General features: G+C 36.0%; 1 long non-coding RNA gene across 1 annotated transcript; it reads right to left on the bottom strand.

The window, feature by feature from the left end:
• Nucleotides 1-28,059: 28,059 nt before the first annotated feature.
• LOC125088828 (uncharacterized) lies at nucleotides 28,060-47,206 on the bottom strand. Its single transcript, XR_007123797.1, has 3 exons — nucleotides 47,190-47,206; nucleotides 41,829-41,834; nucleotides 28,060-28,173 (listed from the first exon to the last, which is right to left on the bottom strand). It is a non-coding gene; the product is annotated as an uncharacterized LOC125088828 (long non-coding RNA).
• Between the last annotated feature and the right edge of the window lie 24,883 nt (nucleotides 47,207-72,089).

Here is a 72,089-nt window from a genome sequence, read left to right as displayed (position 1 = left end):
GGAATAAATGGATGAAATGAGTGCCTATTTATGTATGTCTATTATACTCTTACCATTAAATTGAAACCATAATCTGCATTTGTGCAATTTTTATTTTATTTTAAGATATTGCCACTTATTATTTTGTTGAAAATAATATAGCCTTCCATTGTCTTTTGTTTTAAAGTATAAGTTATAGATTAGGATGCTGAGAAGAAATATAAAATATTATAAATTGCTTGTCATATACAAAGCTTCATATAAGTACTTAAGAATATTACAAAACCTCTGGTATGCAACTTCCTACTTTATTACTGATTCAGGGACATTGTAGATAATGAATGAAGCCAACCTATTGACCAAAAATAGGGATTTTCTAAACATGAAAAAAAATCATATAAGGAATGATGATTGAGTGGAAGGTAAATGATGTTATCCTTAGTAAAATAATTTACTGAAACTTTTGACAAACAATGTCAGCAAGTAATATTTTCTTTTCAAGACATTTTTGCCTTAACTTAAGCACAAAAAAAAGTATATATTTTTTGGGGTGCCTGGGTGGCTCAGTGGGTTAAAGCCTCTGCCTTCGCTCAGGTTATGATCCCAGGGTCCTGGGATTGAGCCCCGCATCGGGCTCTCTGCTCATCAGGGAGCCTGCTTCCTCCTCTCTCTCTGCCTGCTTTTCTGCCTACTTGTGATCTCTGTCAAATAAATAAATAAATAAGTCTTCAAAAAAAAAGGGAGTATATATTTTTCTTTTTTTACTACGACATAATTATTGATATTTAATATTAAAAAGATCACAATCATTATATCATCACTTTTACACTTCTATTTCTAGTTCAGTGAGCAATGACAGTAAATGATACTATGCACAGTTAAATGTTAAAATTTAAAAGAAGTATGAAACATGCAAAATACTAGCACATCCAATATTTATGAGCAAAAGTGTTTGGCTGGTCTACATGACATTAGCATTTTTTCAATGATCACAGAATCTCAAGCCAAAAGAAACAAACACAAACTGTTTAATGCAAATCAAAGGATTTCAATCAAATCTAATAAACTGAATATTGGCAGACAGGGTGGGGGAGTTGTGAAAGATACTAGAGGGCAGGGTCCATTGAGAAAACACACACACACAACTGTAACAATTTCATTTGAAATAGTATGGCTTAGTATCAGTTTATTGCAACTCTAAGTTCTACCCTTTCATTGCACATGTCTACATTGTAAAGAGTATGCCAGAACTTGTTTTCAGATAATGGATGCCAGTAAAAGCTGTACCAAAGAGACACACAGTGAAAATCTATATGAGGAAAGATTTGCAAATAGAGGAAATGTTTTAGTATATGTTATATTTTTATTTGTTTGCTTGTTTTGAGAGAGAGAGAGAGAGAGAGAGAGAACCTTCATGAACGGTGCATGGTGGTGGGTAAGGGCAGAGCTAGAGGGAGAAAGAGAATCTTAAACAGGCTCCATGCCCAGCCTGGAGGCTGAGTAGGGGCTCAGTCTCACAACCCTGAGATCATGGCCTTGAGATCATGACTTGAGCTGAAATCCAAGGTCAGATTCTCAACTGACTAAGCCATCCACGTGCTCCTTGGTATATGTTATGTTAAATTTCAGCACAATTGTTCAGGGGTTTCTGCAGCATAAACATGACATAATTTACTAAGACTTGTTGTACATCAGGAACATACAACATGCCACCGGTTATCCTTTCTCAAGTCCACAGTATTTGTGTTGAAATGAAATGTAAGGGCTATGTCTACCTAGTTAGGGCACCAGGGTAAAGAGATGTTGGTTAAGTCCAACACGGTTAACTACCTCTCCTTAGCAAGAGCTGAAGTTATTGTTTATTTCAGGATGATATACTGGCAACAAAAGAATTAGTCAATATAAATACATTGTAATCAGTTACATAAAACTGATAGGTTGATATAAATAAAAATATATGAAGCAAAATTTAAATGTAGATTTTTGAAAAGTAAGGTATATCTAGAGATGTCAGGCTATTAGTGCAAATACTTAATGATAACATTTCGAACCCAGGCCTGTTTCAGGTCAAAGACAAAACCCATGTCCAGTTTGTTGTACTACTCTGCTTTTCTGTACAAATTGTTTCTTGCTTACCTGGTGAATCTACTAGTGTATCTGTCCTGCTTTGTTACCTCTAACACAGTCTTTGGTCTTTTTGTTTCTTCAATCCGTGTTGTTCCTGTTGTAACCCATGTTATCCATTCTGGTTCAATTCGAGTTGATATGCTCATTGTAATGAACCTATTTCTATTCACAGATGCTTAGAATTCTGTCTCTAAAATATTAGCCTTTTGGTCTTAGCCATAGAGGCTGTGGTGCTATTGCTCTTTCTTTTTCTTGTGTTTTTACTTAAGCCACAGCAAACAAAGAGAGGCAATTTATATTCTATAACCCTGAAAGTTTTCTTCTGGACTGAGCTAGAGTGGTGTTGGAAGGGTTTGATGGGTAGCAAGAAGACTGCTAATCAGATTTCTTTTTCTTTTTGTCTCTTTCTCCCTTTTTTCTCCTTGTACATTTCCTCTCTTGTATTGCCCTCTTGCTACTGTGAAGGGTACAGGGTGCTACAGCTCAGGTTTCCTAGGCATATTGATGTTTCTTATCCTGAAAGATCTGCCATGGCTCATCACAGGGTTTTCTTCAATGAAAGTGTCCGCTATCATCTTTTTACTTAAGTAGGATTTCTCCCCCTTTCTACTACACTATGAAAAGGTGTATGTCAATGGAGTTGCCAACTTCTCTTGTCTTCAAGCTGAAGCAACCACAGAGGCTAGCCCTGGTAGGAATGAGAATTCCAAAATGCTCAGCAGGTGTCTAGAAATGAAAGAATTAGAAGCTAAGCAACTTAAAATATTTTTGAGAAACCCAGCAATTAGCTCAACCTCTTTTGTGTCTCTACTTCTATTACAAGGTTGAGACAAGAGTTTATGACTTAATGATTCATGGGGATATATAAAAGGAGGAAGGTGGTTTAAAGGTGACATTGAAAGAGTAGAGGAACACTGTTTATTTTGCTGTCTTTACTCATGTATTCTTTTCAAGGTCTTCCACAGTTTACATGTGCTTTGAAGGTTTTATAAATGATAGGAGAAATGATAATGGAGGCCATGTTATAGCTCTTGCCTTGCTCATGGGTAAGGGAGCAGTGATTGGGGCTGGGGATCAAGTCACCTTCCTTGAGCACATGACTACAGTGAGGAAGGTGAAAGCCCAGTGAAATTGGAGCACTAAAGTGAGGAAAGGTGGTATTGATTCCTATAGTGTGGAGTCAGGTGATTAATCACCAGTGTGCACTAAAAATTGTATCTCTCCAATGGATGGTGTATGGGGTAAATCTAAAGGATTTTATCTAATTAGAAGCCTAATACTATTTCTTAATCATCTTTTTCATTTGTTTGTTTCGTTTAATTCTAGAAATGAATATTTTAGTCAAGGTTGAGAATGACCACAATCCCCATAACTATTGATCTTGTCCTCCATATTGTCCCTGAGTATGATGGAAGGACAGAGGAAAGTTAAATTACAGAAATGGTTGCTTTAGTTTCACAAATAACAGTAGGAGTCCAAGGGATTATGACAAATCCTCTCAATTGTGTTTTAGAGAGAACTGTCAATAAATTAACCTTGACTGCCTTGTGCTTAAACTGTACCTCCCAACCCCATTTCTTGATCAAGATTTCCAGGAAGTTGAAAAAAACAAAACAAAACAAAATATAATGAAAATAATTGGCAAAGTTAGAGGGACAACACCTCAAATGGAATTCAGATGAAGTCACACATAAATGTATTAGGTTAAAATCCTTTTATAAGTAACTTATTCTTTAAAAAATTGAATTAAATCAATGGGAGTCTTGGGCTCAGCCATCAGTTCCGATTCAATAATGAAGATACAGTGGGGAATGCTATTTCTTGTGGAATTACTTGAAGATAAATGATTGATTGAAATCATCTAATGATGACTGGGCATATTATTTCTCTAGGTTTTATAGTTTTATGACATATTCATTTGCATTTTCTAACTTCCAGGATTTTCTTACAGCTTGATCCAGTAACCTCATTGATTTAAAAATTTTAAAGCTGCAAGGGATATAAGAATTTTTCTTTTGTCAAAAGAATTTCTCAGTCTCAAACCAAATGATTAGACCAATCTATGTTGCTATAAATAAAATTCAGACATATTTTCTTCAAGATGGACTCAAAGTTTAGTATCTTTATACTAATGAAGGATTCTTTATCCACTCCAGATTAGAATCCCATTTTGTCCTAATATTCCCACAGAATGCAATCCTAACATCTTTCTCAACAAATTTTAAGATAGAATCTTGACATATCATCTTCCACAGTGACCACATACATATAGCCATTATTAACTACTGACACATTATTAGTAAATAAGTATAAGAATTGTTTATAATACCAAAAATGTATTAAACTTTGTTAAGAGAAATATAAGAGCAGTGTAAAGGTCTTTCCCAAGTTTATTAATATATAGTCAGAAACTACCTATTGATTAATATGTGCTATCTTGACATGAGTTAATTATAATATTTAAGTTAATGGTTGTATCTTCTTTAGATAAATTTGAATTTCTTAGTTTGTTTGCAAAGGTCAAAGAGCTTTCCTATCATAACTGAAGGTTTGTTTTAATAGATGCAAGGAGCAATGCATTGTCAAAAGCTTTTGCATCCCTTCAAATCTCCCTCTACTGGCTTGTGGCTATGGCCTCATTTTAATAAGTATCATTAAGTAAATTCTATTGGTAGGTTGAATAATGGCCTCCTTATAATGAAAACTGAGAATGTATTTTGTTGCATGGCAAAGAAGAATTAAGGTAATAGATGGAATTAAGGTGGCTCATCAGTTAATCTTGGAGATGGGGGAGCTTCCTAGGTTATCCAGGTGGACCCAGTGTAATCACAGATGTCCTTATACATAAATGAGGAAGCAGGAAGTAAATGAGGGCAGCCTCTACAGTTAAAAAAGGCAGAGAAGGGTACCTGTGTGGCTCCATCATTTAAGTGGGGACTTCAGCTTTGGTCAGGATTTCAGGGTCTTGGGATGGAGCCCCATGTCCAGCCCAGGGTGGGTTGGGCCCTTGCTCAGTAGGGAGTCTGCTAGTCCCTCTGCCCCTCCCCCCACTCATGCTCTCACATCCTCCCTCTCTCTCTCAGATAAATAAATAAAATCTTTTCTTTTTTAAAAAGCAGGGAAATGGAATTTCTTCTAGAACCTCCAGAAAGAAGTGCAACCCTGCCTAAACCTTAATTTTAGCCCACTGATGGTCCTTTCAGACTTCTAACCTCCAGAACTATAAAATAATAAATTTGTACTGTTTTAATTCACTAAATTTGTAGTAGTTTATTATGGCAGCACTAGGAAATTAATACAGCAGGCATTATTCTATTCTGTAGCCTTAAGATTTTCCCTGCTAACTTTAAGTAAGTTCAAATAAAAAAATATCTGAAGTTTATAATCTTTTTTTTTTTTTAAATTGTATTTATTTATTTGTCGGAGAGAGAGAGAGAGAACACACAAATAGGCAGAGGCAGAGAGAGAAGCAGGTGCCCTGCTGAGCAAGGAGCCAGATGCAGGACTCCATCCCAGGACTCTGGGATCATTACCTGAGCTGAAGGCAGTGGCTTAACCCACTGAGCCACCCAGGTGTCCCTGAAGCTTATAATCTTTAACTTAACCTGTCCTAATATGACTTTATTCTGGAAATAATAGGACTTTTTCTTCTCTATTTCCCCAGGTGAGGAAGGGGGACTTGGTAGTGATGGTGGTCTCAACTGAATGTTTCTTTGAGATCTTGATCGATTTTGTTTGAACAGTCTTGCTGTAGCTATAAATCCCTTTCTTCAAGTACACTGGGCCTGGAAACATTTGAAAATGAACCTTGGCCCCAGCATCTCCTCCTTATTAGGAAGTCCTTTATCCACTGTGGTGACTTTGCTTCCTGTGTCCCTGACTTTTCCTGGGGTTCTGTCTCTCCACTGAGCCCCCTCTAATGGCAACCTCAGTGATTCTTTGATGGTGGTTAATTAACTCTAGGCATCCTTCGTTCTATAATCCGCCCCTTCTGGGCCAGTCTCACCCTAACTTGGGCTCAAGGTCTGAGGCTATTGCATGTCTATATGGAGGATTCAGATAGATTCAATGTCTGTCCTTCTGAGAGAAAAAAAATGAGGCTAAACCTCAAGGCATGCCTAAGAGTTACCAGGTATAGTTCAGGATGTTTCTCTTGCTGGGAATATGACAGGCTCCTAAATTTTTAAAACAGATTTTCAGCTGCCTGAATATTTGGCATCTAAAGCATAGGATTTCTTCTAATAAACAAAACATAGTATCACTTCTTCAGGCAATGTCAGGAAGTCTAATCACGAGTTGACTGTGAGCCAACACTTACCATCAGCTCTATGGAGCTGTAATAATGGAGGCTAAGAATATATTAACTATTCATTTCTCTAGGTTTTCTAAGCTATGTCTCTGTATCAAGTCAGGTCAGCCAGAATAACATACCTGAGTGATATTAGCTTAGTTCCTTTCAGAAATACTTTCATGGATATATGATTTAATGTTATGCTCTCAGCTTTTATAGAGGGTCAATATAAGAAACTTCCATTTGAACAACACTTCTTTATTGCTTGAGAAATGATAGTTGAAGACATTGTCCATTATGTAACCTGAAATCTCTCATATAAGACTCCACATGATGAAGACCTCCTTAAATTTTGTGTTGTTAAAAAAAAAAAAAAAAAAAAAGTCTTACCAGGCAAACTTTTATGCTTCTTTTTACCAACAAGTGAAAGCCGTATGTGACAATGGGGCTCATTTACAATGTTAGCCTGTCAACAAACAAAGAAACAAAACTTCATAAAATTGTTCAGAATGAAGTTTCTGTCATAGCAAGGAGTCCCCCAGAATAACTTTTCAAAATTGTAAACATTGATTTTGAACGTAACCCCTTTTCTTACCCCATCCTTTAGGGAAATGCGGCTTTGACAAAAACAAAATGCAAGTGAAGCCTCTTAGGATGATGTTCATTAATCCCCCCCGTACATAAACTTGATAGGAGGCAGTGAAGCTTTTCTACTGAGTAGTTAAGACTCTGGCTTAATTAAATCCCAGATAACCCCACTTATTAGCTAAAGCCGTGAGCTATTTATTTACCTCCCAGCTTCAGTTTCCTATCTGAAAAGTGGAAATGATGTATCTGGCTTCTAGGATTGTGGTAAAGATTAAATGAGTTAATTCTTATAAAGTACTTAGTTCTGTGCCTGGCAGGTAAGAGACAAGACTCAGTAGCTATGGGTATTATATAAATGGGTGTGGTAGGTGGTGTTGGTGTCAGCGGTGATGATTATGACCATGATGATGAGGGTAGACCCCGATGAGGACAGATCTCTCTTCCTTCATAATCGTTTTGACCCTTACCATGGTGCTTCATCCTCAGCTTTTCATGGAGGAAACACCTGCCTTTAGAAAGCTGAATAGGCCTAGGAAGGAAGAACAAAGTCTTCCTCAGGAATTATTCTGTGCTAAGTTGGCAGGGAGAAGTATAAGAAGCGTTTTTATACTTTTTTACTAGAGAAAAAAAGAAGTTTCCTTTTCTAGCTGGAGGACGATTTAGACTGAGCAGGCTTTCCTCTCTGAGCTTCTTGCCAGCTCTGAAAAGACAACTATGGTCGGATTAATCTTGGGGAAAGGAATGACCAAGCTCTATTTTGTTTTGGGGGAAAGAGATATAAAAGGAGCTCTTTGAACTTCATGCTTGGTCTAGCCCATATCATAAGAAAGGGCCACTACCTAGGAATTTGTACAGAACCCCTGACCAGAATAAAAGAGTGCATATAACTTGGAATAGTAATTTGCAAACTTTTTGGCCTTCAGGACTCTTAAAAATTACTGAAGATGACAAAGAGTTTTGTTTATGTGGTTTATAGTTATTAATATTTACTGTAATAGAAATTAATATTGAAAAAGTTAAAAATTAACTCATTTGAAAATAACATTAACTAACATGTTAATATAAAAATTGCATTTTGTGAAAATTACTATATTTCCCAAAGCAAAAAAGAGGAGTATAGTGGAATTTTTTTTTTTCAAATTTACTTAGTATTTGATTTAATAGAAGGCAGCTGTATTCACCTATCTACTTCTGCATTCAGTTGATTAAGATTTGTTGTTTTGGCACAGTAAGCAAAGTAAAGCCAATATTACAAAGATATGTAGTTGAAAAAGAAAGAAATATTTTAATATTTTTGAAACAATTTTGTATATTCTTTTCGCATTACCCAACTCTACAAGTGGTCATTTCTTAAGGGTTAGTTGCAATGTACAAACTCAAACTTTATCAATGAGCTTTTTTTTTTTTTTTAAGATTTTATTTATTTATTTATTTGACAGACAGAGATCACAAGTAGGCAGAGAGGCAGGCAGAGAGAGAGGGAAGCAGGCTCCCCACTGAGCAGAGAGCCCGATACGGGGCTCGATCCCAGGACCCCAGGATCATGACCTGAGTTGAAGGCAGAGGCTTTAACCCACTGAGCCACCCAAGCGCCCCTCAATGAGCTTTTTGACTCTCACATTAAAATCATTAGACCATCTTTGCATATACTACCATGCTTGATTTTGTAACATCATGCATTTGTCATTTGCAAAATGTTGGTCCACTGAATTATGCAGATTTCCAAATGTTGAAACATTTTATTATGCATTATTAAATAGTAACATTTGTTAATCTCATTAGAAAAGTCTTTCTGTATTGACAAGGTGTCAAGCTCATAGAGACAGATATAAATTTTTCAAAATCCTGGTCTTTGCTTGAAAGCTCAAATTTTATCTTTGCCAATAAATGCTGTCAGTTGTTTCCTTTGAGTGTCAGGCTCACTATGTTCACTTTTGAGAAAATATCTTCCAAACGCCCAACTTTGAATTACCATGGTTTATCTGTCCATAGTCCCGTCCAATAAATTTAGTGCTCCATGAAAAAGCAGCTAGTTCAGCTTGCAACTCCAATAATTGCACTGAAGGTTTTCCTTCAGATAACCATCACGTGTCAGTGTACAGCGAAAGTGATTTATATAAAAAGTCATGCACTCAAGGGCTGGAATGAAATAAAATTAATAATCTTTACTGCTTCATTAAGGACATTCCTAAGTGAAACTGACATTTTTACTGCAAGTGTGTAGCAGTGAAGAATGTAATGATGACTAATTCTGTTTGGTGCCACTGCTTTGTTTTGTCCTCAGACATTCATGGTTTCACCCGCTCTTGGTTTTTGTAACATAGAGCAAATATTAACACAGCGAAATAGACAAGCAATATCCTAGTATTAGTATGAACCTCTATGTCTTAGTTTTGGAAAACTAAATGAGCTGATAAACTATTATGTGGAGTTTGAATTCAGAGATTTGGGGCAGGGATTCACAAGAACATGAGTGAAGATTGTGTCACCTAAAGCCTCCCATTTTCTACTACTTTGCAGATCAGATAGATCAACCTTTACAGTTTCTCATTTTAGGCACCAAGGCCAGGAGAACCAACCATGAAGACTCTGATGTGATTTTTTTTTATTATAGTTTTGTGTTTATTTAATTAGTTTTGGTCAGTATAAGTCAGTCAGTGTGTCCAGGTAAATATACACCAATTATTTACCTTTATAGTTTTCTGTATTTTTATCGACTTTGATGGCATAAATTGTGTTCTCTCAAAATTCATATGTTGAAGTCTTAATCACCGGTACTTAGAATGTGACTGTATTTGGAGATAGGGTTCTTAAAAGTTCATTAACTTAAAATGAGATTATAAGATTGGACCCTAATCCAATATGTCTTTATAGGCCTGAGGAGGTTAGGATACAGACACATACAGCAGGAAGACCATGCGAAAATATTGGGAGAAGAGGGCCATCTACATACCAAAGAGAGAGGCCTTTGAAGAAACTAATCTTGCTGGCATCTTAATTTCAGACTCCTAGCCTTCACACTGTGAGAAAATAATTTTTTGTTTAAGCCACCCAGTCTGTGGTACTTCATTATGCAGCCCCAGAAAACTAATACAGGCACAATTAAAAGAATTTCAAGCAGCAGCACAGAAGTATAGAGGGAGATCAAGATTAAATTATATTCAGTCATCTTGGAAAACAAAGAAAGATGGGATACTGACTGTGGCCATTTTGTATTCATAGCCAATAGCCAATAGGCTTTCCCTTGAGTCCTTCTAGGGCTCCAAGAGTCCACTTCAGTCCTCATTCTCCTCATCTCAACTTTCTCTTCCCAGTTACACACTTTTCAAGTGAATAGGTTGTATTTTCAAATATTCCTTTCTTAACAACAAAACCTCCCCAATACTAACAGAATGCTACTGCCCAAATAGATGACAGATTTTACAATATTCAGCCATTGGTGTAGAATATTCTAATTCTATTCTATTCTATTCTATTCTATTCTATTCTATTCTATTCTATTCTAAATATTCTAAAGCCTTGTTGTTCAGAGTGCCTCTGCAGACCAGCAGCATCGATATCAACTAAGAGTTGGTTGGAAATGCAGTCTTGGGCCCTACTAAACCTGCTGCATTAGAATTCCACATTTAAAAAATATTCTTATATGATTCTTAGGCATAGTAAATTTGGAGATACTGCATGCACTAAAGGGATATATTTAGAAACATATTTTTTTATTGGCCCTGAATAGTCTATAGAATGGCAAGGCTTAGAATTTCCTGAAAGAATGTACCACATGGGGGAGTTTTCCAGGCCACATGCAGTATGCTCGTTTTGAAATGATTTTTGCAATCTTTCAGTCACCAGGGTGACAGTATATTTTGCTTGACATATGACTTCTCTCTTCTAGGAAAATGCAGGACATGAGGTGGTTCTATAGGAAGCAATGACATTTCCCTTTCGGTGTCAATACTTCATGGGGGGAAAAGTATTTATTACTACAGTTGCCAAAAAAAATTGAGAATCTCTTATGTGTATTTTTCCACAATTGAAAAGCTTTTCTCATTCCTGCTGTCTTTATTTTTTAGTATTCAGTGGGGATATCTCCAAATCAACTATACAATGTGTTCTGAGTATACATTTCCTTGTTAGATCATTACTGAGTTGTATGCCTACATTGAACCGCTTTACAAATTAATTTGCATCCTGGCTGGAGTCTAGCTGTTCACTACAAAGTAGTAAACAGCTGGATGTCTTAGATATTTTCCCTATACCTTTGGTAAGTCAGGACTGAATATATTTTCCCGGGAAGTATACTACGGGACTCTGAGAGTCTGCTGAACATCTCTGCTGTCACAGTAGTGTTCAATCTGGACTTAGATTTACTTAGGGAAAGCACTTTTCTGATGGTAGCACTACCAACAACCTGTCAACTTGAAAAAAAAAAGTTTTTTTCATCTTCATAAAGTGCTGTGATTGAAAATCCATTCTAAAGGAGTTGCCAGCGGTGTCATTTTATTTGTAGATCCTAAAGTAATATTTACTGGCATAAATGTGTAACTGACATTTAGGCCTGCCATATGTTGTTGACTATTTTAATGAGAATATTGGTTTTTAGCAACAGTTTCCACATAGGGAAGTTACATCTTCATTTGCACCTTTAAGTTGTTTGTACAACTATGAGGATGAATTTAAATTTAGACATAACAGTGGTGTTCTTTGACAGAGGTATTCACCGCTCATCCCACATAGCATGACCATGATAAATCAAAACAACAGCCCTCCCCACCCCCATATGCTGACATTTGGCAAGCCAGCTGGTCTAGCTTGTTCTTGGAAACCGTATCATCTTTTGTGTCCTTCCAGATGCTTCTAGCAGATATTTGCCAAAACTTGCCCAAATAAAAATGGGAGAATAAGAGAGGCATTTGACATCTTTCCTAGAAACTTTAGAAGGTTGCTTTTATATTTTCAACAGTTATTTTTAAGATGACATAATCATTAAACAGTTGAAGAATTATAGCATATTATCAGTTAATGGTCGCTGGCATTTTTCATATTTAACAATAGTTCATTCTGGGTGAATGGGATGACCTCAGAAAATATAATGTCTTTGTACAGGGTTTCAGTGGCTTTTCAATAGTTGCATTTTCAATAGTTATCCTTCTAAAAGATAAATGCAAACGCACGCAATAGGTTACCACTCATTCTTCATTTTCTTTTTACAAGAAAGAATGACCTTAGGAACATACCATTAATTATGTAAAAGTTAACACACTCTTCCTCAAGATTGTTTCTGCTGAAAAATCCCTGGTGACTAAAGATTTTGAGTAGCTTTATAAGTACTTACTTCTCCCCTCTGTATATATTCTTTGATACAATGTTTAAATATTTTGCCCATTTTTAAGGTTAGTTTTGTTCTGATAAAAATTCTTTATACATTGAGGATTCTGTATAAATTCTTTATACATACATAAATAAAAATCTTTATTAGACATGTTTTTTTAATATATTTTATCCTAGTATGTTTTGTTTTAAAATTTTCTTTTTTAGTCAAACTTCACTGAGATGTAATTGATATATAACAGTGCAATTTTAAGGTGTACAAGTGATGATTTGATATATTGTGAAATGATTACCACAATAAGATTGGTTGACACATCTATCATTTCCTATAGCTATCTTTTTTTCTTTGTGGTGAGCACTTTTAAGATCTCAGCAACTTTCAGTGAGCAATTCAGTATTGTTAACTATAGTCATCATGTTAAACATCACATCTCCAGAATGTATTGGTCTTAAAATTGGAAGTTTATGTTCCACCTTCACCCATTTCCTCCACCTCTCTATCCTTGGCAATTATCAATGTACTCTCTAATTCCATGCGTGTTTTTTGTTTTGTTTTGTTTTAATTCCTAATATAAGTGAGATCATACAGCATTTGTCTTTCTGTCTGACTTATTTCACTTAATGTAATGCCCTCAAGTTTCATTCATGTTGTGGCAAATAGAAGAATTTCCTTTTTTATTGTAGCTGATGACCTTTCATTGTAGGTATATTATATGTGTATTTCTCCATTTTCTAATCCATTCATCCATCCTTGGACACTTAGGTTGTTTCCATGTCTTGGCTATTGTAAGTAATGCTGCAATGAACATTTGGGTGCAGATAATGTTTTGAAATAGTGATTTAATTTTAATTGAATAGTTACCCAGAAGTGTCATTGCTGAATCATATAGAAGTTTTACTCTCAAGATTTTGAGAAAACTCTACATTGTTTTCCATAGTGGCTGTTCCAGTTTACGTTCCCAGCAATAGTGTAAGAGGGTTTCATTTTCTCTATTTCCTTGCCAGCATTTCTTATCACTTGTATTTTTGGTGATAGCCATTCCAACAGGTATCAGGTATCTCTTTGTGGTTTTGGTTTGCATTTCCCTGAAGATTAGTAATGTTGGGATGCTTAAATGTACCCATTGGCCGTACGTATATCTTCTTTGGCAAAATATCCACTCATGTCCTCTGACAATTTTTTAGTCTGATTGCTTTGTTATTGAGTTGTATGATATCCTTATATATTTGCATATTCATACCTTATCTGATAGATGCTTTGCAAATATTTTCTCCCATTCTATAGGTTGCCTTCCATTTTGTTGGTTTGGATGCCTTTTATTTCTTTTTCTTGCCTACTTGTTCTGGCTAGGACTTCCAGTACTATGTTGAAGAAAGATGATTAGAGAAGGCATTCTTATCTTATTCCTGAGCCTAGAGAAAAAGCTTTTAGCTTTACCCTGTTGAGTATGATGTTAGTTGTGGGATTGCCATATATAGACTTTATGTCGAAGTATACCCCTCAATACTTGTTTGTTGAGAGTTTTTATCATGAATGAATGTTGCATTTTGTCAAATGTTTATTCTGCATCTATTGAAATGCTCATATGACTTTAATCCTTCATTTTCTTAGTGTGGTCTATGAAACTGATTTATGAACATTGAACTATCCTTGCATATCTGTAATAAATCCTACTTAATCATAGCTTATAATCCTTTCACTGTATTGGTGAATTCAGCTTGCTAATGTTTTTTTAAAAGATTATATTTATTTATTTGTCAGAGAGAGAAAAAGCATAAGCAGGGGGAGGGAGGCAGGCAGAGGGAGAAGCGGCTCCCCGCTAAGCAAGTAGCCCAATATAAGACTTGATCCTAGGACCCTGGGAACATGATCTGAGCCAAAGGTAGATGCTTAACTGTCTGAGCTACCCAGGCATCCTAGCTTCTAATATTTTTGTTGAGGATTTTTTTTTATAATTTTTTCATCTGTGTTCATTAGGGATATTGGTCTGCAATTTTCTGTTCCTGTGGTGTCCTTGTCTGGTTTTGGTAACAGGGTAATGATGTCATCATAAAATGATTTGCAAGTATTCTCTCCTCTTCTATTTTTTGGAAGAGTTTGAGAAGGATTGGCATTAATCTTCTTAATATGTTTGGTAGAATTCACCAGTGAAGCCATCTAGCGCTACATTTTTGTTTTTTGGGGAGGTTTTTGATTACTAAATCAATGTCTTTACTAGTAATTGCCCCACTCAGATTTTCTTTTTCTTCATGACTTAGTCTTGGTAGTTGTATATCCATTTATATGGCAGTTTATCCATTTCTTTTAGGTTATCCAACTTGTTGGAGTGTAATTTTTCATTATTGTCTCTTATGCTTCTTTGTATTTCTGTGGAATCTGTTGTAATGACTCCTCTCTCATTCCTAATTTTATTTATTTGAGTTCCCTTTTCTTCTTGGTAAGGCTAGGTAAAGTTTTGTTTATTTTGTTTATTGTTTAAAAAAAAAGCTCTTAGCTTTATTGATCTTTTCTATTGTCTTCTTAGTCTCAATTTAATTTATTTCCACTGTGCTCTTTGATATTTCCTTCCCTCTATTAAATTTAGGCTTAGTTTGTTTTCTTTTTCTAATTCTTTGAGGTATAAAGTTAGTTTATTTGAGATCTTTCTTCTGCTTCTTCTCTTTTTAATGTAGGCATTTATCACTATAAACTCCACTTTTAGAATTGCTTTTTGCAGTTCTTTTTGCAGTTCCATAAATTTTGCATTTCCATTTTCATACGTCTCTGGATAACTTTTGATTTCTTCTTTGATCCATTGATCATCCAGCAGCATGTTGTTTAATCTCTACTGTGAATTTTTACTTTCTTATAACTAATCTCTGGTTTCTTACCACTGTGGTAGGAGATGATGCTGGATATGATTTCAATCTTAAATTTGCTAAGACTTGTTTTGTGGCCTAACATATGATCTATTCTGGAAAATGTTCCATATGTGCTTGGGAAGAATTCTGCTGCTGTTGGATGGAATGTTCTGCAAATATCTGTTAAGCACATCTGGCCTTAATGTAGTTTAAGTCCAATGTTTCTTTATTGATTTTCTTTCTGGACAGTCTATTGATCATTGAAGGTAGGGTACTGACGTCCCTACTATTATGGTATTGCTGTCTATTTCTCCCTTCAGGTCTGTTAGTATTGCTTTATACATTTAGGTGCTCCTATATGGATGTGTAAATATTTACAAAGGTTATATTGTCTTGTTGGATTGAACCTTTAATCATTATGTAATGACCTTCCTATCTCTTCTCTGTTTGTTGTAAGTGTAGCTACCACTGCTTTGTTTTGGTTCCCATTTACATGGAATATTTTTTCCAATTTCTTCACTTTCAGTTTGTGTGCGTCCCTACATTTAACGTGTCTCTTGCAGGCAGCATACAGATAGTTCTTCTTCTTCTTCTTCTTTTTATCCATTCACCTACTCTATATCTTTTGATTGGAGAATTGAGTACACTTACATTTAAGGAAATGAAGAAACTGAGAGGTGAACTTTTTTTTTGCCTGTTTCCTCTGTCTTGGGGCTGGTATATGGCTGTGGGGGTGGGGAGTGATTATGATGTTCCTGCATCTGTAATAACTGCCTCTTTGTTTCCTATAGTTCTGTGGGATTCATGAATGCAAAAGCCCTTTTGGCCATCAGAGGCAGGTAATTCAGCAGCCCATCCTTTGTTCTGTAGCCACAAAAAGCCAAGGTGCCAGACATATATGTAGGCTCTTTCCAGGGATGTACGGGCAACTGGAGCAGGCTAAAGGGAGAAGGAGCCCTCCAAAGGCTTCCCTAGTCCCTGGGGAAGAGCACAGTTTGAACCTAAATGCATGCTAAATTAGAAGTCTGACCTCCTTAAGCAGGAGCTTTTAAAGTATACCAATAGACCTCCTTGAGGGAAGGACTAGGAGATTGGTTTTCTGTGTGATCCCTCTGTGCTAGGCCCTGGTGGGATAGACACTGTGAGTCCTTAGAAAGCCCCTTGAAATTTCTGCAATAGTCTTGTGGGTCTCCTGGAAGCAAGTACCTTTGGCTTACAGAGCTAGTTGTTTTGGGGGTCTGTTCCTCATGTGGAGTCTTACAATTTGGGATGGTAGATGTAGGGGCCCAACGTCTTTATTCCTCAGAAGAAGCTGGAAATTGGGAGTTTAATCCTGATAGCACTGTGTCAGGGGTGGAATTTATGATTACAGTGTGTCTCACCTGTCCAACCCATTTCAGTGTGGGTGACATGGGTATTTTCTCATTTGTCCAAAGTGTAGGAGTCACTCAGCTAGGTTCTGCATTTCTTTCAGAATGAATTTCTCCATGTGTAGATTCTGTGTATCCATGGGAGGAGGTAAGTTCATGCGGCTCTTATGTTGCCTTTTTGGACTTGGACATAAGGCAGTAAGAGCCCACTTCTGATGGAATCTAATAATTCTAATTTTCATCATTGATGCAAACATGTGTTTTTTAATGTGTTGCTTTGTTTCAAAGTGAGGAACACTTGCACAAGAATTTCGGTTCATAGTCAACATTTATTGAGCAGTATGTGCCAAAGATTATGCTTGAAGTTGCCTAATATGTTTCTTTGGTAAAGTCAATGACTGAGTGAAATTTCATTTTGTATTATACATTTCGACTCCTTATAAATATAAGGAGTAGAATAAATTAAAAAAAACCAACAAATAAATACAAATAAACAGAGATCTGTATAACTATGAATAATGAAAGACTGTCATCTAGGATTTTACTATGTGTAAAAAGAAGTATGTTTTATTATTCAAAAGAAGACCAGTTAATAAATTAGCTCTTTAATTTCTCTCTTTTTTTTTTTGCTTCTAATATGCATAGTTTATGAAGGTGAATAGTGAATGATTAGGAGGCCAATGATTAATAAAGTTTGGATTACCTGGATTATAATAATTTCTAACTCAGTTATTCCACGTATTAAGGCAAGTAATTGATATCCAATTTTATTGTTTTTTAATGAAAATTATTTTTAACCCTACCAGTTCCTGTGTTAGCTTGTATGATTCATATAAATAATGACTCAGACAAGAAGCCTGTTGTCAGAGCGTGGCTATCAGACATATACATTTAAAAAATCTGTAAAAAGGAAGAAGTTTTATAGCTGTAATACTGCTAAGAAGGTAGGTCCAGAGAAAGGAAAGATTACTGAAGTTTTACCATTTATGGAGGAGACCTCCTGGGGAAACAGACTTACACACTGTAAATGAAACCTGTGCCATCTATTACTCAGTGGTCCTTACTGCAGCAATATGCACAAATGGTTAGGAATCGTCATAGCATGAGTAAGAGTGTTTAGGATAAACAGCTGCTCCTGGAGGATGAAGGAGAGAACTTAAAATGATCTGAGATATTTGATGAAAATATATAAACAATTATAATTCTTGCCATCACAGGTAGCCACTGCTAATTCTTTTTAGTGTTTTTCTTTCTTTGTAAGTTACTTTTATTGATCACAAATTTTTCCATATTATTAAAAACTCCTTGCAAACATAATGTTTAATGTTTGAAGAATATTCCACTGTGTATCTATCTCCTAATTGAGGTAGTTGACTCTTAACTTCCTACATACCTCTTGGCCAGGCCAGAAAGTGATAGAAGGTTGTCATCAGCAAAAACTCTATGGAAAAATTAGGAGTTGTTTGATATTGACATAACACATTCAGAATTTGGGACTTTGGGAAAAAGCTGAGAATCATTAAGTAACAGTGTTATTATAGATGAGGACACCTATGTGTTAACCAAGCAAAACTTATGTAAGTTATTCTTGATTTTCTTCAAAATATTCAACTTCAATAGGCTGAGTTGTGCTACCTCAGTCTTACTACTTTTCTGATTCAAGATTCCATGTCAATGGACCTGTGTTTCTGATTTTTACAACCTCTGCTTATGACAATAGTTTAGTAGAGAATGACTGAATTAATTCTTCTCTAACCAACCTTAAATCCCAACTCCAATTACCTGAAATCAGATAATATTTTTTGACAGTTATTCAGTTGTTTCCAGCTGTTTGATAATATAAATAAAATTACTGTGAATATCTGCATGTACAAATTCTTTAAAAGTATTACTTTATTTCATGAGTAGAGATCCAGAGAAGAGAAATATTTGTCAGCATTATTATATATTGCCTGATCATTTTCTTTGAAAATATAAATAACAACATATATTTTTAGGGTTAATTTGATTTTTAAAAATTTTTGTTAATTTGATAGGAAAATTATTATTACTTTATTTTTCATTTTTAATTATAAATTTGGGTGAATTTTTTTACATATTATTTGCTCATTGGGTTTCCTTTTTTGATAAATTCCCATTTGTTTTCATTTTCTGTTAATCAGTTTGTGTCCTAAAGAGGGGGCATGGAGGAATCAGAACACAAATTACAAGTCTGAGTAAAAGCTGTATGGATTGCAATTTTGACAGATATTTTCAGATTGCTATCTGTGGGTTATACTTGTTTACCTGTTTACTTTCTCATGTTTGCCTATATCCCCTGAATAATAAAACTTTTTTTAAATCTTTGCTCACCTGACAAAACATAATGAATATCTTTTTTTAAGTTTTTCATTTATTTTATTATGAATGAGATTCTGGCATCTTTACATATATTTGAGAGCCATTTTATTTCTTTTTCTGTTAAAAGAAATTCTTTTCTATGTATTTCAAGAGTTGTTCTTTTTTTCCTTTGGATTATATTTATGTTATTTTTTGCCAAGTGGATGTTTTGTTTATTTGTGTAGTTTATTGTACCATTTTTTCCTTGATAGCTTCAGATTTTGTCATACTCTATAATGTCTTTTCAAGTTGGATAATAAGAACGAGTCTTCCAGTCTTCTCATTTAAAATATTTAACTTTTTTTAAAGATTTAAACTTTGATTATCTGAATAAACTTTATGTGTAAGTCATGATAGAAAATAACATTTTTTTTCAGATATGTACCCAGTTGTCTGAATACTGCTTAATGACCAAGTCATTTTTTAAAAGATTTATTTACTTATTTGAGAGAGAGAGGAAGAAAGAATGCACGGGGTAAGGAGAACAGAGGGAGAGGGAGAGAGAGAATCTTAAGCATTAAGATTACCCTCCATTACCCTGAGACCATGACCTGTACCAAAATCGAGAGTCACATGCTCAACAGACTGAGCCATCAGGCATCCAAGTCATTTTTAATGCACTTATATAAAATGCCGACTTTACTTAGCATATACTTAATTAGTCATGTTCTGATCTATATTCTTTTTCATTATTCTGTCTTCCTACTCAAGCAAGAATACTACATTATTGGCTACATATAGTTTCATACTATTTTCAACATGTTACAGAATGCTGATTTAAAATGCATCCTTTATCATATGTTCAGTTCTCATAGAGAGTAGGGTCTATTTTCAGGTATTAGTTTTTTTTTTTAAGATTTTATTTATTTATTTGACATACAGAGATCATAAGTAGGCAGAGAGGCAGGCAGAGAGAGAGGAAGGAAAGCAGGCTCCCCGCTGAGCAGAGAGCCTGATGCGGGGCCCGATCCCAGGACCCTGGAATCATGACCTGAGCCAAAGGCAGAGACCCCAACCCACTGAGCCACCCAGGCGCCCCTCAGATATTACTTTTAAACATTAATTCATCTCTTGTTGAAAAATTTTGCATTGATTTAATTTTAGTAGCTTCCTATTATTTGTAATAATTTCTCAGGTTAATTTTCCATCATCACTATTGCTTAAAATTCTTTTCTTTAGGTTATTTTCCCATGTATATATTACCAAAATGAACTCAAATATTAGCTCTTATAATTGAAAAAAATTATTAGAATATTGGTGGTAATTTTGCTAACATAAGGAATTTATTTGAGAAAAATGGTATCTTTTTATATTTAGTACTATCTTGTATGAGAAACATATCCATCCCTGAAGCTAAACTTTCCCATACAAACCTGAATATATGAGTGGGAGCTTCCAAGCCCTTGGTACTGAAGAGACACCAAGAAATAAGAGGCTGTGAGTACCTATATATCAGCTACCCCTGAGACTTCTCTGGGTCACCTACGTGAATTTCTTAAGATATCCAAACTAGTTCTTGTGTATTTTTCAGGAACATATTCAAAGATTGATATTTTTCATCTATGTCATGTTAGCAGTGTTTTTTTTTTTTTTTAAGTTGCTGTTTGTTTGTTTGTTTGCTAGAAGAATTATGATTTAGTCCTTGATCTATTGTCAATGATTACGGCTTGCCTTAGTGAGGAAAAACAGAACAAAGCAGTTAAAAATAGCAGAACTTTCAGAGCCTGGTCTATCCTAATACTCTTTTAATAAGCCTTTATAGGTCTTAAAAAGAATTAGTAAGGTGAACCATGTATCAGTACCTTTTCCTTGTACAAAACACCTCCAGTCTTACTGGTAAAAATCAACACCCATTTAGTTAGCTCATAAGTTTCTGGCTTAGCTATACAGGTTGTGATCACCTAGGTGATTCTTCTGTTGATCTCGGCTACATTCTCTCATGTACCTGAATTCAGCTGCCAGGCAGCTAGCTCTGTTTCTGCAGGTTGGCTGGTTGTTGATTGGGGTAATATCACAATATCCTGACCACCTTCGCCTCATCTTCTTTTCCTGGTTGCAGTGGCTGAAATTTCTAGAACCGTGAAAGAAGAAGCTGTGAGGCTTTTTGAGACCTTGGTTTGTAATGGTCACAGTGTCAATTCCAGCACATTCTATTGCTCCAAACCAATCACATAGCCAGCCCTGTTTAAAGAAGTGAGAGAAGAGACTCCATTCCTTGATAGGAGTAGCTACCAGTAAAATGGCTAATTTTATAAACTACCACAAGCACTCAAGAACTGTATTTGCTTAGCATGGAGGACAAGGGGAGATGGAGAGGAGAAGGGAGTTGAGGGAAATTGGAAGGGGAGGTGAACCATGAGAGACTATGGACTCTGAAAAACGATCTGAGAATTTTGAAGGGGTGGGGGGGTGGGAAGTTGGGGGCACCAGGTGGTGGGTATTGTAGAGGGCACGGATTGCATGGAGCACTGGGTGTGGTGCAAAAATAATGAATACTGTTATGCTGAAAAAATAAAAAATAAAAAAAATAAAAAATAAAAATAAAAAAAAAAAGAACTGTATTTGCTAGTAGAAACTGAAACTGGAAGCAAGCAAATTGAGCACAGATCCTCCACATCTAAAGGGTCTTTATTGTGTATTCTTGAATAAGGACAGATTTTACCATACGGGTGTGTAATTTCACCTCATGGTACTGTTTGAGGAAAGCATCTGTAGTGGAGTCCAAGACTCTGAATTTCTAACAAACTTCAAGGTGACGGTGGTTCTATTGGTTTGCAGAGCACACTTGCAGAGGTAAGCCACTAAAGCCGTGCTGCTCAAATTATGACTGGTAGACCGGTAGCATCAGTATCAACTTGCAGAAAATGGAAAATTCTTGATCCTCGCCCCAGTCCAAATGAATCAGAATTTCTGGGTCTGTCCTTGAAGTCTGTGTTTTGACAGGTTTTCCGGGGGACTCTGATGTAGACTCAAGTTTGATATGCACTGCACTAGAAAGTATTGTGCAGAAAATGAAGGTGGGCAGCCGAGGAGGAAAGGAATCATAAGAAATGAAAATCACTGGATTTATACATAATATATGTAATATTTGCTCCACCAAATATGAATCCGGGCCTTTTGAATAACGCATATAAACCACAAAGTGCATTGCCAAACACCAAGAGGTAGACCTAAATGCAATGTTTGCCTGGAAGAAAAAGATGAGTAATGGTAGTTAGCAATACCCGTAGAAAAATTACCTATGTTTTCTTTATATTTTGGCAACATTCTAGAGCTGATCATTCTTGTGTTATGTTTTTTATTAATGTTCTCACAGTGAACACTGAAGGAAAGCCTCTCTTGTGTATGACTGTAAGACTGATCGATCAAAACTCAGTCATGTTTTACTACTGTCAGCTATCATTTGTTTTTTTTTGTGTGTTTTTTTTTTCCATTATTTTTGGCCACAGAATTCTCATAAATTCATTCAAAATCCAGAGGAGGTGAATATATAGCAATACCATCGTACTTCAAATATTTTTCTAAGATGTCAATCCCTACCACTATGTTTGGCTCATATAAAGTATTCAGAGTATACTTGAGGAATTACATAGAATTTATAGAGTTCTACAGTATGCACAATTGAAATTTAATCCACAAGTCAAGCTACTCATTGAGGATTTTGAGCATTTAGTTGAAACCAAGTTGTCCCTTATGGTGCAGGTGTAAAGCACCATGGAAAAAAATGAGGAAATGTTTCAATTTTCAGTTGTTTTCTTATCCTTGATATTGTCTGTGGACCTTATTTAAGGTGATTAAGATAAGTCTTACTGCCAAACTATTTAGAAGTGTTTTATTTTCTTAAAACCACCAGGTCACATCAAATATACAGGCTCTGTTTGTAGTTATCTGTAATTATTATCAGCGTTCTCACAAAAGAGTAGTCTTTGATTCATTTCATGTAATTTTTATACTATTCACTGACAATAAATCCAAAGATTGATATTCCAACTTTGTTAAACTATTGAAGATTCTTCCCATACTTATATCAATAGTGAAGTACACTGGCATAGTATTTTTACTGGCTCTACTACCTTAGGCAAATTGCTTATCCTCTCTGAGCTTCTTGGTATTGCCTCTTACTTGATAAAGATACCTAGGACATATTCCTGATTAGTCTGACTACACCAATCCCTCCCAAAAAAATGAAAGGAAACAAAACAAAACAAAACAAAACACTGTCCTTTTTCTAGGTAGCTGGTTTCCTTTGATCCCATTGGACATGATGAGTACTATAACTGATTTAGGCAGCTGGTTATGTAGATGATAGAGAGATCAAAGCTAGACACGTTACTAACCTAAAATCTGTGACTCATTTTCCTCGTCTTTAAATGTAGAAGTTTTGTTTAAGTATTAGGTCATTTCCAATAAAACAAATGGAAAAGATGTAGTTCACAAATTTTGTAATTTGATGAAAATTTAGGGAGTCAAGTTTGCAGAATTTTGTCTCTATCTCTATGGTGCCTACAATTTGGTTATTTCAAAGCATCCAGGGATTAATTTTTAGTCATTACATTTGTTATTGTGTAGAAATTTCCTCAATTATTTTCCATTTTCTATCATATCCTTGGAAACTGAAAGGCTAAGTGTGTATAATGTCATTAAGAATGGTTTTTGGCCATGAGAGACTGTGGACTCTGAGAAACAAACTGAGGGTTTTGAAGGGGAGATGGGTGGGGGGTTGGGTGAGCCTGGGCGTGGGTATTATGGAGGCCACGTATTGCATAGAACACTGGTTGTGGTGCATAAACAATGAATTTTGGAACACTGAAAAGAAATAAAATAAAATGAAAAAAAAAAAAAGAATGCCTTTTGGAAGTGGACAGCCAGTCGATGCTTATTCACAATCACATCACCGTAATATTGTCTCAACTCTATTGTATGCTTCTTACATTCCACTTTGAAATGGCTGAGGGAATAAGTAAAGTATGCTATAAAGTCCTGATATCTTAACTTATTAACTTATTAACTCATTATAACTTGTTAACTCATTAACTTATTTCTCAAATAGTTTCATCTTTTTACTGCTCTTTTTATTTACTTCTTGTAAAAATTTTATGAGTCCTTTGTAAAGAGTTAAGAATGAACACTAATAAATTTTCTCCCTACAAGCAATATATATATTATTCACTCCCTTCAGAATGTCTCACTAATCTCAGTGACTTCAATCATGTTGGTTTCCAGGCTCTACAAAACAGAAGAATTCTGTTAGAAAAATTCTACAAATTTTTACATAAGTACATGCTGAATATAAGAAAATACCTACAAAAGTAATGGAGAAAAGAATTCATTCCAGGATATCTTAATCCTAGAAACTTTATTTCTGTACAGTAGATCCATGCCAGAAATTGGAATCTTTGTTGTTGTTGTTACTAACAGGAATATATTCTAAAAAAATTCCCTTAAGCATCCTATGAGGTTTTCCCACTTTATTAAAAAATTCAGACTTAAAAAAATTATGAGAAAACCCACATGTAGTAGCAAGATTTAATCACTAGATATGATTTCCTTAGATCACATTGTCGTTAAAATTTCAGAATAGTACCCATAAGACCAACTCTCATTTCATCATCAAGTAAAAAGGACCAGACTGCAAACTCTCAATTTATAGTTCCCATTTTTGTCCTTTTGTGTTAAACTTGCCCTCACTAAAGGCTATTGTTTAAAGGCCCCTTTAAGTATATTTGTCATAAGGGGGCGCCTGGGTGGCTCAGTCAGTTAAGCATCTGTCTTCAGCTCAGGTCATTATCTTAGAGTCCTGTAATCGAGTCTCTGCAGGGAGTCTGCTTCTCCCTCTTCCTTTGCTCCTTGCAACCTCATTGTGCTCTCTTTCCTTCTCTCAAATAAATAAATAAAATCTTAAAAAAAAAAGGTATGCTTGTTATAAGAAAATGATGTAGAAAGCAGAGAGAGTAAGAGGGACTGGGATCAGACCTTCTGCTATGGATTATCTTCCATGTTACACATGAATCTGCTCTAAACAAGAGAAAAATTCTCTTTTCAGGTAAAAATTCTTACTTACACTGTCATGTTTGTAACCTATTTTATGATGCTTAAGAATTCAACATGGCATTAAAAAAAATTCACCATCGCATAATAAACTTGAGGAAGTTTAAATTTATGTCATCATATGTGAATGTACCTGGTTCCATGCATGGTCTTTCCTTGACTCTTTTAAAAGAACTCCTATAGAGGGATTTCCATTTCATTATATCTTAATCGGTGTAAACTGTCAGTAAGGTGCAGCCTATGCTAGACAGTAAGTGTTTCACTTAAGACAATAAATACTAAAATATAAATTCTGTTTTCCATTTGATTATCTGTAAGAGGAGTGTTTATCCTACATGTTCTTTCCTTAATTTGTCTCAGACATGCTTCAACTCAACATCGATGTATAATTCATATCTTCTGTAGAATTGGATGCACAGAAACCTATCATTTGATGTGGTTAGTGAGAAACCTCAGTTTTTCCTACTGTTTTAACTTTGGGTGGGAGGAAGGGCAAAGCTGGGTACTACTCACTGAGATCAAGGCACTCCCATGTTCAGAAAGATGTATTATTTACAACATTTAGCTTATTTTCGGAGAGACCTTTTATTTAGTATCATCTGTGTCCTCTGCACTGATACCCATCTGTTAGCATTTGTACAGTGGGCGGGGGCATGGGAGGTCCCACATGGTGCCCTGCATCACAGCGTGTATACTCTACACTATTGCTTTCTTAGAACATTAAGCTATAGTCCTAGAATTAATTTTCTCTGAAAGTTTTTTTTAAATTAGCCTTAAATCTATTAGCAATTTTTCAACTGATTCTACTCATGTTATTGATTTAAGTTGGTACTTAATTTAGAAATGTGTTGTTTTATTTTAAATTAAAATTAACAAATTTTGAGTATGTGGTTGTTCCCGAACAAATTCAAATTTCTTTTTTAAAAGAATTATTTTATATTTTCTGGGGTGCTTGGGTTGTCTGACTCTTGGTTTCAGCTCAGATCATGATCTCAGGGTCATGAGATCAAGCTCCACATTGGGGTCTGAGAGCTCAGCATGGAGTCTACTTGAGATTCTCTCTTCCCTCTTTTTCTGCCCCTCCCCCTCTCATGCTCTCACATGCTCTCCCTCTCTCTCTCTAAATAAATAAAATCTTTAAAAAAAGGAATTATTTTATATTTTCTAATTTTAATTCCAGTATAGTTAACATGAAGTGTTACAGTAATTTCAGGTGTATAATACAGTGTCAATAATTCTATACGTTACTCATCAAGATAAGTGTAATCTTTTTTTTTTTGTTAAAGATTTTATTTATTTATTTGACAGACAGAGATCACAAGTAGGCAGAGAGGCAGGAAGAGAGAGAGGGGGAAGCAGTCTCCTTGCTGAGCAGAGAGCCCGACGCGGGGCTCCATCCAGGACCCTGGGATCATGACCTGAGTGGAAGGCAGAGGCTTTAACCCACTGAGCCACCCAGGCGCCCCGAGAGAAGAGTCATCTTAATCTCCTTCACCTATTTCACCCATTACCCCACCATCTCCCCTCTGGTAACAATCAGTTTGTTCTCTATATTTAAGACTCTTTTTTGGTTGTCTCATTTTTTTTTTCTTTGTTTTGTTTCTTAAAGTCCGTATGTATGTGAAATCATACGGTATTTGTATTTCTCTGTCTGACTTATTTTACCTAGCATTATATTCTCTAGATGCATCCATGTTATTATACATGGCAAGATTTCATTCCTTTTTATGGCTGAGTAGGATTCCATTGTACATATATACCACCTCTTCTTTATCCATTCATGTATCAAAGGAAACTTGGGCTGCTTCCATAATTTGGCTGTTGTAAGTAATGCTGCAATAAACATAAATATTTATTTATCTTTTTGAATAAGTGTTTTTGTATTTTTTGGGTAAATATCTAGTAGTAGAATTACCAGATCATATAGTAGTTTGTATTTAATTTTAAAAATTTTAAAAAATTTTTATTAAAGATTTTATTTATTTACTGGAGAGAGAGAGAGAGAGAGAGATCTTCAGGCTGGTGAAGGTTTAAGGGAGAAGCAGGCTCTCTGCTGAGCAGGGAGCCCAAAGTGAGGCTCGATTTCGGTACTCCAGAATCATGACCTGAGAGGAAGGCAGATGCTCAACTGACTGAGTCCCCCAGGCACCCCTATATTTAATTTTTTAAAAAAGATTTTATTTATCTCTTCCAAAAAGAGAGAGAGCATGCCCAGGCATGAGTGGGGGGAGAGGGAGAAGCAGACTCCCTGTTGAGCATAAATCCTGATGTAGGGCTCAATCCCCAGGCCCCGGGATCATGACCTGAGCTGAAGGCAGAGGCTTAACTGACTGGCACCCTTATTATTAATTTTTTGAGGGACTGCCATACTGTTTTCCACTGTGGCTGCACTAGTTGACACTCCCACCAACAGAGTATAAGAATTCCTTTTTCTCCGCATCATTGTCCAACACTTGTCTCTTGTTTTTTTGACTTTAGCCATTCTGACAGGTCTGAAGAGACATTTCACTGTAACTTTGATTTGCATTTCCCTGATAATGAGTGATGTTGAGCATCTTTTTATGTGTCTGTTGGCCATCTGGTTGTCTTCTTTTGAGAAATGTCTGTTCAACTCTTTTATCCATTTTTAAATTAAATTATTTTTTCCTATATTGAGTTGTATCAGTTCTTTATATATGTTAATAATAACAACTCTTTATTTGATACGTCATTTGCAAATACTTTCTCCCATTCAGTAAGTTGCCTTTTTGTTTTGTTGATGGTTTCCTTTGCTGCGCAGAAGCTTTTTATTCTGATGTAGCCCTAATAGTTTATTTTGCTTTTGCTTCCGTTGTCTCAGGAGACATATCTAGAAGGATGTTGTCATGCCTGATTTCAGAGAAATTACTATATGTACTCTCTTCTAGGATTTTTGTGGTTTCCTGTCTCACATTTAGGGCCTTAATCCATTTTTTATTTATTTTTGTGTATGGTATAAGAAAGGGGTCTGGCTTCAGTCTTTTCCATGTAGCTGTTCGGTTTTCCCAACACCATTTATTGTAGAGACTTTTTACTATCCTATATTCTTGCCTCTCTTGTCAAAGATTAATTAACTGTATAATTGTGGGTGTGTTTCTGGGTTTTCTATTCTGTTCCATTGATCTGTGTGTCTATTTTTGTGCTAGTACCTTACTATTTTGATGACTATAGCCTTGTAATATACCTTGGAATCTATGATTGTGATATCTCTAATTTTATTCTTCTTTTTCAAGATTGCTTTGGCTATCAGGATCTTTCATGGTTCCATACATAGTTTAGGATTGTTCATTCTAATTCTGTGAAAAATGCTATTGGTGGGACACCTGGGTGGCTCAGTTGGTTAAGCAGCTGCCTTCGGCTCAGGTCATGATCCCAGCGTCCTGGGATCGAGTCCCGCATCGGGCTCCTTGTTCTGTGGGGAGCCTGCTTCTCCCTCTGCCTCTGCCTGCCACTCTGTCTGCCTGTGCTCTCTCTCTCTCCCTCTCTCTCTGACAAATAAAAAAAAAAATGCTATTGGTATTTTGATAGGGATTGTATTACATTTGTAGATTGTTTTGGGTACTACAGAATTTTGATAATATTTGTTCTTCCAATCCATGAGCATGGAATGGTGTGTCTTTCCATTTGTGTCATGTTCAATTTCTTTCATCATTTGTTTATAGTTTTCAGAGTACAGGTGTTTCACCTCTTTGGTGAGATATATTCTTTTGTATTTTATTATTTTTGATGCAATTGTAGATGGTATTTTTTTCCTTTATTTCTTTTTCTGCTACTTCATTATTAGTGTATAGAAACGTAACATATTTCTGTACATTGATTTTGTGTCCTGAGGTTTTACTAAATTCATTTATCAGTTCTAGTAGTTTTTTGGTGGAGTTTTTAGGGTTTTCTATATATAGTATCAGCTCGTTAGCAAATAGTGAAAGTTTTACTGCTTCCTCACCAATTTGGGTGCCTTCTATTTCTTTCTCTTATCTGATTGTTGTGACTAGGACTTCCAGTACTATTTTGAATAAAAGTGGTGAGAGTATTTGTCCTTGTCTTGTTCCTGACCTTAGGGGAAAAGCTCTCAGTTTTTCACCATTGAGTATGATATTAGCCATGTTTTTTTTTTTTTTCATTTTTGAACTTCTTCTTCCCCTCCTCTTTCTTCTTCTTTACCTCCTTCTTCTCCTTCTTCTCCTCCTCCCCCTCCTTCTTCTTTCCTCTTCTTCTTCTTCTTCTCCTTCTCCTCCTCCTCCCTTTCCTCCTCCTTCTTCTTCCCCTTCTTCTTCCTCTTCCTCTCCTCCTCCTCCTTCTTCTTCCCTTCCTCCTTCTCCTTCCCCCTCCTCCTCTCCTTCTTCTCCTGCTCCTCCTCCTCTCCCCCTCCATCTCTCCTCCTCCTCCTCCTCCTTCTTCTTCTTCTTTAGCAAAAATGTGTGAATGGAGGGGAGGGGCAGAGGGAGAATAAGAGTCTTAAGTGGCTCTATGTTGGGAAAAGTTTTACTGTGGGACTCAATACTCAGGACCCTGAGATTATGACCTGAGCAGAAATCAAGAGTGGGTTGGTTAACGGCCTGGGCCCCTGAACCCATTCTTTACTCCTCCTCCCCCTCCCACACTTTAAGTACATGGCATCATATTTTATATCCTTTTATTTTGTGAATCCCTTGACTATGGTAGACTGCTGTGTGTAGTTATCCTCTCCTCCCCCCAGGGCAGGAGTCACTTTGGAGTGGTGCTGGCCCCTGTTGTGGTGCTTGCACCCCCAGGTTAGTGACACTGCTTTGGATAGACTCAGGCCAAGAGCATATTGGATGGGGCAAGACTACAGGAGAACATGGGGGCAGAATGAGTGGTGTTAGCAAGTTTTGCACTGGCCCAATGGGAGGGAGACCTGGAACCCTTTCCTGGCTGGAGGGAGCATGTTTGTAGTAGAACACAGGTGTAGGACCCTGTTAGAAAGGTAGATAGTTAGTGTTGGCCCCGTACCAATTCCCAGGTATCTGTGTATCCTGTGTATCCTTTGTATCCTTTGTTCCTGGAGAATCTCTTAAAGATACCTGCCCCTCCAGCACATGCTCTGAGATTCATAAATAAATCTCCCTCCACAAAACCCTGACATTTTTCAAACTGCTGCTTCTAGGCTGTATGTCTGTGGGGCTGTCTGTGGGACTGTTTGTTGGGCTCTCTCTTTAAGACTGAGGACTCCATTCCCCTCATCCTCCTGACTCTCCAGAGATGAGCTTGCTGAATTTTAAAGTTCCCAGTTTTAAGTCCTGCTGATTGTGAGAACTTGCAAAATTAAAATTTGGCCTCTCTGGTTTTCAAAGCCAAATGATATGGGAATTCCCTATGCAGGCTCCATGTTGTGAGGGTTTATTTCCTTCCCTTTTCAGAAGGGTGTCCCTCCCTCCCACAGACAATCTCATAGGTCATTAACTCCCTACCATGTCTCTGCTCTTCCTATTCTCTTCAGCATGGTTTCTTCTCTACATTTAGTTCTAGAGAGCCTGTTCTGCCAGTATTTCTTTTGTTTTTAATGATGTGGGCATTATCTGGTTGTATCTGGGGGACTACATGAGCTTAGGGTCCGGTTACTCTATTATCTCCCACCAGAAGCACAAATTCAAATTTCTTATCCTAATTTATAAGCAAGATGACTTCAGGTCAACTTTCAATTGAGCTCCTTTCATTTTTAATTGCAATTATTGTGACTTTGGTTGTTGGTTTTTGCAAACATGGCTAATTTAAGAGGCATTAAGAAATCTTTAGGGGCGCCTAGGTGGCTCAGTGGGTTAAAGACTCTGCCTTTGGCTCAAGTCATGATCCTAGGGTCCTGGGATTGAGCCCTGCATGCTCAGCAGGGAGCCTGCTTCCCTGCCTCCCACCCCCGCCTGCCTCTCTGCTTACTTGTGATCTCTGTCTGTCAAAGAAATAAAATCTTCTTAAAAAAAGAGAAAGAAATCTTTAATCCCTGAAGTAGTGATAATGCTACTTGTATCCAATTTTCATCTTTTGCAAAGCTGGCCAAGCTCCAGATTATTGGGGTAAGAACCATCTAACCATGTTCATATAAGCATAGCACCTTTAGGTATGGATATAGGTGATAATAGGTTGGAGTTTAAATATGAGGGTAACTGTTTCTAGAATACGGTAGGTCACTTCTTGAAATAGTCTTCCTGTTGGAAACAGGTGGCATCCTCAAAAGGGTGATTGAAAAGAGTTATAGAAGGCACTATTTACTAGCAGGGTATTGGGTAAGGAAGTACTAAGAAGTGCCCAGTGAATCCCTAGGTTCAAGTATAGTCTTCCTTGCTCTCATTGTGAGGCAGAAAACCACTTTCTACTTGTTAACTGAAATCAATCACCCAGTCAGTGGGATGATGTCTTTCTCTCCTAGTTGGTTTAATGCGGCACACAAAATATCTACCTGCTAGTCTGAACTACCATTTAGGATAACCATAACCGTGTTCTCTAGTGGAATAATGCCTCTCTTAGACACAAGGACCACCACATTCACCAAGCTTTGGGTACCAGAAGCATAAATTTATTAAGTAAATTGTTTGATGTAATGATAAGAAGTGGTCATCCATCTCCATCTTTTAGCTAGAAGTTGTATTAATTTTGACTCTAGTTATGGCAGCACTTCTGGCTACTGATTAAACATTTATCTTGCATCCCAAGTAAGTTTACCATCACATGATGGTATCTCAGATGTATATCAAATGAGTCTTCGAGTGGCTATTTGACTATTTTTTCCAAGCCATTGTTTCTTCATGGTAAGGCACAGATAGTAATATGGGTGTGAACTCATTTTTACAACACAGTACAACACTTTAAACATATTGCTTTGCCAGAAGTGATGTTATATGTGATTCTATGGTGAAGGAATAGGCATTGTATAAGTCTACAGATGGTGGTGGCAAAACCATCGAAGGAAGTGAAGGTATATCTGTAATATCTCGATTTCTCTAAAGAAAAATAATTGCCTTGATAGAAGGTATCTACTGTATCTGGCTGGTCCCCTAATGAATAATTGTCATATTAGGGGTTCCCTTAAACTCAACAGTTATGTTAAAGAAAAAAGAAGAGAAAGTTACCAGCATCAACGAATGCTAGAAAAATACTCACACATTGCAGAGCATCATTAAAAAAGCTAGAGGATGAATACCCTGGTTTATCTTTTTTTCCCATATTTATTTCTCCTTCTGGCCACAAACACCAGAAGCAGAGGGCTAGTCTATTTGATGCAATCCATAAATGAGTGTTCACCGTACAGAATACGGAGCTGGGTAGAGAAGGGTGGAGAGTGGGTCTAAAAAGGTAAATAGAAAAGTTCTCAAACTGTCCAACAGTTCCCTGAATAACCAGAGTCAAATCTGGGTTTAGCCACAATGCTGAAAGCCTTTTAAAGACTCTCAAACTCAACAAACCATGTTGAATTAACATGGAACATGTCTTGATGCCAGAGAGTTTTACTTCAAATCCTTTCTCTCCTATTTATTAGTTGAGTAACTCTGGACACAGTTAAAGCAATCTGATTCCTAATCTTAAAATATTTTCAAAATTGGTGCTGTACATACTCTAAATCAGCATTTAATATGCAGTATTGTTTTTTCCATAATCAAGACTCACAAGTTCAGAAATCAAGGGGTAGAAATGGGAGAGGCTCCACCCACTCTTAGTGATCCATCAGCAAAATTTTTGATTTCTTTCCCCATGACCTTATGCTTGCTGTCCAAGGTGTTCCAAAGACAGTAGTGCTTCTACCAGGAGATACAACAACAAGCCCATTGAACTGGAGATTGAGATAGCCACCTGGTCACTTTGGGCTCCTCATGCCTCCTAAACAACAGACAAGGAGAGCAGTTATACACTGCTTGGAATAATTGATCCTCGTCACCAAAGGCAGCTCAGACTGTTACTACAAAAGGTAGAGAATATAGGAGATCCCTTAGGGTTTTTTAGTACTACTATGCTTGGTGATTCAAGTTAATGGAAAACTGCAATAACCCAATTCAGGCAGGGCTGTTAATGGTCCATATCCTTCAGGAATGAAAATTTGAGTTATCCCACCAGGCAAAGAATCACAACCAGCTGAGGTACTTGCTAAGGGAAAAGGGAATGTGAAATAGAAGAAAGTAGTTATAAATAACACTTATGACAGCACGGCCAGTTGCAGAAATGAGGACTATAATTGTTATGACTCTTTCTTCCTTATTTTGTTATGAATACATTTGTGTGTATATATTATTAAGCAAATATATTTGTTTTTCCCCCTTTCTTGTTCTTTTATCACGTAACATAAGATGCATTAACTATCCATTATTATATTCAAATATTGTTAGCTTTACATCATAGTATTTAAGTTATAGGGCATCAAGGAGAAGAATATAATATATATCAGTCAATGGCTTTGTATCCCTTTCAGGGAAGGGGCTAATGCTTTCTGGGTTGTACACAGGATAGCTGTATCCTGTGAGAAGGATTTACAACTTTGCTATTGCCTTTATTTAAAGATTAAGTGTTGTTTAAGGACATGTACCTGGGTGCCAAGTTGACAAGGGGTGACTATAAATGATTGATTTTTAAAAATTTTTTAAAATTTATTTATTTATTTTTTTAAGATTTTTATTTATTTATTTGACAGAGAGAAATCACAAGTAAGCAGAGAGGCAGGCAGAGAGAGAGGAGGAAGCAGGCTCCCTGCTGAGCAGAAAGCCCGATGTGGGGCTCGAACCCAGGACCTGGGATCATGACCTGAGCCGAAGGCAGCGGCTTAACCCACTGAGCCACCCAGGCGCCCCAAAATTTATTTTTTTATTAAATATAATGTATTAATTGTTTCAGGGGTACAGATCTGTGATTCATCAGTCTTACATAATTCACAGCACTCGCCATAGCCCATACCCTCCCCAGTGTCCATCACTCTCCTCCCCAGCCCTCCCACCCCCCACCCCTCCAGCAACCCTCAGTTTGTTTCCTGATATGAAGTGTCTCTTATGGTTTATCCCCCTCCCTGGTCCCATCTTGTTTCATTTTTCCCTCCCTTTCCCCCACAACTCCCTGCCCTGTCTCTCAAATTTCTCATATTAAATGATTAAATTTTGTGTGTCAACTTGGCTAGGCTATGGTATCCAGTTGACTGACATTAGTTTTAAATGTTGTTGTGAAGATATTGTACAGATGTGATTAGCATATATAATTAGTTGACTTGTAACATAGAAATCATGCCTGCATCTCTAGCCTTCTAGTCTGCCCTAAAGACTTCAGATAAATGACTACGACACCAACTCCTGTCTGAGTTTCCACTTTGTTGGCCTGTCCTATAGATTTCAAACTAAACACTATAACATCACTTTTGCCTGAGTTTCTAGCATATTCCACCAATATTGGGTGTGCTGACTCCCACAATTACACGAGTTGATTTATCTATCTATCACCTATCATTTATCATCTATCTTATTATCTTATTAATTTTGTTGCTCTGGAGAACCCTGACTGATATAGGTGCTAAAGTACTTCCTTTCTGTAGATTTTGTTCACATTAAATGAAATAACATATATGTGATATGAGTTGGCTGTTTTCATTGCAAGAAACAAATAATTTGACTCAAATTGGTTTACACAATAAATGTATATTCATGGCTTGTATGGTAGGTTATTTTTTCCAGATTTGGTCCCAATTTGCCAACTGGGTGATTGCCAACCAATACAAACTCTACATCAAATGACATTGGCATTCTTCTACAGAGAGGTACATGTTTATGATTCCTCCCCCTGAAAGGTGATAAACTTCTCTAAGAGACACGACCAATATAATAAAGCAGAAGAAATCCTGCCTGAATTTTTAAGTTAGATCATAAAAGGCAACATAGCTTCTCTCTTTCAGTGTGTGTGCATGTGTGTGTGTGTGTGTGTGTGTGTGTGTGTGTGTGTGTGTATCTGTCTGTCTGTCTGTGTCTTTTCCCTTTCTCTGTTTTCCTTATCTTGGGATCCTAACTACCACAGTAGGTGGAAGCCGATCCCACCTAGGCAGGTCTTGTATCAGTGTTCCACCAACATCCTGAGCTAGTTTCCCAGCCTACAGCCATAATGTTTCCAAATGCGTGATTGAATAAGCTTCGAATGACTCTAGCCCACAGTCTTTAAGCCTTTAACTCTTGCAGTTGAGGACTTATGGAGCAGAGATAAACCATCCTACAATGCTCTGTCTGAATTCTTGACCTACAGAAGCAAGAGATAATAAGTTTATTGTCATTTTAAGCCAATACATTTTAGAGTATTTTATCATACAGTAATGCATAATGAATACAACTGGCGTCATTGAAAAAAATCTAAAGATGGTGTAAGTTTTAGGCATGATCATGAACTGGTTGTATTCCACTGTGATTATTTTTCCCTAAGTTCTGGTTTCCTTTGTGTGTTGACTTTATCAAATTATGAAAGAAAAATAGATACATTTGTTTTACTGTCTCACATCTGTATAATATATGGTCCAGAGCTAAGAGATCACTTTTGTTCAACCATTCCCACAAGGAAATCTGAAATTCAATATGATTGAGCTCCTGTAAGTAACATGACCCATCTAAAATAATGTGAAGTCTAGGCATATGGAATATAATCATTGGCTTATCTTGGTATATTTTCCTCATCCTTGGAATCACAGAAATTCTCAAACCTATATTAGGGGTTATCAGGACAAAGAGAATAGATACTCTGGAAACAACCACAGATTTCCAATATAAACATGTAATCTAATTGATATGTGGAGTTCTTTATACATGATTGTTTTGATTATTAGTTTGCCTTTAAGGTTAAATATTTTCTCATGTATTACCTTGGTTTTCATCAGTCACTTAATCTTTTTATCTTTTTTTTTTACTAATTCACTTGTTAATATACAAGCAATGCTATTATCTCCAATCTTTTCCCCTTTTAATTTCAAAATCCCCTTTATTTCTATAAAGCATAGTAAATATGCCCATCTTTATCTGAGTTAGCTACAGCATTCACAAGCTATGTTTAAAATTAAGCCATTTTATACATTCTTTCTTGAAATTGTCTTCAGAATACTTGGCAATGTTAGGTGATAGCATATGTTTAATGTTATTAAAAGCAGAGTCATTTTAGCAAAGGTCTGGAATAGCACTTTAAATCCACAAAAGGTACACCCCACGGAGGTCCTGGAATAGCATTTAATAAGTACAGAAGGAAGAGAAGTTGGAGTGCATAACATGAGTAATGTAAGATATAAAGAGTCAGTGCTAGTGGTTAGAATATTTTCCAAATTCTGTTCTGTAGAATGTCAGTTTTGTGGGGAAAAACGATCTCAGAAGTTAAATATGTTTGGGAAATGCAGTGTGTTATCTTGCCCTTTTGGAAATTCAGAATGCAGATTACTGTATTAAAAAACCTAAAAAAATCTATAGTGAAGGGATTGTTAAATTTTGCTGGGCTAGCTTTTGTCAAAGATTTGGAAAACAAAGATCGGTTGCTTTTAAGAGATATTCATCATTAAAAAATGAAAATAACAGTGTGATATGTACTAGGGAGTCAAGTGCTGAAATATGGTTTATTACAAATAAAATGAACCACAATGCAAGATATTGGTTATTTAAAGCCTTAAAGTAGTAAAAAAGGAAACAATATAAAACATTCTATTGTCATCTTAAAATGGCAATTTCTAGTTTCAGCTAAGGGGAAATAAATCCATTCTACCCTATTTCTCCCACCATTAATTAATAAAATACCTGGACGGTATTTATAAAGTGCTTATCTGATGACTCTGAAAAGTAAATAATAGAAGGCAGATTCAGGAAAGAAATCAGAACCCACAAAATGAGTAGTACAGGGGTAAGTTTCCTATTTTGTATTTTTATATTTTATTTTCTTTTCCTTTTCTCCTGGCTTAGATTCTAGGCATGCTAGATCATGGAATTTCACTGTGCACAGACAGAAAAAATGCTAGGAAAAATCTGTTTTTTAGGCTAGAGGACCAGGAACTCAGCCCCTGTGCAATGGGAAAAGTGTGTGTGTGTGTGTGTGTGTGTGTGTGTGTGTGTGTGTGTGTGTGCATGTGCACATGGGCACTTGCAGATCCCCACATATATATCTTTTTCTTTCTTTCCTGGCCCTGGCCTGAGGCAAACCCTGTTCATGAAGCTGCAGTGCTGTGCTCACAGCTATAGTGGCAGCAGCATCTGAGTAGGTACTTACAACACTATGAGAAAATCCTTCTTTCTGACCAGAGGCATTTGGAAAAGATATGTATATGATCTGAAGTGTTTGGAAGGAATCCTAGTGATTTTTATTTTCTTTTCACTCACTACTTTGTCCAGGGTAAGATCTTGTTGAGAGAAGTAAGGATGACATAAAGAAGCTAAAAACCCTGGCTATCTAGTGGAATATCAGGTAAAAAGAATACTTTTGGAAACCAGAAGTATAAGAGAAACCATGGAGAAGAAAAAATTGGATACTTTAAAGCTACAAATAGAGTCCAAGGCTAACTGCTTAGCCACACTATGGAAATGAAACAGAGCACCATAGGAAACCTTTGGGAATCAACTATGACTGAGATCACTGTCCATGTTCCAGACTTATTTTTGGGTAGTGCCATGCAGGATGCACCAAAGTTTAAACTCACAAACACTTTGAAAACTAAACTGATATTGGAACAACAATCCACAAAAGAAAGTTTAAAACTCATGGTCTGAACCTAACTGGGTTCATTTCCTGCTAAAACAAACAAGAAAAAAAAAAAAAGTCAATGTTTTTTGGAGGTTTTTAATAGTACTCATAATATTTAAAATGTTTAGATTACATTCTAAAATTACTTGACACACAAAGAAGCAGGAAAATCTCAGTTTGCTTAAAGATAAAGGCAGTCAACAAATACCCTGAGACTACCCTAATGTTGGAATTAGACAATATTATAAAACAACTACCATAACCTTGCTCCATGAGGTAAAGGCAAATGCTCTTGAAATAAATGGAAAGACATGTTCTCAGCAAAGAGATGGAAGCTACAAAAAAAAGAATTAAATGGAATTTTAGAATGAAACAAATGCAATAACAGAAAATTCATTAGATGTGCTCAGTGTAGATGAAATGCGTTCGAATATAGATTAGTATAAATTATTCAAATTGTACAACAGAGGAAGAAATGATATAGCAATGAAATGAGTGTTGGGAACTTGTGCAACAATATCAAATGGTTTGACATCCATGTCATTGGAGATTGAGGAGAGGGGAAATTTTCTGATGCAGAAAATTTTTGGAAGAACTACTTGTTTACAACATCCTGGATTTAGTGAAAGACACGCATTTGTAGAGTCAAGAAAGTCAGTGAAACTCAAACAAGACAGATTCAAAGAAAACATCACTTATACACATCATCATCAAACTGACAAAGCCAACGATAAAGAAAAATATGAGAAACCATGGAGGCCAAAGGAGAATGGAACAATATTTTTTAATGTAGTGAATGAAAATGGCTGTGAACTCAAGATTCTTTAACCAGCAAAAACATCCTTCAGGAATAAAAGTGAAATAAAGACATTCTCATATGAAGGAAATCTAAGGGAATTCATTGTCACTAGACCTTCTCTCAAACAAAGGCCAAATAATACCGTTTGGCCAAAGAAAAACAATAGGGAAATCATGGAAACCTAATAATGAAGGAAAGCAACAGAAATAATAAATATATTTACTTCTATCTTCTTGTGTTTCTTAAACTATGTAAAATTCCTAAAAGTAAAACTGCATATGACAAAATATAATATGGTAGGGTTTACAATGTATGTAGTTTTTTTTTAAAGACTTTCTTTCTTCTTACTTTCTTTTCTTTTCTTTCTTTCTTTCTTTCTTTCTTTCTTTCTTTCTTTCTTTCTTTCTTTCTTTCTTTCTCTCTTCTTTCTTTCTTTCTTCCTGAGAGATAGAGCACAAGCAGGGGGAGTAGCATGCAGGGGGAGAAGCAGGCTCCCTGCTGAGCAAGGAGACTGATGAGGGACTCGATCCCCAGACCCTGGTATCATGACCTGAGTTGAAGGCAGATGTTTAACCGACTGAGCCACCCAGGCTTCCCTGTAATGTATGTAGATCTGATTCATATGTACTAATTTTATATTGCTGTCATACAATCACAACTTTAGCAGCTTTTAAATGATACAAATTTTCAATCTTAGTTTTCTGTATATCAGAAATCTGATATGAGTCTCATTGGGCTAAAACTGCAGCATTTGCTGTGTTCTTTTCTGGAAACTGTAGAGGAGTATCCACTTCTTGCTCATTTAGAGTGTTGGCAGAATTCATTTTCTTGTGGTTGTAAGACTGAAGTTATTTCCTTTCTTGCTATCAGCTTAGGGTTGTTCTTAGCTTCCAGAGGACGTCTAAATTTCTTGGATTATGGCCTCTTTCCTCCATCTCCTAGAGCAGCAACGGTGATTCATATCCCCCTCACACTTCAAATCTCCTCTCTTTCTTCCTGTACCACATGTCTCGGACTACAGCCAGGATCGGTTCTCCACTTTTAAGGACTGAGGTGTTTACACTGAGCGCATCCAAACAACCCAGGATAAAGTTAAAGTCTTTAACCTTAATCACAACTTCAAAGCCCCTTTTATCATGGAAGGTAACTTATTCACGGATTCCAGGAATTAGGGCATGGCTATCTTTGGTGGAGTAGGGAACTGGTTATTCTGCTTATCACACCATGTGAAACTACAACATAAAGGGAGAGAGGTCAAAAGGAACTATATATTTGTAAGATTTTCGTCTTTTACATGAAATGATAAAATATTAATATTCACTAGGCTTTAATAAGTTATTAATAACTAATTAATAAGTTATTAATGTATATTGTAATTTCCTGATTAATTACTAATAAATATGTGAAATATAGTTAAAAAGCTGGTAGATAAACTAAAATGGAATATGCATCAGATCATTATTGGCTCATGACAAATTATCTCAAAATCTAGTGGCTTAAGACAACACACATTTAGGGCGCCTGGGTGGCTCAGTGGGTTAAGCTGCTGCCTTCGGCTCAGGTCATGATCTCAGGGTCCTGGAATCGAGTCCTGCATCGGGCTCTCTGCTCAGCAGGGAGCCTGCTTCCCTCTCTCTCTCTCTCTGCCTGCCTCTCTACTTGTGATCTCTCTCTGTCAAATAAGTAAATAAAATCTTAAAAAAAAAAGACAACACACATTTATTATCTCATAGTTTCTGTGGGTCATAACATAAACATGGGTAGCCATGTCTCTCACAAAGCTGCAGTGAAGCTGTCCACTGAGGCTGGACTCTCTTGTGAAGGCTGAATTGGGGCAAAGGATTTGCTTCTTATTTCATAGGCTTGTTGGCAGCAGTCAGGTGGTCATGGGCTGGAGTCTCAGGGTCTCAGTTACTTAATGGCTGTTAATGAGAGGCTACTCTAATTTCCATGCCACATGGACCTCTATCCCAGGGAAACTTGCTTCTTCACACCGTATCAGCTGAGCAGGCACTAGCAGGAGAATGCCAGCAAAGTGGAAGGCAGTTTTATAACCTAATCATAAATTGACATCCCATCACTTATTATCTTTTATTCATTAGAAGCAAGTTACTAGGTTCAACTCAAACTTAAGAAGAGAGATTTGCACAAAGGCATTTTATTAGTTTTTTTTTTTTCTTAAAGTTTAGTAAGTAACAAAAAGTGTAGTGGCTTAAAGTTACACAAATTTATTAGTTTACCATTTTATGGGTCAGAATTCTGATAGTCTGTGTTCTCTGCTCAGGGTCTCAGAAAATCCACATCAAGCTGCAGTCTGGGTTAATCTTATCTGTAGGTTGTGTGGGATAATCCATTTTCAAGTTCATTCAGGTTTTTGATCAAATTCACTTTCTTGTGATTATTGTTGTGAGCTTCCCAATTTCTTGTTGGTTGTCAGGGGTTGCTTTTCTTAGATCCTTAATACCTTTCACATTCTTTCTCATGTGCCACTTCTATTTTCAAGCCAATGTGGGTATATCACATCACCTTTCTGTTTCAAATCTCTGATTTCCTCTTCTGATACCAGCTGGAGAAAACTCTTTGCTTTTAAAGGGGCTCATGCAGATAATTTCCTATTTTAAGATGAACTACGGAATATGCCATACCATAATTATGGAAGTAATATCTCATCATATTCACAGGTTTTGGGTATTAGAGTATGGACTCTTCTGATATATTTAGGAATCAGTACTGGGAATCAGTGAACACTGGGAGCCAAGAAAGCAGTTGCCCAGCACTTAACATCAAAAAATTTGAAACAATATGAAGAAGGCAGGAAAAGTAAAACAGAGAGCTTAAAAGCAAGAGGGTAAACAGAAAAAAAAATGATACAAATAAATCCAACCATATAATAATTACATTAAATACATTGTTCTGAACACTTCAGTTCAAAAACAGAGATTGCTATGTTGGATAAAGCACAAAACAACAAATGAAAACGATAACACCCAACTGGTTTTATGCTGTCTACAGGAAACTCAGTTTACAGACAATAATACAGATAAGATGAAAGTAAAAGGATTGAAAAATACATAGTATACAAACACTAACTAAAAGAAAACAGTGATACTAGACAAAATAGATGTTAGAACAAGGAATTACTAGAGATCAAAAGGAACATCATATAGTTAAAAACGTCAGTACACCAAGAAGATATAATAATCCCAAATGTGTATTCACTTAACAACAGAGTTTCAAAATACGTGACACAAAATCTAATAGAATTGAAGGAGAAATAGATAAATCCAAAAGTTTATTTGGAAAACTCAACATGCCTCTCTTTGTAATGACTAGAGCAAGTTAATAAAAAATCAGAAGGAATATAGCAGACCAGAGCAGGGCTATCAACCACTTTGATCTAACTGACTTATGGAAAACTCTATCCAACAAGAGAATACATGTTCTTCTCAAGTGCACTTGGACATTCACCACAGTAGACCATTTTCTGCATTATAAAAAATTTTTTAAAGATCTTATTTATTTATTTTACAGAGAGAGAGAGAGAAAGAGAGAGAGCATAAGCAGGGGTAATGGCAGGCAGAAGAAGAAGGAGAAGCAGGCTCTCCATGGAGTAGGGACCCCAATATGCAGCTTGATCCCAGGAAGCTGGGATTATGACCTGAGTTGAAGGCAGCTGCTTAACCCACTGAGCCACCCAGGGTCCCTGCATTATAAAAATGCATTACAAACTTAGAAAGATTGATATACAAAGTGTATTCTCTAGCCATATCATAATTAGAATTAAGTTACAGAAAGATATATGAAAATACTTAAATATTTAGATATGGACAACATACTTTTAAAATAATCCATAGGTCACAAAATAATTACCAAGAGAAGTTAGGAAATATTTGAACTAAATTAAAATGCCATTAAAATATATGAAAACTTGGGGCGCCTGGGTGGCTCAGTTGGTTAAGCAGCTGCCTTCGGCTCAGGTCATGATCCCAGCGTCCTGGGATCGAGTCCCACATCGGGCTCCTTGCTTGGCGGGGAGCCTGCTTCTCCCTCTGCCTCTGCCTGCCATTCTGTCTGCCTGTGCTCGCTCTCTCTCCCTCTCTCTCTGACAAATTAAAAAAAAAAAAATCTTAAAAATATATGAAAACTTGTGGAATGCAGCTAAGGAAGACTTTAGAGGGAAATTTCTAAGATTAAGATTTGTATTAGAAAAGAAGAAAATTTTCAGATCAAACATATAAGCTTTGATATTTAGCAGTTAGAAAAAGGTAAACAAACTAAACACAAAACAAGCAGGAAAAAAGATAATAATAAAGGCGAGCAAAAAACAAAACAAAAAACCCCACACAAAAACCCAGAAAAAGAATAAAGAAAAATTAATGAGTCTAAAAGATGTTTTTTCAAAAGATTTTACTTATTCATTTGGCAGACAGAGATCACAAGTAGGCAGAGAGAGGGGGGAAGCAGGCTCCCTGCCGAGCAGAGAGCCTGACGCGGGGCTCCATCCCAGGACCCCAGGATCATGACCTGAGCCGAAGGCAGAGGCCTCAACCCACTGAGCCACCCAGGCACCTCTAAAAGATGTTTTTTTGAAGACAACAATAAAATTGATAAATATTAAACTGACAAAGGAAAAAAAGATGAGAAGACAAATTATGAACATTGAGAAGGAAGAGGGGATATCACAATAGACACCACAAATTTTAAAAGGACAATAAAGCAGTACTATGAACAACTCTATAATGATAAATTCTGCAACTTAGGCATGTTGCATTAATTCCTTGACAGCCATAAATTACCAAAATTCCCTTAAGAGGAAATAGATAACCAGAATAGTCCTTTATCTAGTAAGGAAATCGAGTTCCTATTCAAAGCTTCCTACCAGTGCCCCCCCCCCCCCCCCCGCAAAATGATTTCACTGGCAAATTATATCAATAATTAAGTGAAGAAAATACCAAGTCTACACAATTGCTTTCATAAAATAGAAAACAATTTCCAAATCATTTTACAAGGCCAGAATTATCTTCATGCCAAAACCAGTAAAAAACAAACAAAACAAAAATAAAAACAAAGCAACAAAAGAAAAGGAAAATGCAGGTCAACATCCCTCATAGACATTTACACAAGTCAACAAAGTAACAGAAATCAAATTCAGTAATATATAAAAATCATAACATCTGATAAGCAAATGGGGTTTATCACAACAATGCAAGGCTGCTAAAATGTCATTAAATCAATCAATGTTATCATATTCACCGAACAAAGAAGAAAATCTTCATTATCCTATTAAAGATAAAAATGCATTCGAAAATACTCAACATTTGCCACACCTGGCTGGCTGAGTCAGTTAAGCATTTGCCTTTGGCTCAGGTCATGATTCCAGGGTCTTGGGATTGAGCCCTGCACTAGACTCCCTGCTCAGTGGGGAGCCTCCTTCTCCCTCTCCTGCTGTACCTGCTTGTGCCCATTCTCTCTCTCTTTCTCTGTCAAATAAATTAAAAATCTTAAAAAAATAAAGAAAAAGAAAATATTCAACATCCAAACTCAGCAAACTAGGAATAGAATAGAACTTCTTTAACCTGATCAAAGGCATGTCTTTTATACAACTTGTATTTAATATCATACTGAAAAATGAAAGACTGAATGATTTCCTCTTATGTTTCCAAAAAAGAAAAAATGAAAAAAAAAAGTAAGGATAACCACTCTCATGACTGTTCTTCTATATCCTACTAGAGGTCCTAGGTAGTACAGTAAGAAAAAATAAGAAGTTAGGGGCTTACAGAGAGTAAATGAACACATAAAACTGCCTACTCACAAATGACATGATTTGCTACATAGAAAATTCCAAGGAATTTACAAAAAAAGGTTACTAAATTAATTAGCAAGTCTACCAGTGTTATAGTATATGAAGTTAAGATTTAAAAAATCATTTATGTTTCTATATACTAGCAAAAAACTGTTGCAAAACAAAATTTAAAAGGCAGTTCTGTATACATTAGCTGCGAAAAATGAAAAAAACCCGAGTATATATCTAGCAAAAATATGTGGAACATCCATATACTGAAAACTATCAAACACTGGTTGAAATAAATAAAAGAAAACCAAATAAATAGAGAGACAATGTTTATGGCTTCAAAGACTCAATATTTTTCAGATATAATTTTTCACAAATTGATCTAAATTTTGAAAGCAATCCTAACCAGAATGCCAGTAGGATGTTTTATAGATATTGAGAAACTGATTTAACATTTATTTGGACAGGCAAAGGAACTAGAAGCTCCCAAATGGTTTTGAAAAATAACAAAGTTTAGGGATCCATAGTATTGATTTTAAGACTTACTCTAACATTATAACACTCAGTATGGTATTGGTAAAAGCATAGACACATAGATTGATAGAACAGAATAGGGTATAAAAATAGATTCATACCAATGAGGTTGACTGATTTTTGACAAAGATGCAAAGGCAATTTCAAAAAGAAATCATACTGTTTTCAAAAAACTATGCCACTTCAATTGGAAATCCATATGCAAAAATATGAATCTCAATATATATCTCATGCCTTACACAAAAATAAAATATAAATTATATGCTTCAGTGTAAAATGTAAAGGTATAAAACTCTTTGAAAAAAAAATATAGAAGCTACTGGGAACACTGGATTAGGCAAAGTGTCTTTAAATATCCCAAAGGCAAGATATATATATAAGAAGAATAGAAAATGGCCTTTATCAAAATTTAAAGCTTTTGCTTCGCAAAAGACACTGTTAAGAAACTGAGAAGACTGGAGAATATATTTGCAAAACATTATCTAATAAAGGACTTGTATCTAGAATACAGAAAGAACATCTAAAGCTCACTAACAATAAAGCAAACAACCTTTTAAGAATGGGCAAAATATTTTAAGAGCTACTTCACCAAAGAATAGGGGGGAAAAAAAGAGAGAAATGAGCCCATGAAAGGCACTCAAGAACTTTAGATATTAAGGAAATACAAATTAAGACCACATCTGTAGCATTACCTAGCATCCTACTGACCAAAATATAAAACCTGAAAGTATCAAGTGCTGATGAGATTGTGGAGAAATCTGACTTTCCTACATTGTTGGTGCGAATGAAGAATTATATAGACACTTTGAAAAACAGTGTAGTAATTTTTCAGGAAGTCAAACCTATGACCTAGCCATCTTATTCCAGGGCATTTATCCTGGTAAATGAAGACATATATACATACAAAAACCAGTACGTGAGTAGCAATATCCATAATTTACAAAACCTGGGAACAACTGAAATAGTCTTCAATGAGTGAATGAATAAACAAATTATAGTACCTCCATGCAATGGAATACTTCACATCAATTAAAAAGGAACAAACTGTCGAACCACAACTACATTATCCTAAGTGAATTAAGCCAGACACCAAAGGTTACATACTATGCTATTGCACTTTTATGACAAGTTCTTTCGGAAAAGACCATACTATAGGAAAAGAGAACAGATTAGTTTTTACCAGGGATTAAGCACTGGAGAAAAATTTGACTATACAGGAATAGCATGAGGGTATTTTTGGGAGTGAGGAAACTATTTTGTATCATGATTGTTGTTATGAAACTCTATTTTAAAAAAGCTCACAAAACTGCACACCAAAAGAGTGAATTTGGCTGTATGTAAATTAGAAAAAAATTTAAACAAAACAAAAATAGTTTTAAAAGAAACTTAGTTATGAGTAAATTATGAACAAACTTTGACAGAGATTGTGTATGCATCTGTAAGAAAAAAAAATGTAGCAGTAATTCAATTTTTGGAGCCAAAACCTTTTTGAGAATATCTTGAAAATTATGGATTCTTTCCCTGACTGTATCCTGTTAAACATTTTATGACACACATGTATACAAACACACTGGAAATTCTAAGATCAGGAGATTCCATAATGTCTTAGATTTATTTTTGTAAAACTTGATGACCCATGGACCACAAATTAGAACTCTTGCTCATTTAATAAAATATCAATCAGGCGTCTATTCAACTAAGAAATTTTAAAGTTTTAATTTACTTTATTATTAATCCTTACTGAGATATAATTGACATATCATATTAGTTGCAGGTGTACAACCTAGTGATTTAATGTTTATTTGTATTATGAAATAATTACCATAATAAGTCCAGTTGACATATCATCACCAATGCCTTGGAATACTTACCCTGTAGTATTTCAGTGTTCTCTTGTTCACTTAACAAATTTTGCCACTAGTTTATCCATTGAAAATTAAAAAAAAGTTTTTTATAGAAACTTTAAAGATTATTAAAGATATAAAAGATCTAATAGCCAAAAGTAATTGGTTGCTAGATCTTTTATTTCTTCAATAAAGGAAATAGGTTGAAAAAGCGAGACACGTGGAGAATAATCTTGTAGAGGGATTTTCAGACTTGAAACAAATTGAAGCAAATAAGGCAAATAAATTTTAAAGATTTCATGACTTTGATTTGGGTGAACCCTGTTTACATTTCCTTGAACTAGGATAATAAAAGCTTTGAATACATACACAAACACACACACACATTATTAAACAAGTTCAAATTGAGAAAGTAGGCTTCTATATATTACATAAAGAGCATGTTGGGGTTTTTAAAAATATTTTGACATAATTTTCATACAAAAGATATGTACCCCAGGGGATTTATCATTGAAAATTATTTAATAATTAGCAGAGTATTACAAGAAGATTTACAGTTTTAGTTTTGGAATTAAAATATTACCTTTTTAAAAAAATATTATCTTTTTCTCTGTAGTTGTATTTGGAGAACTGTCTTGAAAAAAGAAATGTAGAGAGTTTACAAACAAGGGAAAGTAAATAATCCCACAAATCCACCATCTAGTTGTATCTAGAATCCCAGGTATTTTATTTCATCATTGAAAACCGTTGTTGTAGTATAATTCTTTTGACTTCCTCAAAGTTCTAAAACTAAAACTATGTATTCTATACACACATACACACATATATAGAGTTTATGCACATACATGAATTTCTTTACGGGGAGTTAGTAACTATAGAAACATACGAGGTTGGCATTGATTTGCAGTTGGATATATTTTGTGATATTTCAACATTTTGAAATGACTGCGGTCTTGAGGGGGCGAACATGTTTCACAATATTGAGCAGCTTTGGTACATTCGGTTGACAGGAAAGACAAAAAATTATCCCAAGTTTCCAGAGGAAAGGTAATACAGATGGAGGCAACTGATCAGGGCATATTTGGGTGACTTGCAATGTGTAAGACAAGATAAACTATGAGATCATATTTGGTGACCAAGAAGTAAAGTGAAATGCCTTGTCATCCTTCTAGGAGAGAGAGACAAAAAGTACCAAGGCAATATTGTAGTTTAATGATAAAATTTCCTATTGGTCATGGTTCTTTTTAACATCATTTGTCTTCTAAAATATTATGTAAGAATTTCATGTAAATTAGTATATATATGCATATACATGGTGTATTTTTCAAGTGGGTTAAAAATTTTGCATATTTTAATATTCATAGTTTTGTCTTTTTTTTTCAAATTTAAATTCAACCTGCTGAGTTTCTTCTGAAAGATCTGGTTGCTTTGTTTCCTAACTTTCACAAATACTTATTAACAGATAATTATGTGCAAACAAACTAAAGTTGCTATATTCAAGAATTTCATAATTTAAAGGAGAAGTTGTTTTTCTTTTAAAACACTTCTTTTGGGGCACCTGGGTGGCTCAGTCGGTTAAGCATCCGCCTTTGGCTCAGGTCATGATCCCAAGGTCCTGGGATCGAGCCCCGCATCGGGCTCCCTGCTCAGCGGGAAGCCTGCTTCTCCCTCTGCCTCTACTGCTTCCCCTGCTTGGGCTCTCTCTCTGTCAAATAAATAAATAAAATCTTTAAAAACAAACAAACAAACAAACAAACAAACAAACACTTCTTCCTCTCAAAATTATGTTTCCCTTAATTTCTTAAACTGAAATTACCAAATACCGGTCTCCTTAGAGAGAAATAATTATTTTCTCAAGCATTGTGAGTAGACAGTATTTTCAATATTTTTCCTATATCTGCTGTGCAATAGATGCATCCATGGTATTTTTTTCAAGAGTATAATATTGGCATATATTGGAAATTCACAATCAAGGTAGGTAGAACCGCTTAAAGGTATTATTGCCTTGCCGTGTTAAAGGATGCTGCATAATTGCAGACTACTAGGGAGCAACAGGGTCAAACCCATATAAAATTGTGTGAAGTGACGTTTAGTAACAAAGGATCTAGAAAGAGAATGGTTCTAAGTAAGGATAAAATATCATTTTATCTTTATCAATTCACCTGTTTGTTCCTTCACTCGATAAAACTTGTACCTACTTAATGTTTCTATCTAGACCAGTATTTTTTTCTGTATTTTAATTAATTTTTTATTTTTTAAATAAACATATAATGTATTATTAGCCCCAGGGGTACAGGTCTGTGAATTGCCAAGTTTACACACTTCACAGCACTCACCATAGCACATACCCTCCCCAATGTCCATAACCCCACCAGCCTCTCCCTTCCCCCACCCCAGCAACCCTCAGTTTGTTTTGTGAGATTAAGAGTCTCTTATGGTTTGTCTCCCTCCCCAGTCCCATCTTGTTTCATTTATTCTTTTCCTACTCCCCAAACCCCTCACATTGCATCTCTACTTCCTCATATCAGGGAGATCACATGATAGTTGTCTTTCTCCGATTGACTTATTTCGCTAAGCATAATACCCTCTAGTTCCATCCACGTAGTTGCAAATGGCAAGATTTCATTTCTTTTGATGGCTGCATAGTATTCCATTGTATATATATATCACATCTTCTTTATCCATTCATCTGTTGAAGGACATCTAGGTTCTTTCCATAGTTTGGCTATTATGGACATTGCTGCTATAAACATTTGGGTGCACGTGCCCCTTTGGATCACTACGTTTGTATCTTTAGGGTAAATACCCAGAAGTGCAATTACTGAGTCATAGAGTAGTTCTATTTTCAACTTTTTGAGGAACCTCCATGCTCTTTTCCAGAGTGGTTGCACCAGCTTGCATTCCCACCAAGAGTGTAGGAGGGGTCCCCTTTCTTTACATCCTCACCAACCTCTGTCATTTCCTGACTTGTTAATTTTAGCCACTCTGACTGGTGTGAGGTGGTATCTCATTGTGGTTTTGATTTGTATTTCCCTGATGCCGAGTGATGTGGAGCATTTTTTTTCATGTTAGACCAGTATTTCTTAATTGAAGTTACCAGGCTACACATTGAAGTTACTGGGGCACCTTTAAAAAATACAAATGTCTGGGTCTTACACTCTGTCTACTATAACAGAATCCCAGGATGGAGGTGATGGTAAATCCTGGGAATCTGTGTTATAAAATTGTCTAGATGATTCTAATTTGCAGTCAGGGCTGAGAACAATTGGCTTAGACTTTGGGATACCAAAATTAATGAGAGTTTTTGAATATTTTAATAATGGAAAAGATTTAAAAGTATCTGGTTCATTTATACTTCTTTATATAAATTCTTGTGTTTTATTTTAGAAACCATGCTTTCCTGGGTAACAGTACTTAAAACTAATTGTAAGGTGATATTGTTGCTGTAACAACACTGAATTCTGAGCATGGGATATTGTTACTTTTAGTTACAGACACCCCTTCTGTCCTTTGTTTACAGGGGTCAGAGCATCAGAGTAATTCGTTATTTTCTATGCAAAAAGCACGGAGTAAGACTTATTTTCCATTTGGGTAAAATGTTGTTCATGCTTCTACTGAAGCTTCCTCACAAGCATATTAAGCTGCATGAATTACATGAACTCACTAAACTTTTCGAATGTTATCTATTTATACATATTCACAAGCTTTTTTGGTTTTCATATAATATTACTCTTATCTTATTATCTTTGACAACTAACCATTTATCTTTTTTCAGAAATTGAAACAGCATGTTTTCTCTTTTCAATCTGAAAATGTCTACTCTGTGTTTGAAAACACCACTGGGTCACAGAGGAAGATCTTATGATCAGAAAGAATTTCTTAATTAAATTGACTCATGTTCACTCAATTTGGAGAATGTGGCGGCTTTCCATAATTTCTTCCTGAGGAAACTCATCTATTCAGTTGCCTAATCTGGCAGCTTTTGACTGTTCCTTCCAAAAGGAAAAATGAAAAATGCTTTTGAATCTGTCAATAAAGAATGGGTTGAATTTTGGTTAGAAACCCAAGCCAGGGGCGCCTGGGATTGAGCCCCGCATTGGGCCCTCTCCTCAGTGGGGAGTTCCCTTCCCTTCCTCTCTCTCTGCCTGCCTCTCTGCCTACTTGTGGTCTCTGTCTGTCAAATAAATAAATAAAATCTTAAAAAAAAAAAGTAAAAGGAAATCCAAGCCAATGTATAGGTCATGTTATTAATTACCTGAGATTTGAAAAATTCCTTTTGTTTTGTCATCTTAACTGCGCCTGTTCATGAATTTCTTAACTAATGTTCATTTGTTGAATTCAAAGCAGTATATTTTGTTCATTAGTATTACAAATGGTATTAGTCATAATTATTCTACTTGTATTTCAATTTGCATTTTAATTTTAACTCCTATATTATTTAAACATGAAACAGATATTCAGTTTTACAGATTTATAGAAAACATCTTAATGCTTGCAACAAAATCTTTATAGTTTTCAATTTCTCAGTTTGAAAGACTCATGTTTCAGCCATTTATCACAACTCCTATGTATCTCATTTTCATACACATACAGGTAAGGATTTTATATTCTTCTTGCTTCATGGTTGTAGTTCAGAATGCTGAATGATATCAAACAAAATTTCTGTAAACACAGATGGTGTTCTTATCTCCATCTTGTAAATGTGTGCCAACTCTTGGAAAAGAAAATGGATTATGCTAGAGCTTGAATGTATATAATTCAGAAAAATCTTTTCATTTCTTTCCAGCTCCTCATTCAGCACTCAAAGAAGTATTAATTTTATGTACAGGGAAGGTTTCACTAAAGACTCTATCTGTGAACAACGGAAACTCAATTAAGATTACCTTAAGCAAAAGAACATCTCTCTGATACCTCTGGTCAAAAACTCCTGAGGAGATTTTGAGTGAGATCAGGTACAAAGCCTTGAGTTAATTTATCAAAGAAGATGAAATATTCTTTTTGGCAAGATATGCTCACGATTCTATCATGTTTTCAGGATGAGTAGGTAGATGAAGATCAACTTCATTTTCAAAGCTTATTAAATTACTTCCCTAAGAGGAGATCTGAGAGATAGTCTATTACTTAAGTAGCGAGAAGTGATGCTGGAAAGGAAGAAAACAATCAGTCTCCTCCACAATAGAGTTGTACTATCATAAAAACAAAAAGGAAAAAGAAACAATGATACTTTTAGTACTAAAATACTAACTTTAAGAATTAAACTTACCATTTAATTTTTATCCTAAGACCTATTATATGTTGTTAGAAATCACTAATGTCTTATGCTACTTATAGAAGATTATAAAAAGAATTTATCAATTTTAAAGAATATATGCATAGACTTGATGTTTCAAATGGACCAGACCCAAATAATGATGTTACTTTTTAAAAACTCATGAATAAAGTACAAAAGATAAGAGTATTTGATTAAATGTAAAGTAAAAGCATTATAGATAATGGTCTTTTATGCTACCCCTCTTTTCTGCATAACCCTTGGTTTATCTTCTATTTCTATTGTTTCTCACTTCTTTTTTTTTTTTTAAATAGTGTTCTTTGTGCTATTACATTTGGAAAGAATTATTCAGTAGGGAATGTAAACTAGGCTTTTAAAAGTGGAGGTCAATAATATGTAGGTTGCAAATTATCCTTTTAGGTTGCCTCTGATTTTTCTAGTTAATTATTGTAAGCTTTCTATGTTAGTGCTATGAACTCTTGGCATCGTGGGCTTATGTTTTAAAAGATTAAAAGGATTTAAAAGTAAAGACTTGCATGTAAAAAATGATCTAAATAAATTTAATGAAGAAATAATGTAGGAAAATGGAGGAATTTTAAGGTGGATAGATCACTTAAGGGTCCTTATCTAACCATAACAATACTCTGAAGGACTCTTTAAATATGGACTTAAATGAAGATGACAAAATAATTTTCTGAAAACCACTGAAACTGCTCTCTAATGAAAACTGTACAAAATGTACTCCACCTACAAAACAAATGGCATAAGATATAATACTCAGTATATTCTGAAGGATGTACGATGGGTTCTGATATCAGTCTAATTCTTTTCCTGGTTTATTTCTTCACTGTTGTGATTAGTACTACAGTTAACTGTGTTGACCTTGTCTAGATTCCCTTCATGCTTCTTCTTTTCTTGCGACATCTTACCTATGGTGACATGTCTTTTTCCAGCTTTAGGAGGCTTATTGCTGAAACCAATATTTTTTCATCTTTCATTGTTAACTTCAGCAATAGCTGTGTGACATTGTAAGTCTGCCACTGAAATCTTGGTGCTCTGTATTTAAGTGCTTTGGGGTGGCTTCATTCCTTTTAGGATCAAAGCGTTTCAGTTGGCATTTGATTTTGTGCATATGTATAGATGTGCTCTGAAGAGAAATGATTCAACATCCCTGTAGTCCAAATGAGTCTGAAGTGAAAGCAGTTTGCCCATTCCCATAGCACCTGACACCACTAAGCATCCCCCAGGCAAAGGTGGCCTGGATCTACTAAGCAATTATTTAACATTCCAAGTCTGCATGTGCTGGGAACACTTTAGGCCTTATTAATATTTCTGCCCTGACACCAACCCCCTCCCCTAGACCCTTTTTGAACCATTCTTCATGAATTATATGAAGGAGGAAGGTTGGAGAAGAGAACAAAATCTTCAAAGGTCTGGATTTCTAGTGGGTCCACTAGCAGACTTCTCCAGGTGCCATGAACCTCCTGAAATAATATACAAAAGTTACCAATTATGTACATCAAGAATCCATTCACAGATTCTTCTTTTTTCCATTCACAGATTGGACCTTTGACAGATAAAAGATTAGAAACTTATTTTTTTTTAAGATTTTATTTGTTTATTTGTCAGAGAGAGAGAGAGAGAGAGAATGAGCGCCAGCACACAAGCAGGCAGAGTGGCAGGCAGAGGCAGAGAGAAAAGCAGGCTCCCCGCTGAGCAAGGAGCCCGATGTGGGACTCGATCCCAGGACCCTGGGATCATGACCTGAGACGAAGGCAATGGCTTAACTGCCTGAGCCACCCAGGTGTCCCAAACTTTTTTTTTTTTTTAAAGATTTTGTTTACTTATTTGAGAGAGACAGAGACAGAAATAGCAACAGAAAGCACAAGAGGGGAGGAGAGCAGGAAGCAGGCTCCTGTTTCTGAGTAGGGAGCCCAATGTGGGACTCAATCCAGCACCCTTGGATCATGACCTGAGCCGAAGGCATTCGCTTAACAGACTGAGCCACGCAGGCACCTCTGAAAGATTAGATACTTCTTAAAACTAAATCTTTACTTCTAAAGTTTAATGGTTGGAATTTGTTATATGTTGGTTAACTAGAAGACGCCTTGAACCAAGCACACTAAGAAATGAATTTCCTGAACTCACTCTTTTGTTTAATGCTTTATGAATGAATAACATTATGGTTTTCCTTTTTTTCCAGCCAAGAATTTCTCAGTACATATTGTGTGAATGACAGTTTCTCTTTTGTGCCTTAAAAAAATAATGTCATTAACTTGGAAATGTACCTTGTCATATTCTAAGTATCTTAATATTATAAGTGTTCTTATTTTTGTACTATGGACTTGAATATAGATTATTTGGTGACTTTAAGTTATTTTTGATTGTTGTGATATTCTAGAGCTTTCATTCAGTGGGATCCTGTCTTGCACTAAACTGGAATCTTATTTCATTAAAAAAAAATCAGGGCGCGTCTGGGTGGCTCAGAGGGTTAAGCCTCTGCCTTCGGCTCAGGTCATGTTCTCAGGGTCCTGGGACAGAACCCCCGAATCAGGTTCTCTGCTCAGCAGGGAGCCTGCTTCCCTCCGCCTCTCTCTCTGCCTGCCTCTCTGCCTACTTGTGATCTCTGTCAAATAAATAAGTAAAATCTTTAAAAAAAAAAATCAGGCTATTCTTTTTACTAACATGGGAACCACCACATGGTGCTAAAAGGAAATCACATTTAATTCCCATATGAATTTTTTTCCTTTCAAAACCCCCCCCCAAAAAACCCAAAAAACAACCCCAAAACAAAAAAACCCAATACATTACTTACATATCACTCAGTTAAGTGCTTCTCTAGTATCATTTATTATTCATAATGTTCCCAGTTGTTAAGAGGTATGATTGCTTAGGTTTCACCTCGGGGAAATGGTCTCATAAAAAAACAAAACCAAGGGTCCAGAAAAAATGAACTCAATAGCTAAATTGGAATTGCATAGTAGACTTCCCCTTATATCTTGGATGACTCCAACTTCTCAACCTTCTCTATCCTTACAGATACTATCCTCTTATTTAAAACATTATCTGCAATTTGACTTCATTAAAAACAAATAACTACTACCCACCCAACAAAAAGGCTAATCAACTTATTTTGCCAAAGTTTGTGAAACGATGATTCTATTACATTTATTGGGAATTGAGGAGTGGTTATTCGGACTATATCCATAGACATAAAGAGATTTTTAATTTTGGGCTGAATTTAAAATTCAGTTCAAATAATTGCTTGGTAACCATATCTAACCCATTAGTGATGTCTATTATATAAAATAATCAGTGTGGCACCATGTGTATAGCTATATAAGATAAAAACTAAAGTTTAAAGCACAGTGTGCTTTTTTTTTTTTTCTTTTCTCTATTATCTAGCAACAAGTCATTTGGAATGGAAAGTCCTGGGGTGAAATCATGACTAGAACCGTCATCATAAGCTGTGTGACCTCAGGTAAATCACATTACCTCACCATTTCTTTATCTACAGTTTATAATTTCTTTATCCACAGGGATAATAACCTGCCCTGTGCAGAGTCAAAAGAAAGAACAAATGATGAAATTGTTTTTTCAAACTGAAGTATTTTATAAATTTAATGATGGCTACTTTTCTCTTAAGATACACATTATTGATAGACCTTAACTGATGTTCTCAGAAGACATTTTCCACACTTCCCAAAGCCTTGGCAGTGATGAAACTAGTATTAGTGAAGAAGCTGGGAAAAATAGAATATTTGTGCATTTTCCTATTTATGAAAATTCTACTCTCATTTCTTTTCTAGTGGTGCTGTCCTTGTAACTACAGGCTTGTGCTAATTTTCAAGGCTATGCTGATTTGTCTTTATATGTCAGGATCAATATTGCATTCTTCCTACTGTGCTCTCATGTGAACAAAATAACTTAGTAGCAAAATTTTATTTTGGTAATAATAAAAACAAACAGAAGGATGCCTTCTGATTTTTCTGGTGTGTGTGTGCAAAATTATGAGACCAGTACAAATGGGGAAAAATTCTTTCTAACAGACATTTTGGTAGTGGCTGTAATTCAGCGAAACTGTACATCCTGCTTTAATTTTGGAATAGCGGGGAGGACAAAATCATTCTGACTTTTCTTAGAAAAGAAGGTCCATCTAACAGTCAAGCTGGCTGCAGAATTCATTTCTGTCTCCTTCTTTTTCTGGATCTTGCTCCATGGCCAGAATTATTCTTGGAAACTCTTTCATCCTGATAGGTGCACAATGTCCATGATTAGGGACACAATTCTTTTGTCTCACTTAATACAAGAAGAAACTTCACGGGGCGCCTGGGTGGCTCAGTGGGTTAAGCCGCTGCCTTCGGCTCAGGTCATGATCTCAGGGTCCTGGGATCGAGTCCCACATCGGGCTCTCTGCTCAGCAAGAAGCCTGCTTCCCTCTCTCTCTCTCTCTCTGCCTGCCTCTCTGTCTACTTGTGATCTCTCTGTCAAATAAATAAATAAAATCTTTAAAAAAAAAAAAAAAAAAGAAGAAACTTCACAAGTGTAAAATGTTTTTTTTTTTCCCCAAAGTTTACTCTTTCTATTCTTTTCCATTGCTTCCTCATGAATGGGAAAATCAAGATGCTGTACACATCTGCTTTTCTTAATTATAAGTAGTGAATTTTTCTATGAGCAGATAAAGTATTTAAAGAATGTTACTCTCCTGGCTTTAATATGGAATTCATATTCACTTTTCAAATTTCAACATTTTAATTTTGGTAGGAATTACAGCTTAAAAGGTGACAGTGGATTTTTGAATTCAATGAACTCCATGTTAAGTATAGGTTTTATTTTCTGAAAAGTAAAGAATAGGTTATTGACTCAGCCCATTGAAATGTAGATGGAAGGTATAATGTTAATTTTCGTATAAATTATAGGGCATGATATGTAAGTTATATTGGTTTACAGGTAGTGAGAAAAATCTTTTAATAACATAATCTAGAATACTGGGCATGCTATACCTTTCTTTCTCCTGATGAATAAAATCCAGTCAGCTCACAACTATACATATTTTATGTGTGTATAGGTGTGTGTGTGTGTGTGTGAGTCTATACACACATATGCATATATATGTGTGTGTATGTATATATAGATGTATACTCTATTTATAAATCTGGTGTTCTAAAGAATAGATAATATGTATATTTTATAGTTAATCCAATTAAAATAAAAAAGATAAAATAAAATAAAGGCTTTTAAAGTTGTTCCAATGAGCAAGAAAAAACAAAACCCTAAAATCATATGTATGTATATGTAGTCAGTTGATAACTCCTTGCATTTCAATGTATTTTGAAATTTCCTTTAAAAAATTGTAATAATACTCAATTTGCCTTTTAAGGCTGTTGTCATTGTTTTCTTCCTTTTTCTTCAAAGAATACGGTAGATTTCTTTTCTTTTCTTTTCTTTTTGTTTTTGTGATTCAGAGAATTTTTTCTGGCCTGGAAAATTGTAAGACTGCAGAAGTATAAGGCAAGAACACATTGATGCTTATACCATTCTGTAGCCAGAGAGAACAAAATGTTTATGAATAAGTACTTGGTCTGACAAGGACACACCCTGATTCAAATTAGCACACACACCTGGAATAGTAAATGAGTTGATTTTTATTTTCTATCAATATGCATCATACGAAAGTCTCATCATCAGCCAAGAGTGAATCATCAAAGAGGAACTTTCCTTTATCCCCAAATGATAAATGTGGTTATGCAAGAATGTTAATGTGAAGGACTTTTCTTTTTCTTTTCAGGTAGTAATAATTGAGAAAGAAAAAAGAAATGTAAGTCTATTTAGTAATAGGAACCATATTCCAAGGGAAAGTAATTGCATATAATTATCTTTTTCTTTTCAGTTTCCAAATTTGATTTTATGTAAATCAGATGATGTCAAAGATTCTTGTAATAAAAGTTAGAGAATATTCTTTAATGTTCTTTGTAGAATAACATACCATGGATATATATGCTTTAATTGCGATGTTTAGCCTCCTCTTTGTGGTTGACTACTGTGACTTGGGCAACTTTTATTTTAGTGTTTTTGTATCTCAGTTGACCCTTCCAAGTGAAGGAGATAATTGGAATTTCCAAATAGACATTTAATAAGAGGCACTATGGTCTTGGTTTGAAGTGTTACTTCTTATTATTAACTTCCAGTATAAGTCTAGCTTTCAGAAATATTTCCTTGTCCGTATCAAAACTTCATTTCTCAACTTCCCAGAACAGACCTGGTCTTAAGCATACTATAAGTCTGATTATGAATAAGCATGTACCAGTTGCATCAGATCTCTGAGTATTGGTTCAGAAAATATAATTACCCTACATAGTTAGCTAGAGATGCCCTTTGAATACTGAAAATATGTTGGGGATCCTGGAATATAGGCTGACCTTTGTTGAAGCCAAAGTCAATATCCCTTTTCTCTCTGGAGCAGTCTAAACCCAGTTAGGTAGAGATCTCAAAGCTTTTTCTTAACCATGTTTATATGTAAAAATCTGTGTGTATTTATGTATTAATTATATGTAAGTATGCATATTTTTTATTGACAGCTTTATTGAAATGTATTTCATATACCATAAATTTTATACTTTTAAAGTATACGAAGAAGTGGTTTCTAATATATTTGCAAAGTTGTGCAATTATTACCATCTAATTCCAGAACACTCTTTTCACCCCCTCAAAAAGGCCATACACCCATTAGCACTCTCCGTTCTTGCTTCCATGTAGGCCCTTGAAACCGCTATTATACCTCTCTGTGGATATGCCTCCTTTGGACATTCATGAAAATAGAAACATACAATATGTGGCCTTTTGTGTCTGATTTCTTTCATTTAGCATAATATTTTTAACATTCATCCATGTTGTAGCATGTATCAGCACTTTATTCCTTTATATGGCTGAATAATATTGGACATGTTTTCAGAGTTCTTGGGTATGTACCCAAGAGAGTGGAATAGTTCGGTCATATTCTACCTTTAAATTTTTGAGAAATTGCCAATTTTTTCAAGCTGCTGCAGTATTTTACATTCCCATTAGCAATGTCTGAGGAGTTAAATACATTTAATAATATATTTAAATATTCTTTTAAAATACTAAGAGGAAAGTACCCATGTAAATAATAAATACATTTTTATTTATTTTATTTTTTAAAGATTTTTTTTTTTAAATTTATTTGACAGACAGAGAGATCACAAGTAGGCAGAGAGGTAGGCAGGCAGAGAGGGAAGGAAAAGCAGGTTCCCCGCTGAGCAGAGAGCCCAATGCGGGGCTCGATCCCAGGACCCTGAGATCATGACCCGAGCCAAAGGCAGAGGCTTAACCCACTGAGCCACCCAGGGGCCCCCATTTTTATTTTTGATCTGAATGATATTTACAATTATTAGTATAGTAGTTTTCTTAGAAAAGCATTACCAAGTTGTTATAATTAGTCTACTGAAAAACAAACTTTCACCCCACATATTCAGATTATAGCAAGGACTTAAATTTATAAGTTCAAATACAATGATATGAAATTTCCAGAGTATAAATAATTGCTGGACCAAATTGATGCAAATAATACTATTCATTTTTTTAAAAGATTTTGGTTATTTGAGATTGAGAGAGAGATAGGGAGAGTGTGTGCACAACCGCGGTTAGGGGAAGGGCAGAGGGAGCCAGAGAAGCAGACTCCCCACTGAGCAGGGGCCCTGAAGTTTCCAGGTCTCAGGACTCGGAGATTACAACCTGAGCCAAAGGCCGGTGCCCAACGGACTGAGCCACCCAGGAGCCCTTACAAATAATACCATTCAGTATGTATGTGTTGACTAGGAAATGAGAGATGATTTGGGAATTTGTCTTGTAATGAATGATTCCAGGAGAAAGTCTAAGGATGATGCATTTCTGAAGTCATTAGAAAATAAGTCGCTATGTATATACTTGCAAAAGTTCACTGAGATTTACGTCCAAGGATATTCATTGTTGCTTTCTATGCAATATCAACACCAACAACAAGAATAAAAAAACAAGGGGCGCCTGGGTAGCTCAGTGGGTTAAGCCTCTGCCTTTGGCTCGGGTCATGATCCCAGGGTCCTGGGATCGAGCCCCGCATCAGGCTCTCTGCTCCGCGGGGAGCCTGCCTCCACCTCTCTCTCTCTGCCTGCCTCTCTGCCTACTTGTGATCTCTGTCTGTCAAATAAATAAATAAAATCTTTAAAAAAAAAAAAGAATAAAAAAAAACGTAAAACTTTCTTGCAATAGTGTGTAGATTATGAAAGTTATATATCCACACAATGTCACACAAAACAGTCCTTGAAAGAATGAGCTAGGTTGCTATATAAATAGATGAAATAATCTCTAAAATAGATTTTACTAAAAGTAGAGAATAGGATGCTTAATAAAAAATCTTTAATAAAAAATTGTAATTTGATATATACATGTATTTAGGTATAATGATTCTTTGCGGCCAGAATCATTAGAAAGGGTAAAGAACAAATGCCCTTTGAGGAAAGGATGAGGGAATGTGTGGAGATTTTCATTTCTCATTTTGTACCTTTTGGGCAGTTTGAACTTTCTAACCTTTATATACCTTTATTACCTTTATTTGTTTTCTTCAACACTATCAAGAGCATTATCTGCTAGTTAGATGTATTTTCTCCATACTAAAAAATGTTGTACTAAAAAGTCAGATCTGTGCACAAAACCCACATAGGCTAAAGGCTGACATAAAGTGACATAAGCAAGGCAGTTGCTTATGAAGAAGTAATGTAGTTATGCTTTGCTGGATATGCCTCCTCATAGTGCTATGCAATTAAAACAGCAAAAATAAAAGGACCTGGTAAGGCTCAAGGATCGCTGGGAATTGAAGTTCCTTTTGGATCACCTTGAATCCTCAGAACCTAGCCTGCATCCTGCGTGGTTTGTGTTTCAATAGACCATAGCTGATATCCAGGGGTGCAATTTAGAAATTGTGCATCCTAATTGAAGTTGGGCAAAGCCAGGCGCCTGCTAAAACAAGGTTTTTAATGTTCTCTGAGGGCTTTCAAATAGAAGATGTGAGAGAGGAAAATGGCACTCTAATGGAGGATTCTGCGCCAGAAAGTCCTGCTCCCCTGCTGTTCCGTGGTTAATCTGACTCGAAATCATTTGTCATTCACTATTCATGTTGGCCTGTCTGATTCTGTGGCCAACGCTCTCAGTCCAGCGTTGAACCAATAGACTGCCCTGACGGGGTTCGCGTGGTCTGGGGATTCTGCCTAAACTCTGGCTGGAACAGAGAGGTTTTTGGGTATCCTAGAAGGAGCACACAGAGCTAAGCTAACATCATGGCATTATGAAGATAAATGGGGAGGAACCGGGACCAAATTTCTGTTCAACGTTGCCCCTTATCCAAGAAACACGGCTCTCCTATTCTTTGCTGTCTTGTGACTTCACCAGTGTTAATGAGTTACAGCAACTGCGCTCTGCCCGGGGCATTTCACTCCCACACCGCCACACCCCTCACCTCTCCCACCGCCAATGCCAACCCCAAAACAATTGGCAAGGTCTGGAGACAGGTTTAATTGTAATTGCTGGGGGGTGCTACTGGCCTCGAGTAGGTAGGTAGAAGCTCCGGATTCTGCTCATGCTTTACTGCACCAAAGAATTACTCTGTTGGAAATGTTAATAGTGCCGAAACTGAGGAACCTTGAGTTAGAGAATAGTCAAATTTCTGAATTAGAGAAGAGTCAAATAGTAGGACATCTCACCCAAATTTAGATCCTTCCCCTTCTATTTTGGGGGAAGGTACTCTCTAAAGGGCCATCTCACCAGCCATACCTTTGGTAACAGAGAAAAAAGCCTTTCATTTGACTGAGCCAGTCTGACTGTGAACTCGGAGGGGGTCTTCTGGGCTCTGAGCAGTTCTGTGAGGACCGCAAAGCGAGTTGACCACGTCTTCGAAATCTGCCATGCCAAAGAGCAGCAGCGTAGGACGTGAGCAGACCCCCTTCACCACAGCTTCAGAGTCTCCTCTGCGTCTCTGCATTCTTCTCAGTCTCTAGACTTCAATTTCTTTTCTCCCTCTTTTTTTTTTTTTTAAAGATTTTATTTATTTATTTGACAGAGAGAAATCACAAGTAGGCAGAGAGGCAGGCAGAGAGAGAGGAGGAAGCAGGCTCCCTGCTGAGCAGAAAGCCCGATGTGGGGCTCGAACCCAGGACCTGGGATCATGACCTGAGCCGAAGGCAGCAGTTTAACCCACTGAGCCACCCAGGAGCCCCTTTTTTTTTCTTTTTTTGAAGGTATTTAAAACATTTATTTTTCTTTATATAGACTGTTTCTTCTCCCTCTTTGTCTTTCCCATCATTCTGACTTTTCCTCCTCCATTTCTGTCCTCTCTCTCTGACTTCCTCTAATATTACTTCCTGCCTGGTAGGAGTCTTCTTTTGGGTCAGTCTCTGCATGTGTATCCTTCTGCCACTTTCCTCTATTTCTGCTTTCCTTTCTTACTCATTCTCTTTCTCTCTTTCCTCTTCTTCACTTTTACTTTCACATACTAATAGTGCTAGGGTATAAACTAAGGTATTATTGTGCTTATTAAATAAGACTTAAGTTTTTATTTTCTATTCCTCTTACTACAAGAAAAACATAATTAATCTACATTTTTTAAAAGTATAAGGTCTTGGGACACCTGTGTGGCTCAGTTGATTAAGCATCCAACTCTTTTTTTTAACTAACATATAATGTATTATTTGCTTCAAGGGTATGGGTCTGTGAATCATCAGTCTTACACAATTCACAACCCTCACCATAGCACATACCCCCTCCAATGTCCATCACCCAGCAACCCCATCCTTCCCCTCCTATCCCCCAGCAACCCTCAGTTTGTCTCCTGGGATTAAGAGTCTATTATGGTTTTTCTCCCTCCCCAGTCTCATCTTGTTTCATTTTTTCTCTCCCTAACCCCCATGACCCCCCACTCAAATTCCTTATATCAGAGAGATCGTATGATGATTGTCTTTCTCTGATTGACTTATTTCACTCAGCATAATACCCTCTAGTTCCATCCACATCATTGCTAATGGCAAGATTTCATTTCTTTTGATGGCTGCATAGTATACCATTGAATATATATACCACATCTTCTTTATCCATTCATCTGTTGATGGACATCTAGGTTCTTTCCATACTTTGGCTATTGTGGACATTGCTGCTATAAACATTCGGGTGCACGTATCCTTTTGGATCACTACATTTGTATCTTTAGGGTAAATAACCATTAGTGCTATTGCTGGGCCGTAGAGTAGCTCTATTTTCAACTTTTTAAAGAACCTCCATACTGTTTTCCAGAGTGGTTGCACCAGCTTGCATTCCCACCGACAGTATAGGAGGGTTCCCCTTTCTCTGCATTCTAGCCAACAGCTGTCATTTCTTGACTTACTAATTTTAGCCATTCTGACTAAATGGTGTGAGGTGATATCTCATTGTGGTTTTGATTTGTATTTCCTTGAAAGCATCCAACTCGATTTCAGCTCAGGTCCTGATCTCCAGGTTGTAGGATAGAGCCTGAGTTGGGCTCTGTGCTCAGCAGAGAGTCTGCTAGAGATTCTCTCTCTCCCTCTATTCCTCCCCCCTGCTAGTGTGTGGGCATATGCTCCCTCATTCTCTTTCTCTCTGTCAAAATAAATAAATAATAATAAAAAAAAATAAATAAATAAAATAAAATCTTAGAAAAAATGTAATATCTTTAAAATCTGACAGAAATGTCACCATATCTCACTGCCTCCATCCAGCAGGAAACATGGTGCCTTATATGGGATACATATGTGGATGTATTACCATATGAACACTTACTGAATTTAATTACATGTAGTTCTTGATTTCCAGCCCCTGATTAACTTTTACCTCTTAATTTAAATATCCACACGCACTCACATACACAAACACTTATGCACATACACCATATGCACACACCCCATGCTGCCACAGGGGCTTATTAAGGGTAGTGCTGTTAGGCCCTGTTCAGACTTGATGAAATTACTACAGGTCTGGAATCTTTTTTCTGCCTCAAGTTTAGGACAGATGGGTTAGCTGACCATTCCTCATATCGGGCAACCATTGGCTGAAGAATTCTTAAGCTTGCCTCGGCTCTGTTTTCAAATTCTGGGTGGATTTATGGGCCTAAGCCTCTCAACCCTCAATGTCCTTAAACAGATTCTAAGTGGTTACAAGTCCCCAGATCCTTAGAACGTATTTAAAGTTTTGAAGTGCATCTCACCTTTTCCAAACAGGGAAAGGCAAACAATGACTTGAAAAGTGACTTCTGGCAGGCGTGCGTCTCCCAGACTGCGATGACTTTGAAGGAAAAATCAGATCCTGTGGTACTTTTAAATTTTCACAATGCTACGGGACCCTCAGTGCCTAGAAAGCAGGTGATTTCTGAGATGCTGTTGAAGCTGCAGAGATATGTGGAAAATACCTATGAAGGTTTGTGCTTAATCCAACCCTACTTTCAGTAGCACTGAAATAGGTTGTCAATCTCAGGCTGTTAGGTGGTTAAACTTACTGGGGTTAGAACATCTAAAAATAAATGGGGGAAAATGCCATGTCGGGATGACCTTTTGAAAGAAAGTTTCCATGGCTGAGACCTAAAGTAACTGACAGAGCTCATGAGCCATAGGGGTCTGACAAGAAAGCATTAAAAGGCATCCCTGCTGGATGAGGAATGGCTTTCATTTTTTTTTTTTTTCATTGCTAATTGATGACTTTCACTATTGTTTTAAAATAAATCTTACGGCCAGAGAATTTGAAACACTGCTCTTCATGTATAGACAGCTTCTGACAGCGGATATGTTCAGAACACTAGGCACATTGTGAAGGTAACCAGAACTACTTTCTTTTTTATCTATATATCACTCAGAAAATTTATGTTATGAAAATATGCAATCTATTTTTGACTGTGAATCTTTTTTAAAAACTTTAACTTAAGGCATTTTCCAGCCTGCACTCAATGTTCCACATTATAAAGCTTCTCTTCTCTCAACCCTCCCACCCCAGTCCCCCTTTGGAACACTAATGGCAGTTTTTGTTCCACTTTAGATAATGAGCAGGATGAGCCGCAGGTTTCAAGAGGATCTGGGCTATCAGTTGACAAAAACAATGAAAGGGAATCTGGACTCATTCCCTGTTTCCTTTTAATCATTTCCTGGGAAGGCTACCACAGAGCCATTAACATATCTCAGAGAGAGAAGAACAGAAGCGCCTGCTTGGTAGATTTGAGGTATATTAAATAATAATATTTCAAAGGAAGTGACTTGTTTCTCTTTACAAAGATTTAAGAAAAGCAGTTTGAGTATTAGTCTGGTTCACCAGTTCAGAATATTGGATCCTATTACCAAAATAGAGACAATACAGACCATTTGTGGAACAGACACTATAATATGCGTGTACCTCTTAAAGGGGTCAGGCAGATGAACCCAGTAGCCCTTGTTCCTGGGGTGGATTTTTTGTTCATCACTGCTGAAAAAAGAAGTATCACTCAAAGGTCTGTGACTACAACCTCACTCAATGTTAAAGACACAAAGAGAGAAAATGCCATTACCTGACCCTTCATGGGCCAGGGGGGCGGTCTGGGCAGTTTCACTAAAAGCTCTTTGATGCAAATATTTCCTCAGCATAATCGGCCTCAAAGTAACTTTAAAAAATAAAAATCATAGAAAATAATAAAAAAGGATGTTCCTTCAAAAGGGCATAATGAAATAGGAAAATTAAAAAACAAAATTAAAAATTCACTTTATTGTGAGGGACAAAATACTTGAGTACATTCAAAACGTATAGTGTAGATTCATGGCACTATAAAGCAAACACAGATTTTATTTTGTGGATTGACACTAAGTACTTATCTTCAAAGATTATCATTCATGGTATTATACTTTTTATTTGTTTGCTTCTTGGTTCATCTTGTTCTGTATTGCTCTTTTTCTTGTTTTGCTGAAATTCATTCTTTCATTAAGAAAGATAATCAGGGCGCCTGGGTGGCTCAGTGGGTTAAGCCGCTGCCTTCGGCTCAGGTCATGATCCCAGGGTCCTGGGATCGAGTCCCGCATCGGGTTCTCTGCTCGGCAGGAAGCCTGCTTCCCTTCCTCTCTCTCTGCCTGCCTCTCTGCCTGCTTGTGATCTCTCTCTGTCAAATAAATAAATAAAATCTTTAAAAAAAAAAAAAAAAGAAAGATAATCAACACTGGGAAGGGTATGTGCTATGGTGAGTGCTGTGAAGTGTGTAAGCCTGACAATTCACAGACCTGTACCCCCGGGACTAATAATCATTATATGTTAATAAAAAATTAAAAAATTAAAAAAAAGAAAGATAATCAGTTAACAAATATAAAGATGCACATTTGTAATTGAGCTTTGTATTGTGAAAGCCTGCTACACTGTTGTTAGTTCTTTGGCATATTGTTACATGTTTGTTGATAAATGTTCCAAAGTTCAATGGGAGATGTGGGTTTTAAACTCTGTGCTACTGTATGGACTATTATGAGGTCTCAGATTTATATAATATAAAGAGGGGAGTATTGTATCAAGAAAAATGAAACCAAACTGTCAAATCAAACTGTCAGCCAGTGATTTTATCTTTCACTGTAAAGTTGCCTTATGGCCGATTAGTTATGTTGTGAAATTGTCTGTAGTAAAAATGTTTGTGACAAAGATGTCTATGGCAAAGATGCTTATGGGGAAACTACTGGCCACCCTTAATGGGATATGCTCAGAGTAGGTATCACATTATCCTACTAGGGGTTTACTTTTCTACCAGCCTGCCAGTTAATCTTTTTTTTTTTTTCCCAGTCATTGCCACATTTAACATTTCTCAGCATTTCCACTGTTAATTATTCTATTTTAATTATCTTTTAGAAATTAAAAATACAGAAAAACACAGAAATCATAACCATCATTTGTATTTCTACCCCCCAGTAACAACTTGCCATTTTCTTTTTTTTTTTTTTTAAGATTTTATTTAAAAGAAACAGCGAGAGAGAGCATGAGCCGGGAGGAGAGAGAGGAGCAGGCTCTCTGCTGAGCCGGGCTCCCGATGTGGGGCTCAATCCCAGGACTCTGGGATCATGACTTGAGCCGAAGGCAGCTGCTTCACTGACTGAACCACCCTGGTGCCCCACAACTTTCCATTTTAAAAGGAAAAAAATACTACAGTGCTTTTTTATAAAAATAATTTCTGCTCACTGTAGGGAATTTAAGCAGTACAGAGAAGTACAAAATGACATTAAGGAAAAAAACAAATCCCATTATTTAGGAATAATCCTCATTACTCTGGGCAAATATTATTCTAGAGATAGTCCAAATAAAAAATAGAAAAAGCCCAAGAAAGATAATTTTACATATATTATATTATACTATGGTTGTATTTAAAAAGTCAAAGAACATTAATTTTACTTTTACTTGAAATCACTGGAGAAAAAGAGACTATAAGGAAATTAAGAAACTATCAAATCTCAAATAAATTTGTCTTTAACAAAAGAGTTTCCTTAAAAACTTCTTCAAGAAAGCAATTGTGAAAATAATTAAGACTTTGGAGTCATCATTTTTTTTTTTTAAACAACATGTTTTTGTTGTTTAAACAACATCATTTTAAACAATGAAGTCCTGCTATGAAAGAGAAGAATTTAACCCTTTAAAACATCTTCTCAGCAGCTTTCCTATTCTTATGCCTTGGTTCCTGTTGCTTATAAAGTTGGTTCTGAATTTTCTAGAATTGTAAAATTCGCATTTAGTTTTGTAACCGTATTTCCCCCGTTGTTTGGTCACTTATGTCTAAATGGATAAGCTTCATGCACACCCATTTTTTTTTTTTTTTTTTTTTTACTGCTATAGCTTCTTTACCTAGGGTAGTGCCATGAACATAGTAGGCACTCAATATTTATTCAACTGAGTTTTATCTACTTCAATAGTATTTACTCAGTTGTTATGAACAGATGGTTACATTTTTAGAGAAAGATTTCAATGTTCGTTCCCATGTCTTTCTTTTAATACTGTGTCTCTATTTCTCATGTGCGTGTATTAATTCAAATCTAAATTATCTGCATTTTGCTATTTTTTCCTACAAAGATTATAGATAACATATTCCTGGATTTTTTTTTTTTTTTTACATTTGATATTTACATCTTGGCTTTTATAGCCAAATGGTATTTTGCGTGGATATATGGGTCACAGTTTCTGCCCTCAGGACTTTGTAGACATCAGCCTGTTTTGCTGTTTTTGAATGTTGATCTGAGGTTTGTGGCCAGCCTGATTTATTTTTTTCTTTTGTAGATGATGTTTTTTACACTTTGGTATATATTTAAAAGAATTTTTTTTATCTTGCATATCACCTATTTTTGTCTATTAGGCCCTTTGAATATTAATCATAGTCATTTTAAATTCCCTGGTAATTCTCACATTGATGTCATATCTAAATCTGGTTATGTTGATTCTTTTGGCTCTTTGGATATGTTGTTTTGTCTTACCTTTTCACACGTCTGGTTGTTATTTGTTGATGGCAGCCATCTTCTGTAAGATGGTGGAGATTGAGCGAAATGGTTTGTATTTTAGAAATGGATACATCTTACTTTCTAGATGGACCTTAGAATGGGTGTTTGACTTAATTTGGTCTGGAGCTGGGCTGGGTTGGAGGTTTGTTGTTGCTTTAGTTTGTTTAGTTTATCCTCAGTGTACCATAGGCCTCAAACCCCTCTAATGGGGGATACTTTGTGGTTAAGAGGGTGGATAGGTCAGAGAGTTCCTCTCAGTGTTTGCTCTGCTCTCAACTTTAGGTCATCTCTATGTTCCTGGTGCCCTTTTCTATTGGTGATGGTGGTGATGGGTAGTCACGTTGTTCATTATTCTGATGAAGCCTCAGTCTTAGGCAGGTACTGTGTCCTTGGGTATCAGTGTTGTGGCCTCCCTCTTGCTCATATTCCTAACCCAGCTATAGATCTGGGTGCAGCCTACATTTCTGCTCCTCTTCCAGAGGAAAGGACTTTTTTCCCTCTCTACTTCCCTTAGCTATAATGGGACATTATAAGTTTTATCAGATAAGTTTTACCTGTCCCACCTGGTTTAGTGGTCAGGCCATCAAATGCAGTGATTTCATGCCCAGGAAACCTCCAGAATCATAGATCACTTGCAGACAAACTGTGAAACATGCAATGTTTATGATGATCTATGTTGTACAATCATATGAGATAGATTGCATATATATGCTCATCAGTGTGGAGTCATCTGGGGAAGCATCTGCTGAATTTTGTTTGCCAGCTTGAGGAAAAGATATTGCCAAAAGGTTGGCAAAGGCATTTACTTTCTTATTGTATAAAGCAAATTTATACTTTGACTGTGGATCCTGCAGTGAAAGGGAAATGGTGCCTCCCCAAAGAAGTAACCTGAGGGCCACACCCACCATTCTCTACTCCACCGATGATGTTCCATATGCCACAAAATCCTCAAGGGGTTCGAGAACAGAGAGCTTTATACTAATGGAACCATTTTCTTTAATGCAAAAACACAGCTGGAAAGTATTCTTCTTAAGCAATAAGAGCATCAAAGTGTGCGTATTACATATACACCTAAGGACAGGAGTCTACAGCTGTGGTGCTTGCAGTGATTTTTAGGGGACCACACAAATCTATCGATAAAGGAGAAAGAGCTTATGAGATAAAGACTGTACTAGTTTTATTTTTTTTTTCCTGCTCATCTTTCACATAAATTACATATATACAAAATAAATTATTCATTATAAAAGTGTATCTTTGGAAATGTATTTTTAAAGAAACTTATCAAAGCATAAACTCTCAGGCTCAGATGGAACCATAGCTCATTATAAATAGCTGAATTACAGCTTCTATTTCATCCATATGATTTGAAGAAAATTTCACAACTCCTTATGGTTTTTTAGGACAACATAGAAAATAAATATTCTTTTCTGTTTGGCTGCCTTTACCTTGAAATCTCTCACATAGTTTAATCAACTTGGAACAAGGCAGGATCTGAGATTAGGAAACTCATTTTTCGTCCTTACATCAATATTTCTTCTACTTGGGAAGCACCGTGAATGTGTTGTAAGTCAGTATGAGTAGTGACCAAGCTATGTCCTATGGGGACAGTAACTTTTGTTCATTTACTTGCAGCAATTAATTGCAACAACAGTAAGTAATTGACCTATTTATAGTCTCACAATAAGTGCTCTGATTAGATCAATTCAGATTGATCCCATATACCCATCTTAGTACAAGCGCTTTTTATTTTTTAAACTTATAATTTCAAAACTCACTGAGATGATTTTCTTTAATAACCATTCCTGGGTTCCTTCCCAGGACAGTGAATATACTTTTGAGTTCTTAAGGCTTTCAATATTACCTCATTCTTTTTTATATCAAAATTTAGAGGAAACCTCTTTTTCCCTTGGCCTTTATTACTTTAACACACCCAGTAAGTTTTCCTATTTTCTTTCCTGTATTCGGTGATGCCTTTAACCATATTTTCATCATGGAATCTACAATCAAGATTATTTCCCCTAACACTATGACTCAGCTTGGAAACTTCTTGGTCACAGATGAATTAGCCAAATATTTTTTCCTGATTTATCATTGCGTTAGAAATTTCTTGTCAAGAGCAAATTGCTCATGGCACGATCTTAGCCTGAATTGTTCTACCACTGTTGGGATTGTATTCTTCTTTCTTATTACTGGTTTCTAGACATAATATAAGGTGATGTCTTGTCATAATTAGGTTCATCTCTCTTGTAATAAGCTTAGGCTATATAGCATCTGATTTCATTTCTGAAAGTTTGGTAGAAAGATAGAATATTTGGCATAATACTACATTGTAAAATTCGCTTCTTTTTCCCATGTATTTGCTCCATATATCTTATTTGAATCAATTAATATTTAATTAAGTATGCTTGGAAGTTAGGAATTTTTGAACTGGTATATGTAAATTTATATAAAGATTGGTATATGGATTATACCAAGTGAAAGATGTAGAGGCACATTTTGAGTAAGAGACAATTTAGATGACTGGGAAATACCAGATACTCCATTTTCAGTCTATCAAAACATAAATGCTTTTGGACAACTTGGAGTTCTAAAGAATTTTAATGTCAATGTGACAAGGTCAGCAGATGCCCAATAAATGATTTAATATTTTAAAGAGTTATAACCTTCTGGTCAATTTTTAGTGAAATATTAAATTGTAGGCCGTTTGGTAGCAACTAGTAAATTACATCTTAAAGCTTGTTCAATGCTATCTGAGTGGTTAGTCTAAAAGCAGAAAATTACCACTAATATAAAGGTTTAACCTCTTTCCTTCCTGGTCCTAGATCATTATTTGTACGATCTATTATGCAAATGTTCTTATTTGCTAGTGGACTTGAAAGTGCTATGGATAAGAAGCTTAAAAAATAATTGCTGGATTTCTATATATACATATGTGCCATAAGCTAGAAGAAATCCAACAATAACACCCAATGGGAAACAAAGTTGTCTAGTTTATAGCGTGTTCATTCAGATTGATTTGATCTAGGAAGTCGTTAAAAGATGGAGCTTTCTTTTCATTTCCACTACATTAAATTCTGGTTCAGATGGATTACAATTCATCTTACTTGTTGTTTTATGTAGCTATGATTTCACCCAGAATGAAAATGAAATTATAAGCAATTGCAGAAGAAGTCAAAGCTTTGAAGACTAGAGGATTTATATAGCCTTCGGTAGTTATAAAAAGTCATGATGACCTTCCATAATAAAAAGAATGGTACTTAAAATGTGTGGCATATGGTTATATCGCTAGTGAGAATGCTAACAAAATACCAAAACTTCGGATGACATCATCAGGCAGAATCAGTAGATTGTGAAAGAACTTGAAACCTATGGAGAAGCAGATGTTCTTGATGTTCTCCATGTCCTTTTCACCAATTAAGTTTTTCTTCACCAAGTACTCTTCACATCATTCCTCTCTTCAAGCAAAAATTAGCAAGTAAGAGATTATTGTTTTCACAATTCTCTAAGCAATACTGAGCAGTTCAGGATGAAAACTGAATTTTCTTTTCCTAATGTCTACTCTACATAACTCCCTGAACCATCTGCAGAGAAGGCCAGGAAGGAATATGGTGACCGGTTACCCTGAAAAATCTTGGTTAAGTATCCATCCAGTCTGTGCAAGTCATTACATAGTGAACTGTTATATGCA

The sequence above is a fragment of the Lutra lutra genome, chromosome 1 (assembly GCF_902655055.1).
Source record: "Lutra lutra chromosome 1, mLutLut1.2, whole genome shotgun sequence".
NCBI classification, from domain to species: Eukaryota; Metazoa; Chordata; class Mammalia; order Carnivora; family Mustelidae; genus Lutra; species Lutra lutra.
The sequence above is the reverse complement of the archived record's forward strand: the minus strand, read 5'-3'. Positions and strand labels throughout refer to the sequence as shown.